The 62,613-nt window shown below is 26.3% G+C and overlaps 3 protein-coding genes across 3 annotated transcripts; all 3 read right to left on the bottom strand.

The window, feature by feature from the left end:
* Positions 1-36,329: 36,329 nt before the first annotated feature.
* On the bottom strand, positions 36,330-37,704 carry LOC137827791 (ethylene-responsive transcription factor ERF118-like). The gene has a single exon (XM_068634112.1). The coding sequence runs from the start codon at positions 37,702-37,704 to the stop codon at positions 36,643-36,645; it is 1,062 nt and encodes a 353-aa protein (XP_068490213.1). The 3' UTR covers positions 36,330-36,642.
* LOC137827792 (uncharacterized) lies at positions 36,330-38,815 on the bottom strand. The gene is made up of 3 exons (XM_068634113.1): positions 38,681-38,815; positions 38,017-38,273; positions 36,330-37,935 (listed from the first exon to the last, which is right to left on the bottom strand). The coding sequence occupies exons 2-3, from the start codon at positions 38,205-38,207 to the stop codon at positions 37,848-37,850; spliced, it is 279 nt and encodes a 92-aa protein (XP_068490214.1). The 5' UTR covers positions 38,208-38,273; positions 38,681-38,815; the 3' UTR covers positions 36,330-37,847.
* Positions 38,816-50,126: 11,311 nt separating this feature from the next.
* On the bottom strand, positions 50,127-55,825 carry LOC137828370 (alpha-xylosidase 1-like). Its single transcript, XM_068634908.1, has 4 exons — positions 55,704-55,825; positions 54,130-54,511; positions 53,207-53,892; positions 50,127-52,217 (listed from the first exon to the last, which is right to left on the bottom strand). The coding sequence occupies exons 2-4, from the start codon at positions 54,357-54,359 to the stop codon at positions 50,353-50,355; spliced, it is 2,781 nt and encodes a 926-aa protein (XP_068491009.1). The 5' UTR covers positions 54,360-54,511; positions 55,704-55,825; the 3' UTR covers positions 50,127-50,352.
* Positions 55,826-62,613: the final 6,788 nt, after the last annotated feature.

The following is a 62,613-nucleotide window of genomic DNA, read 5'->3' as shown; positions in this document are numbered from 1 at the left end:
TGCACTTGTTGGATTTGACTTCGAATAGCTGAATATTTTTTAGGTGAGGGAAGTAGTTAATATTGAGAGCAACTTAGCATGGAAGATTTGGAGTGTATAAAGTTTGTATTGTATAAAGTTTGTATTTATGTGAAATTGTTGGATTGGTGTAGTTTTGAAATGTTGAATAATTGTGGTAGTGGTTTTTGGTTGATGGAAGTATTATAGTTGTATGGTTGATAGATGAAAGATTTATTTTGCTTGTTTTTATAATTTGGATTGAGTTAAAAAATTTATAAACTATATTTGATTGTATTATGATTATATTGGTTTTCACCAAAAATATTATCCAAAGTTCAGAGCAAATAATTAAGAGAATAAAATTTCATTTCAACAAGGATAAACAATACAAGAATGTAACAATTATGTTAGCAAAGAAATAAGAAAAAAATTAATAAAAAGAATGTGATAATCACATGTTGTGATGATCATGATAAGACATTAAAAAAAAAACCATTAAATAAAAATAATTTTTATAAATAAAAAATAATTAGTTACTTTAAATTAATAAATTAGATATTAATTTTAGATATTAAAAAATTAGTTGTATGGAAAGTAGTTTTGATTATTAATAATTTTGTAGTTAAAATCTTTATATATAATTAGATATTAAATTAGAAATTACTTTATAAATTTTATTAATAATAAAAATTACTTCAAATACTAATAATTTTTTTATACAAAATAATATCTAATTTAGTCAATACAATCATTAATTATTGGTATAATGTTTTTTTAATGATTTTGTTACAGTGAGACTTTGTATGTTATATTTTAATTTAACTTTTAGTGATATATGTAAATTTATTAAACTACAATGTATATTTATTTGATTTTTAAATTATTTATTTGAAAATAATAGTCACGTGTTTTATTTTGTACATTTATGAATATATATATATATATATATATATATATATATGAAAGAAAAAGGAAGAAGAGTTTGTAAGAAAAATATCCGTAAATAAAAATAGATACAATAAAGGGACTAAAATTATTAAAAAATCACATCAAAATTTAACATAAATGTTAACTATTTTTATGTATGCATAAAAAATATTAATGGGAAAAATAAAAGAAAACAGGATAAATTGATATTTAATTTTTAAGTTAATTATTATGGAATTTAAGTCTAACTCAACCCCATAAAACCGGCTCATAGGGTCGAGACTGCCAACTATTTTGGGTGGTCCGATAGCGGCCCGATAGCGGGTGGCACGATAGGCCCAACACAAACACTCGCTAGGATATGTTCGAAATGGCTCTGATACCATATTACGAAGTGGATTTTAAGCCTAACTCAACCCCATAAAATCGGTTCATAGGATTGAGGTTTGCACCCACTTATATACAATGAAAGACTCTAATCTCTAGTCGATGTGAAATCTCCAACATTAATCATGATAAAAGTTAAATCTATACATTAGAATATGTTAGTAAAAAATTGATTCTATGATTTTTTGTTTGTTTGAATTATATATATTAAAAAAATATTTTGTATAGAAAAACATATTACGTACGAACAAAATTTCAATGAAATAAATTTATTCATAATAATTATCTTTTTAAAATTAGTCATCTTTTGCAAGAAAATGTGTGCTATTACAATTTAGTTTTACTTCCCTTATTCGCATAGTTCATTGTTTTATAGAAACAAAAAAATGATGTTGACCAGAACATAATCATTCTTAATTTGTATATATTTTCCTTTTTTATAGGGACGGTCATTCTATTTTATATATATATATATATATATATATATATATATATATATATTATTCTTACGTGATTTAACACAAAGTAAATAATTTTTTTATTATTGTTCTTACGTGATTTAACACAAAGTAAATAATTTATCGTCTTCTCATTCTCTCAATCATTCAGTATCTTCTAGTTAATGACTTGATTAATAAAATTTTGGTTTTTAAATAAGTTGACTTGTACTCTCGGGTTGATTTGGATTCTCTTTCAGTCAGATTAACTTGAACTCTCTTTCATACAAATGAATAATGTACTTATAAAATATTTCAATGATAAAGTCAAAATCAATAGATTAAATTATAATTTTTATATAAAATACTATACTTATCTATAAATCAAATCACTTATTTATTGTACTTATTATCCGATTTTATCATTTTTATTAGACCTTTTATTTTTTATACAAGTATTTTCAATATTTTGAACTTATAGATTGAAGTTTCATAAGACTATTTTATTTATTTTTAATTGTACTTGACTTTTTGTGAGATAGCAGTCTCTCCATCTCTCTAGCTTTCGATCTAATAATTTTTTTTCTGTAGTTTTTTCCTGAACAGTATATATATATATATATATATATATATATTTTTATTATTATTATTATTATTATTATTATTATTATTTTTATTTTTTTTTTGGTTAGTATTAACATCAATGTTGCCAAAGTCCATGGCAAGGATAAATAGATGAAGTTGACTATTCAAAAAAGATAACATTGACTATTCAAAAGTTTTCAACAATAAGCATTGACCATATAAAGTTCATTTAATACATTATAGTAACGTCTAATATTTTATTTTACTGATTTAATGCACTCCCGTTAACTGCGTGTTCATTTTTTTTAATTTCTTTGTTTAAATTTACTGGAACATATGAATGACAACCATCACTCATGACTTCGAGTACAAAACCTCACATGTAATGTGGTCAGGCATTTAATTTATTTTCTATATAAAACAATCTATTTTCAGACATCAATTCCCTAAATAAATTTAAATATTTTTCAGGAATTAGCCTTACTTAGGGATAGACCTAAAAAGGAGGTTTCTGAGACTTGTGTTTAGAAATGAAAACAACCCTTTTGGCACGCTCCAATTATAATAGGCACTACATATAATTGCGAAAATTAACAGAAAGAGTTAAGCATATAGAAAAATATATAATTATATTGTCAATGACCAAACGGTCCCCAACATATAAGTGTGTATTTACAATTTAAGATTTAAGGTAATTAAACCATATAAAAAATTAAGTAATATGAATATTAATGATAATGCACGTCTTAATCAAAGTCAATGTTCAATCACAATTAAAATAACATTATTATTATAATATTTATTGAATATTAAACACTCACTTAACTGTCGGATAATATTTATAGAGAAAATAAAAGAAGGAAATTTAATTTTCAACCAATAGTAGTTCACAAAAAATTTATAATAAATGTGATGAATATAAAAATAATAATAATAATAAAAATAAAATTATATATATATATATATATATCAAAATGAGTAGGCATGAAATGAAACAAAAGCTGGATGTAGTTAAGTAGTATTGCTGCTATTACTTTATTCTCCTATTTCTCACCCTCTGTATAAATGATATTCTTTCAAATTATAAAAAAATTGCATTGTCAGATCATGATATTTAACTTGAAAATCTCTAATGTTTTTTAAATGCTCCTTTCATTGGTCTTTTTCATGAATTAAATTATTTTGGAAGTCCTTCATGGAATACTTTAAATTGTGATCCCTAACATAAATGATGGTTTACTAAAATAAGAAATATCTCCAGTGATATATATATATATATATATATATATAGGATGACAAGTTAGATTTAGAAAATTAGGATGAAATTGAAGATCAAAACTATACAAATAATGTCTAATCATATTCGATAAGCTTACATAATATTTAATGGATCTTGAAACGTTTTAATTCAAGAGACTAAGGAAATTTGAATGTTTTAACAATTTAATATATATATATATATATAATAGTTGACAATCCAGTTATAATAATATTTTAATAAATAAAATAATTATTGACTTATTATTTAATATGAAGACTTATTAATAATATTTTAATCATAGTTTATTCGCTCATCAACTATTTATAGTGATCTTATTTTTAGCTTAAACAAAGTTATTTTTAACGAATAGAAGTAAATTATTAAAAAAATAAAATTACACGGTCACTTAAAACACTTTTTATGACTTTTTAAGAAAGAGAAATGGTTTATGTATTTTAATCTTGAACTATCTCTCACGAAGAAAAATTATTATTTGCATGCATGCACACATAAAAAGCCTCGTTATAAAAGAATTAATAACAAATTATTAATTGCAGTTTTAACAAATTTAGTTGGGATAACGATAAATAAGTTTTGATATGATGGATATACAGAAGATTGAATGTATTCTGAAGCAATACGTTGTTTTCTTTTGTCGTATAATTTCGTATATCATCAATCATGAATTAAGACTTTGATAACCGACAAAATATATTGTTATGCACAAAAATATATTTTGATTTATTTTTATATATTAAAACTCGATACATATTTTAGAAAAGTCACGTGTGTTATTATAAACTGCGTTATGCATAATGACAGTGACATGAACAGTAAATATCAAGAATACTAAGATTGAATGATTTAAAAATTATTATATATAATTGGAGTATCCAATTCTAAATACTATTAGTCGGTTTTGTAACAAAAGTGTTTTTTTTTCAGTTTACAATAGATTCTAAAGTTAAGAAGTTAAATACATTATAAGCATTATTTATATTTCAATTATTTAAAAAATTACTTTTACACATGTGTGAATTAAACAAAACGAGTGTGTTCAAGTGGCACGATCACCGAGGAAAAGAGCATTCATGAAGAAGGGACACGCAATGATCGTGAGTACTGTTCATAAGAGAAAACGGGAGAATCGTGGATACTGTTACGCGGTTACAACTAGTTATATAACTAATTATATGGACTAAACTTCATTTAACATTTAAAAATAAAATTAAAATAAATATTAGAGACAAAATATATATGCTATCAGAAGTTAATTGTAAAAATTGTGCTAATATAAATTAATATAATATAAAAATCTAATTTATCTCTATAAATAACTTAATCTATGTATTTATTGGTAGTTGGTACACTTAACTTTTAAAGATCAAATACTAATTTTTTTTATATAATTTTTTGTGTTATACCATTACACAACTTGATATTTCAGTTACACTAATATATGGAGATTAGATAAAAACTCATGTATTATGATTATAAAAATAAGAAACAAATATTTTTTAACCAGCCATAATAAAAAATTATCTTTACTTAAAAATAATTTATAATTATATAATATATAAATTTGTGTTCCGTATCTATATTTTACAAATTATACATAAATATGTATTTCTGTCAGTCTATCAATATCTATATTACATATTGAACTTCTTATTCAAACATAACATATTATATATATATATATATAATAAACTTGTGAGTTATGGTTTTATCTAATTTTTGTTAGGTTAATTGAGTGTTGTTTTATATGTGATGATTGTCATAATTGTATTTGTTATCACAACACTTAATGAAATTAAACAACTATTAAACCTAAATAGTTTATACTTTTATAAAAATCCCATCTACTTTAGAGTTATAGAGTATGTATGTTCATATGTGTATCTGTATTATTGGAATCGAGTTATGTTTATCAATTTTAGTAGTCATAATGAAATTAAGTAGTATGGGGTGTTAGGTAGAAACGGCTTTATATGTGTAGATTTTGATTTAAAAAGGTGAATTTATTAGTTTTAAATTGAAGATGTTGTTGAAAATTGACTTCGTTAATCTTTTTTCCGGAAATGATAAAGAAAAAATTTAAAAGAGTATATTTTAATTTTCTATTATATATATATGGGGCCTTTAGAAAAAGATATTAAAAATCTTTAGTCTATTAATGCGCAATGAATATGACGGTGAATGAATGTTTGATTTCTCAAACTCAATTAATATATTAACTGTAGAAAACAGTATTATTTTTATGAAATTAATGGACAAACTTACACGAGGCCCAACATTTGTAGCTCACAAACAATTTCATAAAAAAATAAACTTTTGTTTTTTAAAAAGTACACTATTTGGTTCACAGCTAAACGATGCAACAAAGCGTATACTTATTTATTTATTTATTATTTATGACGAAAGGAGGGCAAATTGGTAAAACAAGTGGCAGGCTGGCAAATAAATGTCCTGAGTTTAGATGATAGTTGCCAATCACTTTCTCTCTCCATTTTTATTTATATTCTAGTATTTTCATTTACTTTTTATTTTTTATTTTTGTATGTCCATTTTAATAAATATCATTGTAAGATTGGATTGTACAAAAATTTAAGAAAGGCCTAAGTACAGGATAATATATATCAAAACTCACAATTATATCATATAAAAATATAAAATGAAATATTGTGTTTTATTTATAGTAACTTATATTTTTTTACCATATTTAAAAATATTTATGACTATATTATTTAACATATTATTGAGTGGAGCTTTTTGAAATTGGGGGTGTCAACAAATTTGTATGATTAGTCTCTATTCACATTATCGTTACTAGGAAAAAACACTAGTGTCATATAGTCTAGTATATTTTCTTATATTGTCTTATATTTTGATATAAATAAAAATATATATGCATTATAATTTATTATATGAAAATAAGATAATTAAATATAATATTTATTAGGAATAATAATATGGGGATGTATGAGCTGACCCAGAGTCCACTGCAAAGATATTTAAATCCATCAGTTTGCTTATAGCCGGAGTCTACACGGGTCAAAGTACACAACCTTATTCTTTTTTAAATATTTTACATAATATTGTTTCTATATTGAATATTATTAAATATTCTTATTTATTATTTTATCAGTATTATATATTTAGAAATATAAAATTAAATTATATTTCATGGTTTATGTTAATAGTTTTTTATAATATATTTTCTTATTTACTTGTACTAATCTTTAAACTTACATATAATTTGAAGTGAATTCTTATTTTTATAAGATATTAAACTTCTCATCTTCATGGAAGAATGGATACATTTGTACCCGCCTTCATACTATTTAAATATTAATTAATTCTTTTTATAAAAAAATAAAAATCACAATAAAAAATATATTATCAAGTATTTAATGTCAAAATAATACACATTTTTTTTCTATTATAAAAAAATTGAAGGTAAAAGACATAGAATGAATATTTCTTCTAATAACTTTTTTATATAGAATTAAAAGAAAGAGTCAATAAATGATAAAAAAAAAAATATTAGTTTCTTCTTCTATAAGTTTTGTATTCATATATATCATCTGTTATTTTCTCTAATGTCAGATATAAAGAAAAAAAATTATAATTATAACTATTAAAAAATCACTAATTAGAAACTAAGTTTAGAGAAAAAAAAATTATTAATTTTTATATTAACTAAAATAAATATTAATAAATTAAAATAAAAAATAGGTATTAAAACGAATATAAAGCCAGAATGATAATTTTTTTATTTATATATATGTATATATAAATTATCATATCCAATTTAAAAATTTAAATATTACTCGTTCTCATATTCAATTAATAATAAGAAGATTTCTCGTCAAAATTATAATATGAACAGAGATAAATTCATTTGTCATCCTTCATCCTTAGTTTTTATTATATTATATTATATTAAAATTATGATATAATACAATAAATTTATAGTATATAATCAAACCTTCTAAACAATTAAACTTAATTAAATTTTATATAGAATATAGGAAGTTTTTTTTAGTATAGGTGGGATTTCTTTTCAGTGTCTCGTATTTAGTTTCTTTCTTGTTTTCTTCTTATTTTGCTATACTATATTTTAATTTTTATTTATTTATTACATTGATACTTTTTACTGTTAATTTTATTTATGACTTTAAAATATTAATAAAAGTAAAATAGAAAAAAAATTACACACATAAAATAGGTTATCTCATATTATAAATATTAGTTTACAATAATCAACTTATAAAATTATATAATATATTTCTTATCCGAGAACTAACTTAGTTCTTCTTTCTTAGCTATATTTTTTATCAACAAAGTTTGAAACCCAAATTTTAATAAAAGGATTCACATTCAATACCAAAAACAACTGTTTATCTATAATAAAACTTGTGGCCATATTACTTGGACCAAAAACCTAGTTCTTTCAATTATTTATGACAAGATTAATGTCCCCAGAGAATTCTAAACCACTGATTTTTTAGGCGACCCCACTTATTTTGATGGGCAGTAATGTAATTAGGGACTCATCCTACAAATGGTAAATAATAAATATATACCAATTTGTCTGTACGTAGGAAATACTTATATTAAATATTAAACGGACATGTATATAAATAATATTCTATGAGCATAAATATTATATTTATTTCCATTTTAAATTATTAATATATTTTTAGTTTATTTAGTAGTCTATTTTTAATTTTATGTAATTATAATGTTATTTGGTATTGGAGAAAATAAAATTGTCATTTTAATATAATGATTTTTAAAATATTATTGTTCTCGACTGGAATTGGAACTAAGAGAACAATTCAGGCTCCTCCTCTTCTTTGTCTTCTCGGTCGATCGGTCGATCTGTACTCCTATTTCTCTCCAAACAAGTTCCTTACTCTCCTCTCCTCCCTTGGTTTCTCGATCTCCACAAAGTCCAGACTTGGACGCACTTGCAGAAGGCACTCTGACGCTCAAGTCAGATTTAATATTCGACACTTGGTATTCTGAGTACGGTATAATAACGTACCTGGTTCTTGGATTTTATGTCTATTTATATGATTGTGATGAACCTTTTTTATTGAATCAGGTTAAAGAGTTGAGTCATGTTTAAAAGTGTATTTACCTAGATCTTGATGGTTGATTAACCTCACTAATTCTGCTTAAACATAATTATCTTTGTGGTGTTGATCGACATAATGAACGGGTCAAGACATGGTCTCGGTAGCGTGGATCCTACCGATATAATTATATTTTATTTATTTTTAAAAATTATTTAGCAAATATTTGAACGGATAGCATGCAGATATAAATACACGTTATTTGGAGAGAATAAGAATATGATACCAATTTTCATGATATATTGATATTGATATTTCTCGTCCTGCATTATTAAGAGTGATAAATACCCTTAGTTAGTGATAATAAAAAATATTTTTGGTCTTTAATAGTCTTGAACCACACTAAAGATTTTGACTTTTAAATTGGATATTTTTTTTTATTGTTTTAATTTAGCTTGAGTTGTTTGAAAAGATAAATAAATTTATCATAATTCCCTTATTTGTCAAGAGAATATTTGGTATTAGAGTTTGTACGAGGATTTAAGTGTTTTTGTGTAATACAACTTAATTCATAATAAAAGTTTTTTTATAGAGAAATCTTAACTTCTTTTTTTTCTTAATTTAAGTGAGTCCTATTTTAAGTCACAACTTTTCTTTATTTAGTCTTATTGACTCTTATATAAGTAGGTGATATAATATTTTTTACTTTTTGCTTAATCTTAATAAATCATATTTAAATAGATTTTTCAAAGAATTCTTATTTTGACTTTGTAATGTTTAAAATTACATTCTAACATTTTCATTGTTTATTTTTAAGTATACATTGGCTTATCTCTATGTGATTTATAGGAATTTAGATTCAAAATTTAAGATTTTCTTATTTATTCAATAGAATTTGTGTTCTCTTTTACGCAACCTTATCCAATGTATTTTTTTTAATTATTCAACTAACGTTTGAACAGTCTATTCACATTCAAGATAAACCCCATTTGAATTTCCATCCTAATAAGATGACTTTTGAGTTCCTATCAAAATCAATCAAAAAATTTCAAAGAAGACAAATTTTAGACAATAGATTTTTATTCTTAAATTAGTGAATCCATATATATCTAATTGTTGAGGTGATGTTATCATTTAAAACTATTATTTATTGACTGTTTTCATTTTGTTAATAACTTGTAAATATATTATAAATAACAATATGAAGTTTCTAGTCTTTTAAAACTTTTTTTAGTAAAGTAATTGATTTTTAATTATAAGAACTAGTAATGAATAATAAAACAATAATCAATTTTAATTCAATAGAATGATTATAAACATACTAACAACGGAATATAATTGCATAAAATATTTTCTTTTTAATCATATAGACCTTTGTTTTGGTTCATTATTTATCAAGTTGATTTAATTTAAATTTAACTAGAAAAATTGTAGTCTCGATCAACCTAAGCCAAAATATTTTTATCCTTTCAATAACAAATTTAAGCAAACTTTACCCAACTATATTTTCGATAAATATGTTAATGGTGAACACTGGTAATATTATTAAAGTGACAATATTTATTTTCTTAAATTATAACTACGTTAAAATTAAATTTATGAATAGAATGACACTTTGTTAGTATAAATGTTATTAATACATGTTAGTGTTATTTTCATTATTAATTCCATATTTTTATTCTTTTTCAAGCTTTCTTTTTTATTGAGCTAGTGATTTTGGTTAGAGTACGATAATGAGTTTATGACTTGTAAAATTTATATCATCTAATATATGTGTCCTTTATGGTTTTTAAAATAGGGTGTAATTATAATTGTAATTTCACTATAACTTAATCAAATGTAGGATGATCTTCTTCGAAATCAACTCTAAAATATGGGTTGATCTCATTTTGTTATTTCAAATTTGGATTAACATGTATAAACTTATAATGTTATGAAATTTCTCAAGAGGTTTATCACTTTTGTTCGGGATATTGTCAAAAAAAATCATTACTCTAGTTTAGATTGACCCATTATCATGAGCCCTTTCAAAAATTAAGGAGCTAACTTTAAACTATGATTGTGACATTCTCATGTTGTTTTTGGGTTGAATTTTTTGTTATGATGGTTCCATTTTCTCCTTAAAAATGTCATTGTCATGTTTATTGTAAAGACAATAACACCAAGTTCATTAAGAGTCCTTCGTTTTATTAATAAATTGTAGGAGGTATCGACTTTCACAAGAATGTGTCAAACCATTATCTTTCAATGTGTCTCATTTGTTTTGAATGGAGTTAACAAGTCAATGTAACCACCTGTACAAACTTATTCCCTTGCAAATTCAAGTAGTGGACTAGGATAAGACTTAATAAGTGATTAGGAATGTAGAATGTCAAGAAAGTTTTGACCAATATAAGACATCAACTGAGTGTCCTTGGTCCATGAGCATTTTTTTAACTCTCCAATTGGCAATGGTAGGAGAAAAAAACAATTGAATCATCTTGATCAAACTCATTGTTCTAGAAGTCCTCAACAAAAAAAGTTATCTTTGAGAGAGAACTAGGTGGAAAATGACTAATTGTGTTGATACTTCAAAGATGTCTCTTTCTTGCAGAGCTCGAGCTTCTATCAGTAGCAAAACCACTTCTTATGGTAAAGGCTATCTTTGAGAGAGATATGGGTGGGAAAAGACTAATTGTTTTGATACTTTGGAGGTGTCTCTCTTTTGCACAAATTAAGCTTCCATCGCTAGCAAAATTGTCTGTTATGGAATAAAAACCCTTCTTACCTTTGCAAGGTGTTTTTAAATTTGAGCAATGTCTTGGTTTTGTTCTTGATTGATGTGTTAATCATTGATATCACCATGGTGATTTCCTCACCTTCTCATGTGTTATTGTTTTGGGACTGCTAAAATAGTTGGAGTAATGTTAATGGAGGATGAGGTTGTTGCACCTTTAACAAATAATTTTTGCATCTCAAGATTCTATACGATGGTAATATAATAGGTTTTTGCTAGCAAAGTTTGTCCATATTTTTGGTGGATTTGCAAACAAACTATTGAGAAAACAACTCCAGTGTAAGTCCATGAGACTTGTGTACATAGTCGTGATCGAAAAAAAAATATATTTAGTGATGTTTTAACAAAACGATCCATATATTGTCGAAATGACTCATTCACTCTTTGTTTTATATTATCTAGAGGCACGAAGCTAATAAGTGTATGTTTATTGGCTGAAAACCTTGGTTGAAAATGCATATGCAATTATGTGATTTTAATATTTTCTAATTGTTTTAAAATCTAAATTTATGTGTGATTGAATGGTTATTGATGTGTGATATGAATTATGAACCATGTGGAAGTGTGATTGAGATACAGTATTTCCAAATAATGAAATAATTGTGTTGAAATTGTTTAGGACATGCATTGAATTATAGATTTGTCTAAAAGGAAGTATCCTGGTTCTAATGATATATTGAAATCATATACACAAAAATTATGAAGTAGCAAGAGTCAATAGATGTTCATACGACTTAGTATATCATTTGAAATATAGTTGGTCTGACAGGTCATATGAATTTACTCTGTCACATGAGATAACTTATTCTTATGTTCATGTAACTGTGTGGAGAGACAATATAGTAAAGATAGTATGATAAGTGTAAATCTTTGAGTCAAATTCAACACATGTGTTTTTCATAAATAAAGTAAAGTCTCTATGTATGTCAATAAAATTTTAGAGTAAGTAATATTGAATATAAATTATTTATAGACACTTAATTGGTAAGTTGAAATGGATGAAGTATTGAAGTATGGAAGTAGAAGATGTTGCAAGTGATTTAACTCTACCTTAAACAAAAGAGATTTTATATTTCTTTTAGTCTTTTGTTTTCATATATATATATATATATATAAATGTAACTAGGATGTTAATAATATTATAAATTTACATTTTAATAAATATTTTATTTAATTGTTGATGTAAAGATATACTTATTAAATAAATCAAAATAATTATGAGAGGAAAGAAACGTAATTTGTGATTGGCAATTTACAAAGTTGCAGTAAATGAGAAGGTGGGCGTTGGCAGGAGCATGTCGCTAGCAGTACGAGCAGATGACAATCTTTTTATTAACTATTTCAAATGTTACAATCAAATCAAATTTAAGTTTTTATTGAATATTATATCAATATATTTGAACTTGTTTTCAGGTTGAGTTAGAAACAAATTTTTTATAATAAATTGCTTTTTTTTTTCAATCCAATTACAACTCAATATAATTTCGTAATTTCAATAGAACGACACACTTCACCAATTCCTTAAATTCAATCAAATTCAAATTAAATTGAAATACCTAATCCAACTTCATAACAAATATATAATATAAATATTATTTATTTAAAATTTTAAAAAATTATACTTTATATTTTATTTTGAATTATTCTTTTAATAGATTATTCTTTTTTTTTAAATTATTCAACCTGGTAATCAAACTTAACCCAATTAAAATTCAGTCGAAAATTAGATAAACTCAACCTAATCCTATTACAGTAAGGCATAAACAGTTTTAAGTAAAAAAAATTATTATTAATTAAAGTAACTTTTTTATTAGAAAGTTATTATGTTTCCGCTTCATCTTAAAATTAAAAGTGTTTTCTTTTCTATATAATAGTTATATTATGATGATAGTAAAAATAAATTTTAATTTGATACCTAAATTATTGTTATGTTATTTTCATATTACTATACACATTACCAGTTGTTTTAATATGTATCTTCGTTAAAATACATAATTAAATATTTAGCATTTCAATTATTTCTATGAAACTGTCACATTTAATAAGCATGTTCATTTTCAAACCTAACATCCCAAACCTTTCAATGCTTGTGATAAGTAGTATTTTGATTATTTATATAAAAATAATCTAAAACCAAGGCAAAACAATTAAATATATTATAATCATAATTTATTATTTATATATTCCTTAAAAAATAAAGATAGAGAAAAAACACACATTAAACCTTCTTTTCTAATTTTTTTTTATCCAAATATTGTTTAGAACATCTTTAATAGAGTTCATAGCTTTTTAAACTAGCATTGTTTTTATTACTTAAACTTATCTCAAAACAATACCATAAAAAATCTAAGTTATTATTTTAGCTCAAATCTTCTATCATTAATTTTGTTGGAGAAGAATTGTTATGTCGAGGTTGGTGTCAGGGACAACAGATATGGATATGGAAGGTATGATGTTGTGATATATAGAAAACATTAATATTTGTAGTTTGCAAGCATTTATTAATTATGTCTATTTAAAAGTGGACACTATTAAAATAATTAATTTGAAAAATATTTTATGATTGGTATTATTATCCAATTATCATTACTTCGTAATATATAATATATTTAACACTACAAAATATTTTAAAAATATAATAGAAAGTCAGTTCATAATATCTTAAGAATTGGAGACGAGTACACAAAAATAAAATTTTAATAATAAAATATTAAGAAAAATCTAAATATTGATTAATATTCCATTTATTTCGGGTATTATCATCTCGCATTATTAAGACCATGTGTGTTTGCCCTTTTTTTATTATTATTTTTGTCATTATCTTTCATTAATTCACCTTAATGATTTATTTTATTTTCATATGTATTTAAAATTTGAAGCGCAGATTACGGAAAACCGAAGAGTTATAGCCAACACTAAAATCGATTAAACTAATTTATTGAATTATAAGTATTTTGATATTTTTATTAAAATAATTTACTGTTGAAAATGGTATAAAACAACATGTTTATATGATATTTTATATCAATTTTAATTTTTAATTTCTTTTAAACTCTTGGAATTTTTATATATAGAAAATTTGTTTTTAATTGTGATATTTTTTATTAGTTTTATGCTTTATATTATAATATTTTTAACTTAAAATAAAATAGAAATAGCATATACTTAAATAGTTGTTATGCTTTTATTACGTAAATAGTGCTATGGATAAAATATCTCGATACTATATTCATTAAAATAAACACTATAATATGAAAAATATTTAAAAATAATGAAAAAAAAAATCTCTCATGTTCATTTTCAATATCTTGAAGTATAATGTTCAAATAATAAAATAAAAATTATAAATAATGCAATGGTTAAAATAAATTATATAAAATATTATTTAAAAATTATATATTTAAAAAAATAAAAAATAACAAACATTTTCTATTTGAAATTCACGAAAACTAAAAAAAAAGCCTTTAAAACCCACTTCATTGCTTTATTTCATAATAGTAGTATTTGTAATGCATTATTATTAAACCCTTCTAAAAGTTTAAATAATAATAAAAAACTAATGAATTAAAATATGAATAATTTAACATGTCGTCAAAATTTCAAAAACTAAATCGACAATTTAATTTTAAATTTTTAAAAAGGGAGAACATATTTTTATGTTGTTGTGAATTTTGTAAAACAATAACAGTTCTTCCACGAATATTTTCTAAAGAAAAATTAAGAGTATTTATAAAGGACTTTTTTCATAAAAAAAATTAAAAAATGAAAATGTATAAAAAAAATTACTGTGATATCTAATGCACCACTTATTGTTATCTACCGACAGCTAACAAATAAGGGACGACAGGGAGATTAGCAACTTAATGCACCGTCCTCCGCCACCTGCACTCCTCTCTCAATTTACCTCCTTCTTCTTAATATATACTATTAAACTAATTAATCTACTTAATACCATTTTATCATTAAAACAATATCCACTAATCAAATAAATATATGCTTATTTATATATATATATATATATATATATATATATATATATATATATATTTTATGCATGTGTTATCATATGCGCATGCCGGTACCTGACCATGACACCTCACAAACTTTCCCAATAAACGCCCACTTTCTTCTTCTTTCACTTTCAACACTTTCAATATGGTGTAGGTAGAAAAAAATTCAAATATTCCATCATATTACATTATGTGTATTTTTATTTTCATAAATTTATTTTAAACTCATAATCATTTTTTTTAATTTTAAAATTAATATATGTAATTGAATTTGGATTTATATAAATTGGATAATTTCTTAATCTTAAAAATCCAAATCAAAATATCAAATTATAGGGTTATGGATATATAAGACAATACCTAATTAACTTAGGTATGGTCTAACTCATTCAAGGTGGATACTATTGAGCTTAACTTAGGTATGGTCTAACTCATTCAAGGTGGATACTATTGAGCTTAAATCATGTAAACCTGGTTAGGCTCAAGATAAGTGAATTAGGCTGTATCAAAATTAAAATAGATTAGGTGAGACCTATGTGAATAAGTTGGACAATTGAGGATTTAATATTTTAATAACAAGCAAACAGAATATATGAGTTCTCTTTTAAGTATTGAATATGATTTAGCAGATTAAAAGTTTTATTTGACATACTTCCAAAAATTATAAAATAGGACGAAATAGATTAAAGAAATAACTCTTATGTAACGAGGATAGACGATCCACTTTAGAACGAAATTAACATGAAATACACATAAATAGTCATGGTTTGAATCATATAAGTTATTTTTATCTTAAGTATCATAACATAATAGACTGATCATCTCACAAAGAATTTAATATCATCATATGAATAAAAAGAATGGTCAGCTGAAATATAATTCATAATTTTTCTTATGAGATTCATTTAATAGGATAAGAACTAAATTTATTGTTCATATGACAACTTTAATGCAAAGATAAGTTTAATTCATTTCACTCCATTAAACCTCCAGGACTAATTTACTGAATTATATTTTTTATCAATCATCTTGAAGATTTATCTTTTACAAACTAACCATTGAAGTGAAACCAAAATACAAAATTCTAATTTAAATTGAGAGAAATGTGATCGTTACACTATAAATAAGAGCATTAACATCAGATGAGTACACACTACTACAAAAACAACGACATAAGAAGATAGAAGAATATCAATACATTAATCTTAAAAAATAATCAAAGGAATGAGACAATTATTATATATAACTATTGTATTATTCTTTTTGAGTGACATCTCCCTAATCTCATTATCCAATTTATCCTATATTCTTTATCCTGTGTAATGATATATGATTGATTTAGCAAGGAACTTTCTATTTTTTCTTGTGTTTGATATCAAGTTAGGTATTTATAATTTCATTATTTTGTTTGATTGATATTCCTCTTTCTTAAAAAGGTATTCTCGATTTGTTTTACATTTAACGTATTGGAGGAGTGAAAATTTAAATTAAATGTAGCTGAATGTTGGACCTTGAGGATTTAAATTAGTGGGATTTGATAATTTCATTTATCATGAATAATCAATCTACAAATGATTTAAATGTTGCACATGAATCCAATAGTGGGTTGAATTGTATGTTTTATTTTATGGTTGACTCTATTTTGAGAAAAATGCAAATTAAATTATATGTAGTTCAACTAGTTACTACAAAAAATAATTTTAATGCACGTGAATAAAGTAATAAATCTGACTAATTATTGTACTTATACCCATTCAAATAAGTTTTTTAATCAGCAATAAATAATTAATAAATATGAACCACTTTTGGGATGATCCAACCCTAATACAAAATTGTACTTTATCCTCCCCTACCTACCAAGAAACTCCTACCAAACAGACAAAACCAAAGATACTAACAAAACAAAATCTCAAAAAGAATATCTCATGCAAGTCAAAGGGTTCAAACGACAGTTAGGATAAGAGAACGACCTAAAGCGAGACTTTGAATAAATTCAAGACCAAACCTTTAATTGAACAATTGTTAACACTTCTAACACATCAACCGCTCTTCTTTTAAAAATGATATTGTTCCTGTGTTTTCAAATTTTACTCACAACTTCAATTCAAATTGCTTTCCAAATATCATTAACCGAACTTGAAGCATTATTTAGTATAAATGCTTCAATCACACATTTTTTACAGATAAAAAAATCGAATTTCTAAAGCAAGAATTGTGAAATTCTATTGACAAGTTCCGAGCCATGCCAATACGGAATAAAAAGCACTGCTAAATTATCTATATAAATGTCGAAAAGTTTAGAATCCATGTCACCCACTTCATAAGGAATTTAGCAATTTTGCTATTTTATGTTGTCTATGTTCTGTTCCACCATTTCCATGTTTTAAGAATTCACCTCAACATTGTTATACTCAACAACTATTCCTTGACCAATCTATTGCGTCGCACTCTTTTTTCTTTTCTTTTTTTTTATAAAGTTTTCATGTTAGGCATCACTATGCAACTTGACATCTCAGCTAAGCTGACACCTCAAGAAACAACAATCATCTGCCATCACATGAAAAAAAATATTATTAAAAAAAAGAAAAAAGAAAGAAAATACAAAAATATGGGGGGATTAGACCAAAACTCATATGTTAACACAAACGATACATAGGTAGATTATACCTATTCATAAAGAATTCTAAGAACAGACTAGCTGGGAGTCTATTATACCAATGAAAAGATTCTCTATGAATAAATCCTAAATTAGCCAACTTATCAGCACACGCATTCCCTTCACGAAAAATATGAGTTACCCTAAACCTGATTGTCCCACAAAAATTAAGACAAGTATTCCATCGATTCTGAAGCATCCAAGGAACATTAGTCCTAGCAGTAAACGCAGCACAAACCAAGGCAGAATCACATTCAAGCCAGACATTAGTAAGTCCCATTTTTTGAGCTTCCTCCATAGCATGTATAACTCCATAAAACTCAGCAACCAAAGCAGTTTGAACTTCAAGAAACGCTGAAAAAGCACCAATAAATTCTCTCATACTCCCACGAAAAATACCTCCACAAGTAGCAAGACCAGGATACCCCTAGCAGCCCCATCAATATTAATTTTGACCCAGCCTGGTGAAGGAAATTCCCATCTAATAGGAAGAGGACGAAGAACTTTACCACTACGAGTCTTAATACCGAAAAACTTAATCACGTTGAAGTCCAACATATCATTCTTCATTGAAACTTTAGACGAATTTCCCACTAGACAAGTTAAATCTTTAATTATCGAAATAGCCTTAGAAACCCCAATCTTATCCTGAAATCTAGCATAATTCCTCATACGTCATATCATCCATATAGAAAAGGTTATCACCTTCCTGATATTCTTATGAAAGTTGTTTTTCTTTTCCACATAATCTTACTTTTAATTATTCATTCAACTTTAACCTCATCAAATCTCTAATAACATGTTGAAGGAAATTGTTTTGATACACTAAGACAATAATATAAATATTTTCTTGTCCACGATAATAGGAATTAAATACACATTAAAAAATTTACAACAATTCTTACATTATCATAATCAATTAAGTTAAAATCCTTAATAATATGATTCTAATATTATAATATAAAATCATTCTTATGAGCTGATATGCCATTTTTTTTTTGGGGGTGAGGTGTTCACTTTTGTAGGTTATGCGTACATAGAATTTGGTTTACTTGAATGTTGGACCTGATTTAACATTTTAAAAAAATAACAATAACAAGAAAAAAAAAATGAGATAAGTCTGCAAGGTGGCAGACCTTATAGTGCATTGAATCAAATTTATATAGTGAAAATCAAGCACAACAAATTGAAATCATAGAGAAGTGCCTATAAATATCACTAATGGTAAAACCAAATCATTAAGAAAGAAGGAAGCACAAAGTGAAAGAATAAGAGAGAAGAGAATTTAAGTGCAATTCTCAATTTAAGTGCTTGATCCAATTTAAGTATATATTCTCGAGAGTTATCAAGGTAGGGGAATGAGATATTTTGTTGGAGATCCCACATCGACTAGAGATTAGAGCCTTTCATTGTATATAAGTGGGTGCAAACCTCAACCTCATGAGCCGGTTTTATGGGGTTGAGTTAGGCTTAAAGTTCACCCATAATATGGTAACATATTTATTACTATTTTTATATTATTTTACGTATGAAATGTTACTAAACTCATCTTGTTAAATTATTATATACTTTATTATGATAATGGTATAATATAATATCCCTAACTATTATATAAGAAACATAACTATAATAATTAAAATTTTAAATGACAAAAATATATATTTTGAAATACATATTTCATAATATATAGATATTTCTATACACTACTACAAAATCATTAAATATAAATTAATTTTAGAGATAAAAAATAATTAGTTACTATATTGACTAATTAAAGATTATATAAATTATTGGTATCTAAATTAGTTTCTAAATTGGTATTTAATTACTTACTAAGGTTTTAGCTACCAACTACTTTAGATTCTAAAACATTGGTAGTTAAACTTGGTAACTAATTATATATGTCAATTAGATACCAGTTTAGAAACTAGTTTGTAAATTTAGAAACTACTTTAAATACCAATAATTTTTTAGTTTCTAAAATGGTCTTTAATTTATTTAATATAGTACCTAATTGTTTTTATCTCTAAATTTGGTTTTTATTTAATTATTTTATTATAGTGATATGTCTATACTATATGTATATATATACTTATACAAAATAAATATGAATATATATATATATATATATATTAACTAAAAAATAATAATAAAATATTTAAATTGTAAATTAAAAAACTGAGAACTAATAATAGGTCACTATAGATTTAAATGTCCAATATCCAATAGGTGTTACCTTGAAAATTTAAATCGTCTTATTTATCTTCACTAGTCACTATAGAAATAATTTACACTTGTCCATCTAAAATACAATAAAAACTTTATATAGACATGATATAGTTTCATATTATTTAAACTATTTTTATTATATTTATTTTCACTTTCTTTATGTCTCTTGTTTCTCTCCTCCATGCAAATGAAAGTGAATAGATGATCTCTCCATATATCTGACTTTTTTTTTGTTGTGATACAAGCTACATTTTTATTTTCAAGTATGCAATGAATATAAATGTCCAAAACAATTCAATAACTTTTAGGAAACGATAATCAATCCTCATAATTCTCCTTGTGATTTAGCTACAATATATCTAAGCATTCTCATCACTCTCACTTTCACTATTCATATCACGTTCACTCATATCTTTGGACTACTAGGTCTTTGAAAAATGAAAAAGTCAAAACTTTGAAGTATATATATATATAGAGAGAGAGAGAGACTAATAAGAATGTGTTAATGTTTAACTTTAGTTCTGATTATGGTAAATGTTGGTCTATATAAGTAAATATGAGTAAAATGTTTAACAATAAATTAAATTTTGTTTTATTTTAAAAATAGTCTAGAAATTGAAGAAATTATAAAATCTATAGACACCACACGTGCGGGTGTGTATCTTGTAGAAGACAAATCTATGCTCAAATCAAATAAAGAATTGATGGAATAAGAAATAAAAAATTGTGCTGATCAAAAAAAAAAAAAATTGTGTGCATTTTAATTTTACTTGTTTATAATATTTTAGCATATGAATACGTGAATGAACTCTTGTCAATTTTTCTGGTTTAGGGTTTATGAAATTAAAGTTTTAATCTTATCCCGTGATTTTGGTTGACCTAAACCTAACTATCATAACTTTGGTTGCTACAAAAAGTATAACACTCTCTTCGTTTTCCTCTGTGGTGGGTAACTCAGCCACTTGGAATTTCTAGGGCTTCGTAGAAGATAATCTTATAATAATTAACAAAACTACGATAAAAAAATATTCAATGAACAGTGTTCAATTTAAAATATATAATTTTTTGTGTTTTGTCCCTGTCCTTGTCACGTTTCTCCATTAAAAATGAGACATGTGCTCTGCTCCATAATTTAATTTTCTAGGTGCGAAATTAGACTATCCTCCTACAACATCGGATTTCAATTCCTGGTCTATTTTTTACTTTATCTATTTCAGGCCAATCCTTTCCATTACTGCTACTCAGTGAAAATAACTTTTGTAAAGTTATTCAATAATAAATGTTCACTTTTTTTATCAATTCAATAGTATTTATAATAATTATATCATTTTTTTATCACATCATTAATTTATTGTACAAATTACTTCCTCCCTCCTAAATTAAATTATATATGCATTTATAATATTTAAAAATTATTCTAAAATAAGAGGCATATGAATAGGCACAATTTTAAAAAAAGAGTGATTGAATATTTTGAATTTTTTTAAATTAAAAATTTAGTATTAATTAACAACTATTATTTTTATAAAAGCTCAACTAAATTTACTTTTATATATTTTTCTTTTTCTGATTAGTGTATTGATACGTGGATTTGTTTGTTTTTATCAAGAACCTTTGATAATTTTGAGCGGTGGACTTTGTGGTATTTTCTTTAATTGTCTTTATTAATTTTGAATAGACAGTTTTTTTTGAGTTTGTTAGATTTCTCTTTTAAAATGAATGTTATGTAAAAGAGTTTGTTCCTTAAATAGTTCATAAATTTTTTTCCGATAATTTTTTTTTAAATAGTTTATGTTATCAAATTGAAATGTAGAAATAGTTATTCTCTCCCAATTTTCTTCAAATAAATTATATTAATTTTAAAGATTTTTTTAGGATAATGTATAGGTGGGGAGTAAATGAAGGAAACATAATATATTTATTAATAAAATTATATATTTATTAGTAGTAGTATTATTAATAAATGTGTAAACTCATACTGATAATTTAGAATGAAGAAATATTATTTTATAAGTGCCATCTTTTCAGTTTTTAATGCTTGGCTAATATCTTATATTTGTTGACATTCTCCTTATCTTTATTTTTGTCATTAAATTGAAACAACCATCAGACACCAACCTTACTCCAAACAAAGCACGAAATTAATTATATTACGTGTCAAAGCAGCAAAGAAAAAATAGATTTTTTAATTTTTTTTTTTATTTGAACTTTTCTCTATTTTAAGTTTTATTCTTTCAAGTTCCAATCATGCGATCTAAATCATCCAAGTGTAAAAAAAAATACAATTTTACTCGATCAAAACTTAATTATATGAATTGAATTTTCCATATATTACAATATACATTTGTGTAGTTTTTAATCTTTAATTTCTTCAAATTTGTTAAACATTGTATAATAACGTGTGACGAGACTAAACTGTATAAGAAAACTAAATTCACGCAATTGCTGAATCGTGAGACTAAAATTCAAATTTTGAATCCTCAAACCTAATAAAAATATTTAAAACTCGAAAATATAAAATTGAATTACTAAATTACTTTAAAAAAGTAAAAATGCGATACTTTCTATTAGCTAAACAAGCTCGTTATATAAATATTTATTGTTTAAAACATAAATTAAATATAATTACATTTTCTTTATTTATTATTTCTTACTTTTATAATTTATTTATTTAAGCTCGGTACCTCTCATACCAATCAATATATATAAAGGATGAATAGTAATAAGAGAAGGCAAAAAGCACAAATGAGAACGTATATTCTGTAGATTGAATAATGTGTTACAGAAAGCAAAAGTGGGGATGTATATATAAAGCAATAAATGAAAAAAGTAAGCAGAGCCCAATACAAGGCCCATTAAGCTAAAGATGGACTTTGTCGAAGCTTGTAAATACTTTGTAGTCAATTTTTTGATGTCATCTATTTTGTTGTGTTTTTGTTTATTTGTGTTTGGTCATTAATAAAAGAGAAAGCTTGCAGGAAGGGTAAACAATAAGTATAACAAAACACTAAAATGTAGCAGAAAATAAAATTATATTTACGTTATTAATAAACTAATGAGAATAAAATTTGAAAAATTAATGTTAGTTACCTAAAAAATAGTAGATAATTTGTAATGTGTACTCCTATTGAAAAGAGATAATAATTTATAATAGATTGTGTTGTTGATACGTACCAAATTACTTTTAATATATGATTACTTTATATTTTTTAATTTGAAAATGTAATTAAAATAAAACAAAAATATAAAATATATGTATTAGTTTTATATACCTTATTTGTAGAGAAAGAAACATAAACAGAAGGAAAAAAAATCAAGAAAAGATTGTGTTTTATAAACCAGTTACACATCTATTCATATTATTAGAAGTTTTATTTATAAAACAAATAAAAAAACAAAATAACAGAGACAACTACAACCGATATAACAAATAGATGCAGTTTTCGTGCTTTACATTTAGAGTTAAGTTTAACAGATTTTTATTAATTCTTATTTCTCTAATAAGAATGATTTTTTTTAAGAGTGACAGAGAAATAATTTTTTGAAAAAAATTAATTATTGATAAAGAAAACTCCTCCTTCCTCCTGACAATAAACAAATATGTAGGTAAAATAGAACAAAAGAAAGTATAATATAAAAATTTAAATCATATCATACTTTTATCATAATTCAGTAAAAAATAATTAACTCAAAATATAATTATATTAATGTTTTAAAAAAAACATTACACATCTAAAATTTAACATAGAGTTCTAAATATCTATAAACACTTAAAAAAATCAAATTTATTTAAACTCCCTTTATGTCACAATTGCTTGTTTCCTAACTAACGACAACTCTGTTAAGGGGAATAATTGAAAATCCTAAGCTAAACTACCTAACCAATCAAAACAACAATAAGAAACTACACCACTAAAAAATAGCATTATCAATCAATTGTTAGGGTGGTTGATATGTTAACACAGTTCAAATATTAACATCCCAAACCAATAAAATCATATTTTAATCATATTTAATTTATTTTTTATTTTTTAAATTTTATAATATTATTATAATATGGTGTTGAAAAAATCTTTACCCAATTGTTAGCTTGTGAAATACTATATTTACAAATAAAATCATAAAGAACAAACCTAAAGTAAAAAATAAAGTTACTTCAAATAAGACTGTAATAAGATAAAATTTATATAAATGCAACTAATTAAAATCTCACACAGTTTATTAAAAAAAATGAAAAAGTTAGAGAAATATATAAAGATTAAATAATAGGAGTTTAGAGAGGTAGTGATTTTTTAGAAAATAAATAAATAAAATTCTAATTTATATTCTTAACATTTAAAAAAAATCGTCCTTTTAAATTCATTTATTTTAAAACAATAAAATTTGGTTCTTATATGTGATACATAATTTGCTGATAAAAAAAAAAATATGTGATACATAATAGCTTCCAAGACTAAAAATGTTATATAGAATATATATTTGATGAAAAAGCACACAATCATTTGTGTTCAGTGAAAAATATATCATATTCAACGTACTGAATAAAATTATGATCAAATTCTATTGTTTTTTCTATAGAGGAAAGGGAAAAAAACATTTAAATGGTTTAAGGAGTGATGAAGATGAAACTCAAAGTTAAAGTTTAAAGAATAATGAAGGTGGCAGAGAAAAAAAAGAGGTTAAGGAATAATGTATGCAAATAAATAAATAAAATTTATCGTATTTTTTACAAAACGGAGTTTTCGTTAATAAAAAACTTTAAAATGGTGAATATTTTATTCAATAAATTGATAGGTGTAAATAGTAAAAGGCTGAAAAAAATAGGAAGCCCCACTTATATTTGTACAATAAGAAGGCCTATGTAGGCATGTATTCATTGTTAGGCCCATTCACAAACTCATAAACCCAAACACTAGTTAAACCCTAAAACTAATCAAAATATATTCTAAATTTGGGTGTTTCTTCCTGCACCTCAAAAATTTTCTTCCTGCACCCCTACATTCTTCAAAAATATTGAAATTACTCTTTACAGTTTTAGGTGTTTCTAGAATAGTTGTTCTGTAAGTAAAGGATATTTTCGGAATAGAAAATACAGAACATAAAAAAACTTATTCTGCAACATTTTTTTGGAACACATTTTTTTATTTCCAGATTTATAAATCCATAATTCATAAAACATGTTTCAGAAAAGACGTTCTGGAAATATTTCAGAAAAAACAATTTGAAACTCATTTTTTAAAAGAGGCAAAATAGTCTCTTTTGAAAATGATGGAGTGCAGGAAGAAATTTGTAGAATCGTGCAGGAAGAAGTTGCCTCTAAATTTTCCATTGTGAAATCCAATTTTAGATTTGGGTTTTTGAAACACTTTTTTAGATTAGTTTTTTTAAAACATATTTTCAAATTAGTTTTTTTGGAATAACTCTCTGGAATAAGATTTTAGAAAATATGTTTATGGATTTTATCTTCTAAAATTCTTTTTTCGAATGTATTTTGAATTTTGCTTTTTTGGAATTTCTTTTTTAAAATGAATTATTTGTATTTTAAATTTATCTTTTCATAATTTGTTTTGGACTTTTGTTCAAAACGTATTTCTCTATATTTCTAATTCGAGAACTATGTATATTTTAAGCTATATCTTTTACAAGACATGAAGATTTTTTAAGTTTTTATAAAATAATTTTTTCTCTTTTTTTTGTAATATTTTTATCTTTAGATTTCTGAATTTTTTTTTAAATATTCTTTTAGTTTTTATCACAGCGCTAATTAATGTTGTACTGCCGTATAACCAAATAAGTTATATTAATTAAATAATTGATGTAACGAAAAATATTTTAATCAAAATCATTTATATGTTTAGATATATGATTGAATAATTCATTTATGGTTCTATAAAAAGTATAATTAAATAAAATTTGTTTTATAATATTTTTTATTTTAATTGCAAACGTTATAATTGATTTAAGTGTATAAAAAAAATTATTTTCAAAGGCAAACATTAGACTATAACCATTAAAAAAGTTTAGAAAAGTTACTCTATTAAATAGAGATTAGATTTCACACACCCATCAACATATTTTTCTAGAACGTTTAAGAAAAAAAATAAAGAAATAAATTATATCTTAATTTTAATATCTAATTAATGTCAAATCTCCAACTATTGAATTATATATAAAAAAAAGTCACTTTAAATAGTAAATGGATATACTAAACCAAAAATTCGATTAAATTCTTATCATAAATAGTAAATGAGTCTACTTGAGAAAATAAAGTTCCTTTGAAAGTGTTTTATTTGGGAGGAAAAGTCTAAAATAGTTCATCTCAGAATCAACAAAAGCGGGAATAAGATCTTCCCTACCACTTTTGTAGCCGCGTGTAATCTTCGCCACAAAAAAATATTATTATATATTAAACAATAGAAGGAAAATAATATTATTTGTGACGAGGTCAATTTCACCAAAAAACAAAAAAAAAAAGTATAAATTTCAGGGAACAATGGTCCAACAAAAAATAATTATAAAATTTATAAAAAGAGTATTAGCCATTCTACTATTTTTATTATAATTCTTTTTTCATCTATATTATCGTAAAAGAAAATGCAAGCATGAGTTTAGTTATTATCCAATCAGACCTATGTTGAACACCATAAAAGTAATAATAAAGTAGATTGTCGAAGCATTAACAAATAACTATATCTTTTTTTCGGGAAAAAAAAAATTGTTTCAGAAAAGGTTCAGGTTGTGTTTGCTTGCACTTGTTTCATGTAGGAGAGAACAGAAGTTTGTATATGTTCTCACGTGACTTATAAATATAATACAAAGGATATGTTACTTAAAATTTGATATTTTAAAATGTTATGTGTATTCATAATTAATTATAGATATTTTTCTGTTACAACAATTATGAATAATTTTAAAAATAAATAAAATTATTAACAAAAAATCATATTTAATATACACAATCTTAAGTTTAACCTTTTTTTTACTTCTTATTTTTTATCATCTAATTCAAACAAAAAGTAAGAGATACTCCAACAAATACAATCAAATAACATTTATTATGTTGCGTATAAAGGTTACATAACCAAACCTTAACAACAAATATTTAACATTCTCATTCAAAATAGACTATTACTTGAGCTTTAACAACAACATGATTGCACAACATGACTTAGTATTCCTTTCAAAATAAAACAATAATTAAAATAAGTAAAAACAACTTTTTTGTGTAAGAATTGAATGACTAAGATGTAATATTTTTTTAATAATGAGATCACATAAACATCATGAATGATTTATTTAAGTTTAATATGGATTGCATGTAACTTAACCATACTCATTTAGTAACACCTAAATTTAAAAAAAAAAAAAAATGAGAAGAGATGACCCTACAATGATAGAATTATTAGGCAAAGTACTCTTCAAAATATATCATATGGTATTTTATTTTATCTTTAAAAGCATTCAATATATCTAAATATAAATGTTTTTAAACTACACTACTCATTAAAAGAAACTACAAATAGAAAGTTTCAAAAAATTCATAAACAATGGTATTCTTAAAAAGTGAATTATAGATCTCAACCTCATAAAATTGACTTATAATGTAAGTACTAAGATAAAAACGAGTTAAGTTTTAATAAGATGAAAGTCTTAATCTCTTAAGTCTTGTCATTTGACAGTCATCTTTAACCATAACAAACAAAATAATTTTGGTTCGTCTAATGTTAGTTAAATAGTGTGAAACAAGTAGTAGATGAAATAAAAGACATCATCAACAAAAGATTATCTTAGAAAAAAAAAATACAAAAGCTTGAAGAACACAAGTTGAAGAACATAAGTTGAAGAATCCACATTTAAAGATATATAAAATATTTGTGGACATATATAGTAGTAGGCATGAAACCAAACAACAAACTACTCTAAAAAAAAATGTGAAGAAAAAACCATTTATCCCTTATGCAATAAAAGCATTTCATGTATGCCAAGCACAAGACACATCGTGATGTCACATCGTCTAAAGTCTAAAAGTTGATAAAGAACATCTTTGAAGGAAAATTATGATATGTAGTACAATTCAACCAATGTGCAAAATTTGTATTTGGTAGTGTTAGTGATATAGGTACATCACAAAGATAAATAATGTGATCTAATCACCTCATTGCTACAAAAATAAGGATGTTAGCAGAAGTTATGAACCTCCAAAAAAGATCTTACTTAAGATGTTATGAAGCAAACAACTTACAATGAGAATACTTTGTATACTTATTCTAGAGAGACATTGTTTATTCGGATACATTGAAATGACTTTATATACGCATTGTAAAAGAGAAGTAACATTATTAATATTTTAAAATTGTTTAATATAGTGGATGCCTTTTTCATTGGCATTCGTGAACTAGAAGTAGCCTAGGTTGGGGTGAATCATTATAAAATTATGTTATTGTTTATCTTTATATTATACATTTTGTTACTTATTGGATATCCCTTTCAAAAGACTGGTAAATGTATTTTATAAAAGCTTTTGATGATCTTCTATTATTGTTTGGGCCATTTGTGAACAATTTTCTACAAATGTTTTATTAACTCTATTCAAAGCCCATCTCTAGAGCTAACATATTATTCTTTTAGTAATATTTGCACTCATTTATATTAAATAATCAATCATGTTCCCACTTTATGTGAGATCTCCAATAAACCTCACTATATCGAGAATTTGACATCTTGGGACGTGAGTATATATATATGGTTCAATAGATGCTCAATAGTAGGTAATAGGACAAACACAACAATCCTTAATAAGATAATTGCATACTTTCTTAGAAAGTGAACTTTTAAGTCTTACTTAATTTTATAAAATTAATTTATAATGTTAAATTTATATACACTTATATATTATAATTTAATCATATTTATAATAAATGTGTGATTTCTAATAAGTATCCTAAGAACTCTTTGTTATTGTCAACGAAAACTAAAATCCTAAAGTTTCATGAATCTTTAAATTAAGAAAAAAAATGTATAAGTTTGAGTAATTTCAATATCACACAAATTAAAAAAAAAAGTGTACTTCATGAAATTAAAATCCGAAAGTCCTAAATAACTTTTGACAAAACTCTTTTCGCACAAAGTCTAATATTATATTTGAATAAAAATATAAATAATTTTTTATAGAGAATTTAAAATATATTTATAATGAAATATATTGTATAAATAAAGATATTTAATTTAATTACTAAAAATTAGATAACTAATAAATCTGAGATTGAAATTCTTCATTTATTTTTATCTTTCAAATTCATAATCGTGGTTGACTTGACGTCATTATTTCAACTAACTAACGGGAACGGATCTTGTTTCATGCTAAAATTAACTGTTGACTATTTTTCTATCCTTATTGCCAAGTTTTCTTTTAACTGCATTTTGGGCTCAATTCCCTATCTAGCACCATTTACATCTTTATTTCCCTATCTAGCACCCTTTTGTTTTTATTTCCCTATCTAGCACCCTTTTGTTTTTATTTCCCTATCTAACACTCTTTTATTTTTTATTTCCCTAACTAGCACCATTTTAAAAATAAATAAATAAATAATAAATTATTTTTTTTTTAATAATTTTAATTTTGAATGCTTTAAAAAATAAATATTTTTAATGTTTAAAATAATTAGAAATATAATTAATGAATAAATAAATGAATTTTTACAAAATAAAAATAAAAAAAATAATAAATTAAAAATGTTTAGTTTAAAATTATTATTTTTTAAAATGAAGAAAATAAAAAATTAAACTATACAACAACATAAAAGTTGAATCTATAAACATAAATTAGTATTTATTTTTATTATTATTGATGATATAATCATGTTAATTTCAAGTAAAAAATACATGACATAATTATTAAAAAAACCAAAGTCAATTAGTATTAATTAATAGTGAACACATAAATAATATTGAAGTGTCTACCCTAAATGCAAAATTCTAAAAAAAAGCTAATGCAAATGCTACACTTAATGCATTAAAAAATAAATATTTTTAATGTTTAAAATAATTAGAAATATAATTAATGAATAAATAAATGAGTTTTTACAAAATAAAAACAAAAAAGTAATAAATTAAAAATGTTTAGTTTAAAATTATTTTTTTTTAAAATGAAGAAAATAAAAAATTAAACTCTACAGCAACATAAAAGTTGAATCTATAAACATACATTAGTATTTATTTTTATTATTATTGATGATGTAATCATGTTAATTTTAAGTAAAAAATACAGGACATATTTATAAAAAAAACCAAAGTCAATTAGTATTAATTAATAGTGGACACATAAATAATATTGAAGTGTTTACCTAAATGCAAAATTATAAAAAAAACTAATACAAATGTTACACTTAATGCTTAAAAATGAGAAGAAAAAAATGCAAAAATAAATAAGTCTAGAAAATAAAAACAACAACAATAAAATAAAAACAAAAATCATAAATAAATAAATAAAAGTAGAAAAAATAATAATAACTAAAAACATAAAAGGTATAAAATAAAGGAAAAACAAAATAAGATAAAGATAAAAGATATAAAAAAAATCAAATAAATCAAAACAAGATAGATATAAGAGATATAAGACGCTAAATAAGTATATGTTGATCATAAAAAGGAAAATAAATGAGAGATGATCATTCATTTAATATGTTTCTAGTTATTATTATTTTTTCTGCCATTCTTTATTTATTTCTATTTATGTTTTTATTCATTAATAATATTTCTAACTATTTTAAATACTAAAAATATTTTTTTAATGCATTCAAAATTAAAATTATAAAAAAAATTACTGGATTGTGCAATTCTCGTCATTAATTATGTTTCATTTTGCACAAACTATTTAATGTACCACTGAAGAAAATATCAAATGAATGATAATCTTTTATTTATTTTCCTTTTTTATGATCAACATATACTTATTTAATATCGCCTTATATCTCTTATCTTTATCTTGTTTTAATTTTTTTTATATCTTTTATCTTTATCTTATTTTGTTTTGCCTTTATTTTATATCTTTTATGTTTTTAGTTGTTATTTTTTTTTTCTGTCATTCTTTATTTATATCTATTTTTTGTTTTTATTTTATTGTTGCTGTTTTTATTTTCTATACTTATTTTTTTGGTCTCATTTTTAAGCATTAAGTGTAACATTTGTATTATTTTTTTTTAGAATTTTGCATTTAGGTAAACACTTCAATATTATTTATGTGTCCACTATTAATTAATACTAATTGACTTTGGTTTTTTTTATAAATATGTCTTGTATTTTTTACTTGAAATAAATAAAATTACATCATCAATAATAATAAAAATAAATACTAATTTATGTTTATAGATTCAACTTTTATGTTGTTGTAGAGTTTAATTTTTTATTTTCTTCATTTAAAAAAAAAATAATTTTAAACTAAACATTTTTAATTTATTACTTTTTTATTTTTATTTTGTAAAAACTCATTTATTTATTCATTAATTATATTTCTAATTATTTTAAAAATTAAAAATATTTATTTTTTAATGCATTCAAAATTAAAATTATTAAAAAAAATTATTATTTATTTATTTATTTTTAAAATGGTGCTAGATAGGGAAATAAAAAATAAAAGAGTGCTAGATAGGGAAATAAAAACAAAAGGGTGCTAGATAGGGAAATAAAAACAAAAGGATGCTAGATAGGGAAATAAAGATATAAATGGTGCTAGATAGGGAATTGAGCCGAATTTCTTTGTCACATTGTAAATATTTTTATTTAAATAATATTACTTCTAATCTTGTTAAAAAAAAGAAAATTATGTACTTCATTAAATATAAGTTAGATTAGAGATAAAATTTAATTGTTAATAGAATTAGTGGACAATTCGTTCGGTACAATGTAATATAGTTAAAAATTAGAGATAAAATCAACCAATTAAAATAAGTTAATAAATTTCACGGGACCAAAACCAAATTTCTTAAAATAAAGAAATATGCAATGCCTTTACATTGAGTTGTCATTTTCCAGGGTAATCTCAGAAATTATTGCGCCGAATAATATAATTTTTAATTGCCGAAGAGATAACATGCATGCAATTAAATTAAGTAATTTAATTATTTTATTTTTGTGATAACGTTTTAGTCCCAAAGTCATATTTTATTATTCCACCGAATAGGTCAAATAGTGAGGGGAAAGTTGGTGAAAAACCTCGTAATATACTTTTCCTTTCTCCCTTCCTTGTCAATTCTCAAGGACCCACTAAACCTAACATCTTCTCCCATATTTCACACTTCTTTTCACAACAAATTAATTTTCAGATATTCACTCCTTAATGGAAAATCCACACAGATATTGTTTACATTTTCCATAACAAGAACTATAACTAAACTCAAGATTCACCTTTTAAATTAACCATTCCTGTTATAATGTGTAATCTTCCTTCCTACCATATGTAACTTTATTCTTCTTATTTTTAAAACCTTAATTGAATTTATTTTTTCTTAATACAATTGTATTGATATGGTCGACCGACATCATGACGTGTCTCGACCTCTCTACCCGAGATGATCGAGACACACGCTAACGTGTCTTTGTCTCCCTGGTCGATCGACCGACACACCCCGCACAGTCAGGTCAACCGACACGTATAATCATTAACATTCAAACCAATGTTAGTGAAACTAAGCCATAATTAAGGATTAGGTAATGCAACCCTAAGTGTGATCCATTCCACTAATCAGACTCAATGAGGTTAGCCCATTAAAATAATATAAATAACACACATTTCAAGGAGAAAGGTACGTCATTTAGTACTGTGCACTGATCACCCGCTTTACTGACTTGAGCGTCGGAGTGCCTTCTGCAGGTACCCCATTCGGTGTTCACCCAAGATCGAGAGTCGAAGTAGAAACACGAAGACGAGAAGGACCTCAGTCAAGCACCCAGCAACCTGCTCGACCGAATGAGGAAGACGAAGATTTTAATAGTTCTCTAGGCTCCATTTCCCCAGCAGGAACAACAATGATTTTTTTATGGTCCAAAAGCTTATTTTTTACTATAATGATGTTTAAAGAGTTTATCTATGTCATTACACTCATTCAAATAAAATTTTCTTATTAAATTATTTTTTATCAGAGAAAAGACTTCCCAAAAAATATGAGTACTAGAATTCGGTTAGACCTCTCAAAATGTTTTTAATGGACTTGAGACGTCGATCTCCTATACACCGATCCAAATCAATGACTAGATCTGTCAGAAACAGATGATCTCCCAGAATCCAAACTATCGAGTCTTCCAAGAGTCAAACTACTAGGTCTCTGTAGATCATAACTACCATATCTCTTTCTAACCAATTTACTTAATTCACCCATAAGGCATAATACACATAAAACAAAATCACAATTTTATATCTAGTCATTTAAAAATATTAAATTATATCAGATCATTCAACTCATTTTTCCAAGATGTGTGATAATACATAATTATTAAATATTATTATATTAAGATTTCCTTATTGATGTAGATATCTAGAAAGAAATTAGTGTTTGGCTGTGTTGCTAATAAAAAATGGAAGGTGATGGAAATAGTGGTGACGTATTTTGCAGGAATAGAAGGATTATAGAAAGTGGAGCACGAAACAAAACTTGGTGTCCAAGCAAAATTGTTATAGTCATTCGACTTTTAGTTAACACAAGTGGGGGAGGGAGATGTTGATATTATTGTTCGGGTGTGCACTATAGACAATTGACAAAGATTTGCAACCAATGGTGAGAAAGTCAAATAAAGCTTATTAATGCAAAAGATTAGTACAATTATTATAACTCTTCAAAAGACCAAGAGAAAGAAAATCAAAGTTGAACAAGAGATTTAGAAGGACAAAATTCACAATTGTTATGTTTCTCCCTTCTCTTTCTCACTCCCATCATCACAACATCATTAATTCTCCCTATAACTGGGTTTGGGACCCATTTCTTCTTCACCCATACCTAACTATTTCACTTCACTCCTTCACCATTATTACTTCTACCTCCATACTTTATTCTCACCAATCACTCAACATTTTCTCCTCTTTCACCGCTTGATGCACGCCACGTGTCCCCTTCAACACTCTCCGTGCATGGACCAGTAGCTGCCCAAACATTTTACCATGCAGAAGTTCAGAATTTCAAAGAAAATTGAAAATGAATTGCTATAATTATGGACACTAGGTTCATTGGGAGGGAAAAATCAAAAGTCATAAGCATGTGAATCATATCTGAGATTCTCAATTGTCTGCATGAACCACCTACACAGTGTTTTGCACACACATGATCAAACCTACACTGGTACAAAATTTAAAATCAGATAAAAAAACATTTAAATTAATATTGTTAGTATTTTTTTTATTCACTCCATACAAACAAAATCGGCTTTTGAGATAGCCATGATATTAAAAAAAAAATTGGATGCGAAGGGCTAGTATAATAATTAAGAAAATGTGTGAATAACATGTATTTACTGCATGAGTTTAGTATAGTTGGAAAAAATTGAATATAAATTAAATTAAAAAATAATGGAAGACGGAATAAAGAGATATCATATTTTATGAATGGAAAGTGAATGATTTATTGCCTTGTAGGGGTATGGTATGAAATGGAAAGCTTCCTAACCGCAGAAAAATATCCTAACATACATTTATAATATTAATCCTACGTATTGGATACAGTATGTTTATGGAACAACCAACACGTGTAGAAACGGGTCCCACTTGTGAGAAACGGAAATTTTATTTATTTGTGTATTTATTTATTAAGGAAGTGGTGAGAGAGTGAAGTAGTGAAGGAAATGGGATACAGCTAGGTGGGAGTGGGGTAGGGTACCCTAAACAGTGTGCACCTTTCTTTGCCTCCTCTTCTCTTGACTACCAAAGGGTCCTTCCCTTGGCCCCACATACTCCCCTTAACTCTACCACCTTTATACTTTTTTAAACTATTTTGGTCAAATTTTACATAAGGGTTTGTTTGGAGTGCTATGAAAGTGGAAAAATAAATAAAAGAGAAAAAAATAGAGTGAAATTAGTAGAAAAGTATTCTTAATTTTATTTTAATAAGGATACAAATTAAAATGAGTAAAAATGGTTAACTAGGAAATAGATGGATTTTAAATTTTAAAAATAATATTTAAAAAATGTTGTAATTAAGATACACCAAGATATTCAAATTAAAAATGACAATTGCCAATAAATTAAAAGATACTATTCACTAGTATTCAACAAAGTCAACAAGTACTTCATCTACAAATTGACATAATATCATGCGTCATCAATATTTATACATAATGAAGTCACTACACAATTCTTAATCAACTGTCTTGGATTTGAGCATTATGGATCTTTGCCTTCCATTTTAAGTTGTTGAATCAAATTACTCAAATTATAAGATTATATCTTTAGGTATAATAAATTATATCTTATGCTCATTAAGGGTTATAAAATTATTTATTCGTAATTAGTTGTTATTATTCATTATCATTTAAATCAGTTTTTATTTTAATCTTTTTTCTAATTCACTAATTTTGTTTGGAGTAACAAAAAAAGTTTTTACATAATAAATACTATTTCCCCCTATATACACCTTTAACCTTCAAAGAAGTATTTCATAAAAATAACTAAAATCAGGGGGTATTATTCAGAAAGAGAAATAGTATAATGTTAACTCTATAAATTTGTTGAAATTTAACACCGTTTTAATGAATAGTCTTTCTTCCCCTGGTATTCTCTGCAACTTTAATTGTCATTATAAATAATTTGCTTCTCAACAGGTGTAGTTATTTCCTTCCATAGCATTGCATAAGTCACTACTAAAACCAAAAAAAACTACAGGCTAAATTAAAGACAAATTAATCCCATTAAACTAATATAATAAAAGAAACGTCAACAACATGAATAACGGCAAATTAGTGTAAATCAAAATTAATAAAAACATGTGTAGCTACCATTTTGCATAATACCATTAGTTACTTTAGCAGAAGTTTTGCATAATATAACTGATAAAGAAAACTCTTAATATCAAAATTCTAGTTGATATTCATGGTTTGAGAACCTTTGGACGGCTCTTAGCAGCACGGGAAAACCCAAAGATTCTCTCCCCTTTCAGTGGACTACTCTCTCTAAGAACAAATAAATATAACAGCATATCCACCCAGAAGATACAATTTCTGAGATCTCACAGAAGAAACTAATAAAACTTAATCATAATCATAGCAAAACTTTTAATATTGTAAAATTATTCCTATGGAGTTCTGCAAAACTTAGGCACAAGGTATGTTGAGGGGCTCCTCGGTCCAACCAGCAAACTCATCAGCACAGAAATCGCCAAAATCGAAATCAGGAAGCTCACTAGGCTCATTGTCATCAAACCCATAAATGTTGATATCTTCCAAGCCACCAAAATCATCAAAACCTTGACCATAATCCTCAAATGATACAAAATCAAAATCAAGTCCAAAGTCTGGCTCAGTCCCAGACGGAAGAGCAGCAGCAGTAGCACGGTCGAATGGTGATGGTGAGTTCAAAAGACTCAAATCTGGAATTTCCAGTTCAGCTAATTCAGCAACCAAATCATTAGCCTCTGCAGCTTCTTCATTAGAAAGATTACCCTTGTCAATGGGTTTGGAAGCTGAAGAATCCAACTCAAGCACAGAAGAAGGTGATGGATGTGACAGTACACTATCTGAGTCATCAAAGGTAGTAGAAAACTTCTCAGACACAGACACGGCAGCAGCAGCATCTGAAGAGTTACAGCATATACTCTTATCAGAAGTTGTGGGCAAAGGCTCAGAAACATTTTTGTAGGCTCGGGCCTTAGCCATGGCTTCAAACTCAAGCCGTCTGGCCTCGTAGGCTTCAGAGGCCTCTTCTGCAGTGTTGAAAGTACCAAGCCATATGCGGGTACTCTGGAAAGGGTCACGAATCTCAGCAGCCCATTTACCCCATTTTCTTTGCCTAACACCTCTGTATTTCCCAGAAGTGTTCCTCCTCGCTGATGGGGTTTGGGTCAAAACCCTCTTCCTACTCTGGGGTTGACCTTCAATGCAAACCTTCACCCTCACTGCATTGATGTTGCTATTCACCTCGAAGGAAGTGGTTTCGGGAGAGGTGAAAGTTTGAGGAAGAGGGGGAAGAGGGATCTCACAAAGGCTTCTCTTTGTTTTTTTCTGTTTCTGCATCCACTCTGACTCATCGTCGGATGAATCAGTGGCATCAGGATCGTCGTAAACTATACGAAGTTTTCTCATCGATTTGGACTCCTGCAGGGAGTGGCAAGGCTTCTGCTTCGGTTTAGAAGCCGGTTGTTTCCGAGACTCGGGCATGGTAGAAAAAAACGAGGAAAAACCCTCCAAAAACCCCTCAGAAAAACCAGAGAACTGAGGAAGACCGAAAAGAATGAAAGAAAAAAGAAAATCGAGGGAACGGAAGCCAGCACCAAAAGGGATGAAGAAAAACTCTCAATGTCTCAAGTGAAATCCCCTCTTAAGAATATGAAAAGATAAGAAAATCTCTGTATATGAAAGCCCCCGTAGCACTCCACTCCGCAACAAGTCCTGTTCCAAAACCAGAAGAAGAACATCAGACCAATACCAGAAAACAAAGACAAAGAAAAAACAAACACCAAACAAACAAACCTTTTTGGCCTCAATCGCATTGAAACAGATGGCTTCACGCTATTATGACTGAGTATGCCGCGTAGCATACACCAAGAGGCAAACCCAGAGAACACAAACTCAGATAGATTCAAAAAGAGAGAAAAAGAAACATAAACAATAGAGAGCTTCAACGGAGCCCCAATTACTGCCAGAATAAATCCAGACGACATAAATCCACCGCTTGCCTGCCCTTTTTTTGAAGACAGATCCTCCGAGAAACGCAGAAAAAACGCTCTCTTCACCGTCCAGTAAGAAGAGAAAAGAGAATCAACAAGCCAGAGATGCAGATATATATAACAAAAAAACAAAACCAAAACCAAACTACTATGCCTCACTCCTGAGATAAAAGAGAGAGATTACAAGTATATGGACCAGATTTTATCTCCCCAACATCAAATAGAGTTTTTTTTTTTATCGATCTGATAAATAAATTTATATAAAATAGCCGACCCTGGTACGACAGAGGACACAGTGAGTGCAAATCTCCATACAACATGAGCAGACCAAGAATTTTTTTTAAAGGAGAGAGAAAAAGACATTGCATAATAACGATAATAATAATAATAATGGTGTTTTAATCAGATGAGATTCTCGAGGTGGAAAAGAAAATGGACGGAGAAGATTGAAAGAACAGGAAATTTACCTTGTTTGTTTTTGGTGAGACGGAGGAAGCTAGTCTGTCTTTCCCTCTGTCTCTCTCTTGTGTCTGTCTGTGTCTGCGATCTTGGCAGTGGTTTCTCTCACACTGAGTGGCCCCTCTCTGCTCTCTTTTTCTATTCTACACACCCATTCGCTTCTTTCTTCTTCTTTTTTATCTACGGTCAAATTTTCGCATTTATTGGGCCCGAGTAGGTAAAACATATAAATATTAATCCTCCTAAAACATTTTATTTATTTCCATTATTATTATTATTATTATTATGTGTAGCTGGCATTGGGCTCTGTGAGTGTGAAACACTGCGCATACATCAACCATGCATGACCCATCAACATGCTACATGTGTATCATGCCCTCATAATGTAACGTCTTCCTTAACTCTCTCGGAATCCGATGCTTCTGTTTCTCACGCGTCAATCCAACGTACAGGATTATTCCGTTACCAGGATCTCACACGGTGAATCACACGCGCCCTTATGAGAGACTGAAACAAGGTAATCTCTGACATGCAGCTTTTTACGCCGCCAAGGGTGACTAACAAAGAGCGCTTCAGTTGCCTACAAAATAATAACTAATACCGTTTATTATATTTACCGGAATTGCTAATATTGGTGCATTCCTGATTTCTCAGTAAACTAATAAATGATATCTCATTTAAATTTAGAGGAAAAATAAATAAATAATAGCAATACCAACAATAAAGTAGTTGTATTTTTACTATGATACTGTATTCTTCCAAGGATTTTGTTTGATTTTTTCAAAATACTTTTTGCTTTTTCAAAATAATTTTTTAATATACTATCTACTGAAGATATTTTTATCTTATTATAATGGGTATTTACAATTTTATTATATTAAAATATTATAATTTAAAAATACATATAATTTTACTATTAATATAACTTTACTAATTTTATGAATAACTAATTAAAAAACATGGAAATAATATAATTTAAAAAGTATATAAAATTTTATAATAATAATAAAATAAAATAATCTGTGACACTATTTTTAAAGTATAGTCATTTAATTTTTATTATAACTGTTTTTTAGTGTAATTTTTTTCTATTTTATTCTTATATTAATATTTTATTTTAATTATTTTATTATTTATAATTACTTAAATTTAAAATTATAAGAACAGAATAATATTAAATTTTAAAAAAATTATAATATATTGTGAAAAATATAATCAATATAGTTAAATTTACAAATATCATGTAATTTACGAATGTCATACAATTCGTTAAATTTACAAATAATAAGTTTATTTTTAAGTTTATAAATGACATGTAATATGGTAAAAAAAACTTTAAAAATATCATGCAATATAGTTTCTTTTTCTCTTTATTTAATTACAGTAAAAATACATTAAACAAATTTAAATTTATAACACAATAAACATAATTATATTAAAAATAATTACATCATCTGTTTCATTCTCTCAACTGGTAAATCACTAATTTTGATTTGTTATTACTAATATAAAAGCTAAAAAAATATATAAATAGTGAATTTTGAATAGAAAAAAAATTGTGTTTTTTCAATGGATTTAATAAATAGAAATATATTTGATTTGTTTTCTTAAAAATTATATTTGGTTTAAACTAAATGTCTTGCAATATATTATATTTTATTATTTGTATATATTAGATATTTAACTAAAATTCTATAAATATCTCGTCAATACAATTTATTTTTTTATAAAATTAATAAATTTAAAATTTGGTTTTATTAATATGAATAGTTAAATTATTTGATTTTTACTTAAAAATTTAAAGAATTTGGTCCTATATAGTACTTAGATCTATCAATAATCTGAATAAATGACAAATTATAAGTAAACTAATATTATTCATATATTATTATTTAAAATTAAATAAATAATATTATTCACATATTTATATTAAGAGTGTAGATTTATAATTTATTTTAATAAACATGAATATATTATATCTATATATAAAAATGATTTCTTTTTATAAGTAAAATTTAAGAATGATATTATAGTTTAGTTTTGTTTTGAAAACTAAAACAAAATTATATAAATTATTTAGTTTTTCTGTTCTACTGAAAATTTGTGATTTACCAAACAACTTTCTGTTTTTTCTTTTTTCATTTTCATTATATTTTTTGTTAATTTTTATTTATTTCATATTGTAATTCAATTTTTATTTTTCTTATAAAAATCAAATAAATTATAATACTTGATAATTTAAATTGATAAAAATATGAAAATAAAAAATAATAAATAAAATAAGAAAATGTATATATATAAATAGGTAGTTTGATATTTAAAAGATACAAATACATATATATTTATATTTTATTTAAATAAATATAAATACAGATATAATAAGACATATACAACAATAAGAAATAAAAAATCAGATATACACACTGCTAGTATTAAATAAAGAAATTACTTTTTATTTTATTAAATGATAAAATTAACTAATTAAAATATGATACTAAAACAATCAGTACATGTTTATACCATAGCATACATGTTATATTGAAGAAATCAACTTCGTCCTTAAACAGAAAATAAATTTAAAACTATTTTATATCAATATCTTCTAAACTAATATATGTTTAAAATATTTAATACAATACAATACATTGAAAATAAAAGAATATACACTAAATTAACACTAATATATTAAAAGAAACAAAGCACATGGTAAAAAAAAATCCCCAAAATAAACTTACTTTTGTAAATATGTATTATTTTAAATAAATAAATTAGAAAAAATAAACAAATTAAAACTGGTCATTTGAAAGATGGAAACTCTCATTTCAAAATTGCTTTCTTTTATATGAGACATAAATAAGTATTTTTATAATCACTTAATACATTAAACAGAAGAAAAAACATATAACTATTTTTAAATCTTAGTATTTATATATCATAAGTTTTAAAAAAATATAAAAATATTATCTTTAAATTAAACAAAACAGTAAATGTTAAAAATAAATTCAGATTAGTATTACCTTATCCAACATTTTTTTTTAAAAGGAGGTGTGAATATAATTTTGTGTAACAACTTGTAACATGTCATTACTTTTCTTAAAAAATACTATTCATGATCCAACTCAAATATTATATAGTTTGGTTGAATAAAACTGTTGAAAGTTTAAAAATTAAAACTAAAGACAGAAATATAATCTAAAATATCAATGAAATTTATCTTAACATAAGCAGGAACAAATTTGAATTAAATTATATTAATTTTAAAATAAATTTAGGATAAATTAATTGAAAAATTACTTTATTTAAACATATATTACATTAATTAAAAGATTCATATTTATGATACTATAACATAAAATATAAACACTAGCAAAATTATATGGACAGAAAATAATTTTGAAATAAATGATATTAATATCCATACATATTAATTTAGAAAATTATTATATTTTAATTGGTTTTTATAGTGTATTAAATATATTAATTTAGGAAATTACAGTATCTCAATATAGTTGAAAAAAAAAGTAAATTTTTAAATATCTCAATATAGTTGAAAAAAAAGTAAATTTTTAAAGATGAGAATGATGTTAAAAAGTGAAAAATAATATATTATAAGATAAGAAAAAAAAAACTATTTCAAGTTTGTTAAAATAGCATAATTAGTGAAACAAGGTTTATCTTTAAAACTTATTTTCCATTCCAACCAACAAGGACTTTTTTCCATTTCAACAAACAAGGACAAAATTAGAATGACACATTATGTATATTGAAATAAATAAATAAATGAAGTGGAAGAGATATAAGATTAAGGCCCAATATTTTTTTTTTAGTTCATTTTGAAATGTTCACTTTCTAGTATACAATATCTCTTCAAAAAACAAGTTTTTTATCCTTAAATTCTTTCTCAATTAGGATCTTGAGAAGTTGGTGTATGGTAGATTAAATTGGATGAAGCAAAAGTTGATTCTATAGTACTTTAAGTAATTTTCTTTTTCTGTTCTTGAATGAATGGTTAAGAGGGGTGTTGGCAAGCTTACTTTGATGCTTTAGAGTAGTTCTAAAGAAGTTGTTAGATCAAGCTCTTTCAATCTAAGTAAGGGGAGCTATAAAAATGTCCTTTTACAACAATAATAATAATAATAGTTGTTTGATTGTATACAATGTATAGAGATTGTTCAAAAATGATTTTTCATAGTATAATTATTAGTTTTGTTAGTTATGTGTTATTAATAACATAATGTTTAGTTTATGAATGAGTTTGGGATGGAAGGAACCGAAATAAATAGAAATATTGTCAGGAAGTTATTTGGAATTGCTATAAGATTGAATATTGCTTGAATGACATATGATCACTGGAACAAGGCCTATGCGGTGAGACATTATTACATTTGTCACTATACATTGTTCAAGTGACATGTTGTGTAACTCAAGTAATGACTTGTAGTGAGAGATGTTAAGATAATTCTCTTTCTTCAGGAAGCATTTTGCTCAAGTGTTGGTTTAGGTATTATGTGATGTGTTTAATAGTTGAAGCATTGTATTGGATGCTTAAGTGAGGCTAAGGCAGTATGTAAATGCCACGAGCTTTTGTTAATGTATAACATGGTTTTGAGCCCTCAAACGTTGATCTTGCTCAAGCAATAAAGACAACTAAAGCGAGAAGAAAATGTTGAAGAGCTCTTTGCAATTTTTAGGATTTGTTACTAACAAGTGGATTTCACTCAAAAGTTGGTTGTAAGGATCAAGTGACAAGGTGGTCGCGGGAGTAAGGAGAGAAGTTGTTGTTCTTGGTTTATATTTCGCTCAAGTAGTTGATGTGTCAGTCAAATAAAATAATTATTACCTAGTGTGTGATGATAATGTTACTTAGGTGATGATATGATGAGATGATGATGTTGCTTAACACTTTTATACACATTATTTTAATAATATGGTGTATAAGAGGAAATATTGAATTATATACTAAGTAGATGTATATTGTACGTTAAGATACATTACATGTTATATACATGATAGATGTCATTTGTGGGTTAGATGTCATTTGTGGGTTATGGATCTACCTATATACATGTATACAAGGTTTGATCTGGATGGGGATAAATGTGTGTATAAAATTTTATTACCCAATAATATAATTACTTATTTTTTAGATTCATCTAAACATTGTAATTATAATTTTAAAATATTATAATTATATAATAGCATCGGTACTAAAATTTTATAATTCACAGAATATTATTATTAAGCATATTCTAATATGCATGGTTCATTAAAAATATTACTGATAAATAACAATCTTATAATATTTTTTTTACATATGTTATAAAAGAATACAAACTTCAACATTTCACTATAAAAAATCGTATTTATATTATTATACCCATAAAATATAAGATACAAAGAGCCACACCCATCAATAACAACATAACCATACAAATATTATTTACAATATACTCTAGAAAATATATTGTACATGTGAATGTTTAACTAAACATAACACATGTGTATATTATTACTATACATGCACATAATACAAGTACATACTCTCATATGGTAACTATGGCGCCATTACCACCATCATTAAGGGCGTGTTTGGATTAGGGAGAAGAAAGGTGAGGATTTGAGGGAGTGAATTTGAAGTGATTTGAGTGGAAAGTGTGATGAAAGTTAGGTTGTTTAGATTAAGGTATATAGAGAAATGATTTGTAGAGAAAGTTTATTAAAGTTAGTGAGTGATGTGATGTGTGTGAAGAAATTTTTAATTTTTTAAAATATTATAATATAAATTTATAATTTTATCTTAATCTTTAAAAATGAAAAATAATTTGTAGTAACTAAAATTTGTATATTTATTTTTATTTATTATAAATAATTTTATTATTATTAATTATTAATTATTAGTATTTATTTTTATTAATAATATTATTAAATATTTTTATTGCTTAAATATATTTAATATTTTTATTTTTATCATAGATACATATAAAAATTATTTTTATAAATAAAAAAAAATATTATTGTTAATATTATTATTTAATAGATTTATTTTAATTCTTATTAGATTTATAATTTATATTTATTTTTATTATTATTGTTTGTAATTATTTTTATTATTTTAAATTTTATTTCAATTACTATTACTATTTATAATTTTATTACTTTTTTATATATTATTAATATTTTAAATTTTACGTATATTATTATTATTTTTTAATTTTTATATTTATATTATTAATTTATTTTCTTTTAATATTATTTATAAATACATTTAAATTATTATAAATATATTAGTTTATTATTATTATATTACCTAACCTTTTCAGAATTCACTGCTGCGCATATTTGCGGGCAACCATTTTCTTCATATCCGCAAATCAGCGCTTTTCTTTCTTTGGTATTGAATTGAAACAAACGCAACTTTTTTTTATAAATCATTGCCTTTCAATCCGAGTGAATAGTATTCACTCGGATCCAAACTGAACCTAAAATAATATCGCTTAAGTAAATTTATTTTACTTAACATTACCTCTTAAAACTAAGGAACACCTTAAGAAATACTTGCGTGACCTATATTTTTTTTTTAATAAGTTGATTTTATCTCTTTCTTGTTAAAAATCTTATGTTTGTATTTTTTTTTTCTTGTGTGATTTGATTTGATATAACTGCGATTAACTTCTAGAAGTGGTTTTAGTTTATAATATCTTGTATTGAAGAGAGAACTATGTTATTTGAATTCAGTGTTTTACTTGAGCAACGCCAAACGGGCTTGTGCCAACGTGGAATCTAGCTAACACATGACTGGATCTGACGGAATTAATAGAAGAATATAAGGCGTTACCACTTTCCTGCATCCTTTTTTATATAAAATGCCAAACACGTCCTCACTATTTGTTAATAATCGGTGTGGGGAACTTGCTTTTCAGTTTTTGTTGGGGAATGCTTTAAGAAGAAGGTTTAAATACTAATTAAATGATTTGATTAGAAGTTAGAAAGAATAGAAGAAAATGGTCAGTTAGTGTAAACTGAAAAGAAAAAAAAAAAAGAACGTGCAGAGATAGTGTCTTATTCATTAGTGTTGTGAATAAATAAGTTGGTGTGGATCATGTTGGTTAATGTCTGAGCAGTATTTAGTGGTATTAACACGAGGAGTATTAGAAGATCACGTGATGCGAGCGTGTGTGCAGATGAAGAGTGTGTGGTGCATAATTGGGTGTCCCTTATTCTCAGTAAGATATTTTTCTCTTCACGTGACGCATGCCATGGTGGTCTATGCACATGATGCGATGCATGCATGGATGATGATGATGATGGTGTTTGACCACTGAGTGTGGGGTGGGGAAAAAGAAGGAAGTGAGAGCATGTGGGATACGGAATGAATGAGTGAGTGAGTGAGTGAGGAAGTGAGAAAGAAGTGGTTGCTTCCATTTCCCGCCAATAGTGCCTACGTGGAACCCACGGACATGTTTGGCGCCAAAATGTCCCAAAGACGTGGGACACGTGGTGAGTGATGGGACAAGTGTCCTTCTTAGGTGGGTGCGTGGAAAGTGCTGCTGCCGCTCCCTTTTGCCCAAGCTAAATACTCACACACTTCTGCTGACGTGGCCTTCAATATTTAATATGCCAATCCTAACGTCACTGTTTTCTTTCCACCCAACCCTCTCTTTCTACACTCTACATACCTACTACGTACAACCTACACTCTACACTATCTATACACTACACTCGCAACTACTCCAACAAAGATAATTCATCCTTAATTCTATTAATTATTCTTATTTTTTCAATTTTCTTACTTTTTTAAATTATTTTATCTCCTATTGTTATTTTATCTATGTCTTTCACATTTATGATTTACCATGTAGTTAACTAATTCGATACGAGATTTACGTTATGGAATACCGTACGTTCAAGAGCTTTTATACCATTCTGTGGTATTAAAAAATTGTTGGCAGTATAAAGTAGTTAGATACGACTTTAATTAAAAGAACAAAAATGTGTATTTTAAAAAGTCAGTTATTCACACATAAATAAACAAATTTGTAATGCTTTATAGCCACCAAAAAGTATCTCAAATCAACAATATTCAATCACGTTATTGAATCCACAAGAAAGTAACTACTATATCATCGTGTAACACTGATATTTGAGGAAGGAATCGCAATGAAATAAAAATATTATTTATGTAATAGTCGGTAAAAACTATATTGGTATAACTCTATATATAATTAGTTACTTTTATATAAAATAAATATATTTTAAATATTCAAATTTTTTTAGATGTTATCTGTTTCAGAAAAACTTTCAGTCTTCCAACAAGTTTCGTGACCAAAGTATCTAATTGAAATTTTAAACTATGCTTAGTAAAAAATATTTTTTAATCTACAAAAATAAATTTTATTTCTATAAGAATTAAAATAAATACATATTTTATACAAATTTGCATTTATAAATTGATTTTTTTAGTTTAAACTTAATTACTCTTTACCAAATAAGTTAACTTGTCAACTTTTTCACAAATGGATAAAATAATATTATTTTAATTATTTTTATAAATATATTTTTTAAAATAATAATAATTTATAGATAGATTTACATATAGATATATTCTTGAAAACTTTTTAAATGAGAAAATCTAAGAAAGATTTAGTTATAAAAAATTACTTGGACTAATTTTAATATGTAAGCATTGATAGAATAATTTATTATTTTTAAGAATAATGAATGAATGGTTTATCATCCATAAAGTTAAATGGATGAATTTAAATAGATATTTTTTAAAATATTTTTGTAATGGATAGATTATATATATATATATATATATATTTATCAAAACTAAATTTAAATTAGTTGAAAGTATTTTATATTTCTTCTAATTTTCAAAACCTTTCACAAAATATCTACAGTCATAACCATATTTTATTGATTTTTTTTATAAAAAAACAGATATTTTAAAAACCTAAAAATCTTAGAATAATAAATAATAAATGTCTAACACTTTATTTCATATTCACTAAAATTTGTTATTAAAATATTATAAGTTACACGCCTTACATATAATATTCAAAGTCTAACAAGTTGAAAAAGTCCAACAGAAAGCAAATTTATTCGATTTTTTATTAAACATGAAAAGAAGATTTCATCTTAATAACATGTAATTCACTTAGTAAAATATAATTTAAGAAAGTAAAACTCCAAATTTAATTGGAATACACTACCTATATATATGGTATGCAAATTCCATACTTTAAAATAAGCTTACTGATATGATTTATATTCAAAAAAATTATTTTTTTCTTTTTTCTTTTATATTTTATATGTATTTATATTATGATAAAAAATTTAGAATTTTGAAGAAAATTAATATAATTTCAGATATTTTTAAAACGATTTAATGTAATTTTTAAAATTTTTCCTTGACAATTTCTATGTTCTTATTCCATTTAATTATTTTAAAAAAGTTGGCATCATTGTATCTTAAAAAAATAGAATAAAATTAAACTTTTTCTAAAATTTTTTGAAAAACATATTGAATTTTTAAAATTTAGAGGATGAAATTAATTTTTCACACTTAGAACTACAAAAAAATAATTAATTCTACAATTAATTATTTTGTCAAAAGCTGTGTATTATCTTAATCAACCAATTTTTTTTAATTGATATTACTACTTTCTCTTTTTCAAAACAAGAATGAATAAAATTTTAATTTTTTTAAAAAACTAAGAAAATAATAAATATTAATTTAATGATTTGAACAAATTTACTAAATTACTTTTATCGTTACGCACTACCTTAGGATTAATTTAATTGCATTAATTATTTTTTAATATATAATAAATAAAATACTTAATTTTCAGTGAAAATATAAAACGTCACTTCAAAATGACTTTTTAATATAGAGGCGTTACTTATTTTGAGAGAATACTTTTGTTTTGAATTCCGAACTTTTCACCTCCCAATAAGTTTTCCAACTTCCAATTAACTTTTTAACTATCAATCAACTTTTGAATTAGTATTTTTTATGTGAAACAGAGCCATTGTTTAAGAACAAGCTTTCAGTGATTAACGTGATTACGAAGTTCTCTAAATGATTGTCCCGTCTAATACTTTAAGAGCCATCGTTTCAAGATTAAGCTTTCGGTTATTAACGTAATTAGGAAGCTGTCTAAACGATTTTCTTGTCTAATATTTTAGTTTATTCATGTCCACTACATTGGAGTGCACTTTGCTTATTCTTCCATTAATCATTATAACTACTTTAAATAATCGCTGCACTCATTCAAACAAAATAATTCAACAAAAAATAGATAATTTCCCAACTCTAAATTAGAAAAATGTGTTTAAGGGATGTCTATTGGCTATGAAGTTCAGACACGTCTCTTAAATAGTGTGTTCATGTTAGATACACGTGTCACACATCGACATTTGTAGGATAGTCATAAGATACATATAGGTGAAGTATCTAATTAAAAAAAACATACATTTGTTGGATTTCTGACAATTCTAGTACGGTTTCAACACAATTTTATAAAAAATAAATACATTAATTTTTTAAAAACTCAAATTTATTATATAAAATTTTAATATGATTATAAAACAAGGAATAAATCCATTAGAATAAGTCGTGAGAAGCATTTTTTCTGCTAAAAAAACTGAAATATATTTATGCATATAAATTTTTATTGTCAATTAATTTATATAATTTATAATTATATAATATATAAAATTGCATTCCCTTTCGTATATGTATCTGTGTCCTTTCGGTATCTATGTACATAATGTATTAGTGAAGGATTATGAGAGAAATCATAATTTATTTATACAGGAAAAAACATAATTGAACTTTATATTTTAAAAATTATAAGAATTTGGTACTTTATTAAAATTGTCATTTATACAAACGATTCAACAACACATGGTGTATCACAAAATTTGGATTTTGGCTAGAGTTTTGTTTTGTTGTTGAAAGTAACAACGTTGAAAAGTAATTTGGGCTTTTGGTCGTCTATTAGGTGAACAAACATCTAATTAAAAGAAAAAAAAGACTTGTGTTTCCGCCGACAGAGGTGTCATATTTGCAATTGACCCAATTGGGAGTTTTGGACTCATATTGAACTAATGTGTTTTTATTTTTATTGCACATCTTTCTTCAATCTTTGCTCGTTAAATTTGTGTGGTATCAAGTCATGTCTTTTATGAGTAATTATGCTAACCCATTTCTGTAATACTTTTATATTTTGGTTCTAACTTTTAAAGTTTTGATCTCGTTTTAAAAATGAAAATGAAATTTATTTAAAGAAATTTTAATTTAGATATAAATCATATTGGATTTTCCATCTACGCAAAACTAAACTTTTGTAACGACTTTTCTTTTCCAACACATACTAATTGTTAATTTAACTATTTAATATTCTATATTATATCGTCATGTATAATTATATTTTTTTCACACTTCATCAGTAAAATTAAGATATTATATATATAATAATTAAGTTTCTACTTAGTTTGAACCTAATTTAAATTCTATAGTGTTTAGAAGACCCTCAGCATGATATACTAGAATATAAATAGAGAAGGAAGAGCTTAATACTTCCACATCTCTTCTTCCAACAAAACTAATAACACTTACAGAAAAGATAATTGACAGAAAGATAAAAAGTGTTCATTGAGATGAAACAATCTCAACTTATGATCCCATCTTCCAGGTGACAGCAAAATTTTTACCTAGAGGAATATTCAATCTCTTCAATCCTACCATCAATATCTTATCTCCATCTCCATGTCCAAATAAGTAATTATGTTGACTTGTACTAACTTCCACACTTAAGATGTTCATCTGTTTTTCTCCATCAATCTCAATTTCAGTTAGTGTTCCATTTCTGCTTAATCCCAACACTTTTATTGTGTCAATAACCCAACCTTTATCTAGAGCAAACTTGCCCTCTTGAACTTCTGACCAAACTTTCACGTTTCCTTCTTTGACAGTTGCATGGAAATCAATGTAGGTTGAAAAGCCACTTCCAAGTTTCATTTCTGGAAGCTCATCATCGTCAAGGAAAAGCTTCCCTTTGGCTACTCCATCAGTTGCACCAGCCGGGAAGGTCACAATGAGGCTGAAGGGTGTCATTCTAGCATCCTTAGATACCATTCCACCCTGTTGCATTGGAAGAATGGTATTCTGATACAAATGCACATTGACCACATGCAGAGGTGCATCAAGGGTAACATAGTTCCCATCTTTTGATACAATTGTCTGTGTCAAATCAAACAAACTGTACCACGTTCCAGGAGGGAAAAGGGCTTTAACTTGTGTTTTTCCTTGCTCTACCACAGGAGAAACCATTAGACTGCTCCCTAGTAAGAACTGCGTGTTGAGGTCATAACATTCAGTGTAACTTGGAAATGAGAAGAAAAGAGGCCTTGCAATTGGTGCTCCACTATTATGTGCCTCATAGTTCAATGTGTATAGATAAGGGAGGAGCTTATACCTCATACCTAAAGCATTTCTAGCAGATTCAGCTACTGATTCCCATTGGTAAAGCTCCTGTCTTGGGGAGTAGAAGTTTGCATGGTCTCTTGAGAAAGGGTAGAAGGCACCAACTTCAATCCATCGATTGCAAAGCTCTTCTGTGGGAGCTGGATAGAAACCACATATGTCTGAACCAACCATTGGCACCCCAAATATTCCAAAATTGAGCATTGTGGATATTGAGTACCTTAAGTCCTCCCATGTGCCCTTATTGTCACCAGTCCAATGAGCAACATATTTGCCTGAACCCACATAAGTGGAGCGGGACAATATGAAAGGCCTTTTTCCTTGAAGCCCCTGAAGAGCCTTGTGAGTTGCAATTGATTGAGAGAAACCATAGATGCTGTGAGCATCATACTCCAAAACACCGTTATAGTGAACTGCACTAGTGGCTATAGTTTTGAAGCCTATAGGAGCCTGTACTCCTGAAGCGTTAATTTTGTAGGGAGGTTCATCCCACCTTGTGCTTGTGATGTTTTTGCAATCTAAGCAACAAATCCAACCAGGTCCTGTTCCACTTGGGCACACTTTTCCCTCAGGAATTCTGCACTTTCCCGAACAGAAATTTGAAGCTTCATTCATGTCAATCCATAGACCATCAATAGGGACTAGTTCATGGAAGCGACGGATCTCATCAACCCACCATGAAACTGTTTTTGGATTGAGAAAATCAGGAAAATTTACTGCTCCTGGCCAAACTTGAGCCAAAAAGGGTTCACCTTCATACTTGATAAAAACATCATTAGCCATACCCCTTTGATACACACCATAACTGGAGTTAACAGCAATTCCTGGATCAATGATCACAATGTATTTCATGCCAATGCTGTGTATTTTGTCGAGGAAGTCTAAAAGCTTGGAATGAGGGTAGTTAGTTGGATTGAGTGTGAAGTCCTTGTGGCCATCCATGTGATCATCATCATTCCATATCACATCGAGTGGGATTTTAGCCTTCTTGTAGTTGTCGACCACATCTTCTACTACAGATAGATTATGATAGCCCCATCTGCATTGGTGGAATCCTATGATAATATATACCAAATAAAACAAGTTAGCATGTTGGTGAAATACCTTTCAGAATCAAATTATCTTAATACAAATGATAGTTCTGGAAGAAAAACATCATTAAGCTAGATCTGGAAGCAAAGCGTAATGATCAATGATGCCAACCCAAGTAAAATGAAAAAAAGACTGAAAAGAATTGGTTTATATTAAATTACCCTACCAATATATTTCCCATGAGTGAAGGCTAATCTTGTTTACAAGACATGATAGCAATTTCTCACAAATACGAATAAGTTTCCGCCTCAGAAAAAGAAAAACAAAAAGGAGGACAGAATGATAGGTAATAATAAGTTTGCAGAAAGGATTCTTGAAAAGACCAACAGATTGCTTACACAATACATGCATATCATAAAAACCAAATTCCTCGACAAAGTTTACGTCTAAGTATTATTTTATTTTCACTTCACTAAACTGTACAGTATCATGGATAAGGTTTTATTATTTTGTTAACTAGGAAGGAATGTTCTGTACAAAAAATAACATGAATAAAACGTGGAACCTTTGATTCATTGGCATAAGATTTTGTCAAAATTTCCTCTGATTTTAGTAAGGATTTCACTTTTATTTTATGTAATATGGTTAAGTTTCAATTTTATACATGTCCATATCTTTTCGTGTGGACCTAAAAGGGGTAATGAGAATAAAAATAAGACGAAAAAGTTTACCAGTATAGAAACCATATGGATATATATTCAGAAATCAAAATAATTTTGCGGACAAAACATCCCTGTCATTGAATGTCAGAGATATGGTAAAACATTAGTTTCTCTATTTCCCCTTATCCAAAGGCAAAAACTATTTTCTCAAAGTCTTATCGTCTCCACATTCCTCTGTCTTCACAAACGGGGAGTGGTTTATGGCACTCAAGACTAATGCAATGCACACTAAATATAGAACATGCAATAATATTATAAGACTGTAAGAGAAAGAGAAAAGAGACTCATACCAAAGGCCCAGTAAGGCATTGGAGCTGGTCTACCAATCAAGGAAGTGTACTGATCCACAACATTCAGAGGCGTGGGTCCAGCAAAGAAGTAAAAATCAAACACTCCTCCAATAACCTTGTAGGTCAAAGAGGTTCCTCTGTAGAACACATCCATTGCATTGCTATTTAACAACAGAACTCCATGTGCATAAGGCTCGTCACCTTCATTTCTGAGATCCATGTACACAGGGTGTGCGCTGTATAAATCAGTGTTGAGATTAATGGCTGAGACATTAGTGGTATACAAAGTGTAAGGGTCACTTGGGTACAGCTTCATCCCATGTGGCTGTGTGTTCTCCCCCAAACCGTACAGAGAAACATCTTTGGGCAATTTGGTAGAAATTTCCAAGTACTGGTCCTTGAAGACCAATGTGTTAAACTCATTGGAACTGGAGTCAAAAAGAGTATCCCCATTAGACTTTCTTTTCACTGCAAAACTAAACGGGTCTGAAGTGTAGCTGAATACAAGCTCAGAGCTATTTGACAGTGATATTAGGTTGTTCTTCTTCCTCGACCACGACCACGACCACTCAGTGTTTTGTTTCACACTCAGTGGTTGCTCCCTCGGCAAAAGGTTGTAAGGAACCTCCCACCTTTGTTTCTCTGCGTCAGTGATGTGTACCCTCAAACGGTTCTCAGTCTCTTGCCTGCATAACAAAGAACAAAGTAAAGGTTCAGAATGAGTTTAAACACTACTCAGGGGTTTAACAAGACAGAGGAGAAGAATTTCCTACACTAAATCTGTCAAATTTCGTACGTCTACGAGTCACGTATTATATATCTTTTCTCGGGACCTTTCCTAGTAAATGTGGGACTAAACACATCCACTTTTTATGGCTTCATGAAGAAAATGTGAATGCATAACGATACGGAGTATCACTTACTTCACATGTAATCGTAAAAGGGGAATGTCAGGGCCATAGATATTGTTCTTCTGCTTAACTTGGAGGAGGCCAACAAGGGTACCATCAGGGGCATTTTTAATGGATATGAGACGGTAGCCTTGGCCAATTTTGTTAGAAAGGTTTGGTTCTTCTGCAACTACATACAGAAAGCAAGTAAGAAGAAGGAAAGAGAGAGAGAGAAGAGGTGGGAGAGTATGAGAAGAAAGCATAGCTGAGTACAGAGTGTGGTCTTTGGAAGCTGAAGATAGATGATGGCATTAATTTATGCTTGTTGAGTTGTGAGTGAGAGAGTCATAGGATCCATTACGCGTGACTTTGGTGGATTAGGCCATCCATTGGTCCCCACATCGTTGCTTATTATCTGTCTCATGATTGTGGCCCCACTTTGCATTACTCGTTTTTACTTTGGTGTAAAGACGAAGTTCGCAATGCGAGATGATTAGCATAGATAAAACTGAGTACTGAAAATGGTTTTAATTTTAAGGAACCTATGAGATCCATATTGAAATGCATGTAAATAACTCTCCTTAGACATACTCATAATTAGTTATTTAAGGTTGAAATCTAATTCTCATAATATTTGTGGTAAAAAATTACTGTGATTACAGATATATGAGGAGCAATAATAAATATACTACTTTTTAAAACAATTTTACTAAATTAGTTATTTTTTTTATAAATACATTGTTATGAATAAGAAAGAGAAAACAATTTATTTGAGGGTATATTAGAAGAAAAAAAACTTCATTATACAGTGAGAACATCAGTTATTTTGGAATAGAGAGAATATGAAATCAAGCAACCATGTTGAAGACTCTCCCTAAATTTCAAAGACTAGTTATTTAAACTTTTCACACGCTCATTACGTCATTTTTTTTAAAATATGTTCTTTTATTGTTGCTTTCTGTATGAATAAAAAATTGGTTCGTTCTAATAAAATATTAAGAATTCTACTATATCCATAAAATAGGTACATAACTTTTGTCTTAAAAAGAAGCCTAGAAGTAAAAAAAACGCTTCATTACTATCTCTCTTTTTGTCTATAGACAAAACTTAGTATTTTTTTCACACTTAAGCAATTTTTAACTACTTCTGCTTACATTTTAGTTGTTTTTAATTATAATTAGTAATTCACTTTGTGATATTGAATTATGGAATTTTTGGTTTATGGGTTTTATTTTACTTATGATAGATATGAAAACAATTTATTTATTTTGACTTTATAGTAATAAATTGTCTTTCTTAATGTGCATGTATTGTTTGATTGGGAAAAAAAATCATGTTTGCGCTGTAATGTAATATACGATAAAAACCAATTTGACTAAATGACGATAATAGTCACTAAAATTATGATTAAAACTGAATTTAAGTCAAAAACTTATTTTTTTTTTATAAAAGACAAGATTTTAATTTAAGAGAGTAGACGAATCAGAATATAAAAAGAAATTGAGTTAAAAAATAGAAAAAATTAGAACCGACCAATAGAAAGCATATCCTGAACAACGTGTCGCCCATCTATTGGATGGAAAAAAGGCACGAGTGACTGTAATTACCATAACAGTGTCGCTTGATATTCTTTAAAAGGCCCACCGGCCCATCTTCACCAATCACAATCAAAAGAACATGTCTGACGCGAAGGACAAGAGAAAGCGAGACCAAGACGACGGCGTTTCCCCCAGCCAGAAGAAGCCGCGCGAGGAGGATTCCACGGCGGTGACCGACGAGGAGGTGGAGGAGTTCTACGCCATTATCCACCGCATAAACACTGCACTGAAGTACTTCAAGAGCTACGGCAATGACGTGGCAGCGTTGGAGAAAGATATCATGCAGGAAGTGAAGGAGGCAAAGAGGAATGAGAAAGATGGTAAGGTGGAAGAGAACTTGAGTTTGGATCTAAACGTCTCTCCAAAACCCCCCTGAGAAATTTGTTGTTCTTATCACTTTCTCAATGTTTTTTTTCTATGATTTTTTACTCAACATGAGATTTTCTTTTATGCCATAAATACTTAATTGGACTAATTTTTCATAATTTTTGTTGTAGGAAAAAGAGTAATAAAATAAATTTTAGTTCCTAGACAAGCAGAGAGTTCTTAATTTAGTTATTAAAAGACAAATATTTAATTTAATTTAATTCTTTAATAGGTAAAAAGTCATGCAATTGCAACTTTTTTTATAAGTTTTGCATGAATATTTGGTTATTAAAATGTAATTTTTAAAATTAATTAAATAAAAATATAAACTATTTTATCATTAAACTCTACACAACTAGTTGAAAATAAAATATTATTGATTAATTTAATTTAAATACTTTACCCAACTAAACACTAACTCAGAATCTTTAATTTTTCAACAATTGAATTGAGAGTGTTTTCTACATTTACAACCCAAAATGATTATTTACGTTTTTATTTTATAAGATAAAATTAGATATATAAGTTAAAATTCAAAGTTATAGAAATTTATTTAAATTAATTTATGCATAAACCAACTAATTATAGAAATATATATTCTTTTACTTCTCAAAATTTGAACTGAGCTAAATTTTATTTTAACCATTCAAAATTTGAAAATTATTTTTTAATTTCTGTAACTTAAAATTATATTGTAAGTCCATTCAACATAAAAAGTAACTTTTTCGGTCTTTCAAATTTAAAAATACCGTTTTAGCCTACAAATTTAAAATTTATTTTTTAAGCCTTTTAATTTGAAAATAACTTATTTTAAAACTAACGTTATTTTAATTTGAATAAATAGCCGCAACTTCATGTAAATTGTTATTCTTAATCAATGGAGTGATAAAATGTGTTTTACATAAAAGAGCCAACACAGAATAAGGAATAACAATTTCCACGTATGAAGAAACATTGCGAAGTGAAGTAATACATCTTTTTGTCTATATATATATATATTTGAATTAGTTTATTTTTGTTTGAATTTTGAATTACACGCTACATTTTCTAATCCTCTCACCAAAATATATATATTATTTATTTATTCTTTTTTTTTAGAAAACATTTTTAGTTATTTAAGTCTAATAAATTATTTCTTCACGGTTTGGGGGCCCAAAAGCAGCAACAGAAGTACGAGGAACGGTCATTAACGACAGGGTGTACATAAAACTAAATTAAGCTAAATAACAATAATTAATTTAAACTACAAAAGGAACAAACTATTTTTATTAAAAATTCAAATTATTTTTTAGTACAAATTTAAAAGACTAAACTATTAAAAAAAATTCATTGTACTGTTTAAAATATTAAAAAAATAATACTTACTTAATTATTCATTTACTATGCTTAAATTCATTTATTCTTTCAATGAGTTTTACTTTCGATGTTTTATTTGTAGTATATAAATTAAAATTGAATTATTTAATTTTTGGGTTATCTTTACAAATATTGTTTACTTTGAAGTCTTTGGCTCTACGAAAATTTTATCTTTAAAATCAATAAGTAGATTAAGATAGAATTGTATATAAAAATTATCATTAGTGTCCACTTTTAAAAGATTTGAGATTTCTAAAAAGATTAAATTTGTACAATATTTATGTTCCATTTTAACGAGTGTTAGTTGCGTTCGTGAGATTTATATTCATAATTAATTATCTGTAAAATAAACCCTAAAAATTAAAAAAAAATAATGCTAAAAGTGATAAACATAAAAAAGATACAGAACACGAGAAAAAAAAAAATCAATAATACTAAATATCTATCAGTCTTCTGACACGTACAATATAAAATAAAGATGGAGCGAAAGCAAACACAAAAAATGAGTGGGCCGAAGCAAATGAGGCCCAAAATAAAAATATAAAGCTACAAAAAGGGAAAAATACAAAACCCAAAAACAATAATTTTATCGGTAACAAAACTAAAAAACAAAATTACTCTAAATCAGAGTACATATAATAATTATTATATTAAGTTTCCATAGCACCTGCGATATTTTCTTCAATTATATTAACATTCTAATTTTTAAAAATTTCATTTGAACTTTCCATTTGTTTTAAACACATCTGATTATATTTTTATACTATATGTATACCCATTAAATTTTAAAAATACTATATTCATTGATAAATAAAATTATTATCAAGATGAAAAAAAAGTGTAAATATATTTTGAGAAAATATAAGAAAGTCAATATAATTTAGTCAGATTATTATAATTATGAACATTCTAAAATGAAGATAGCATATATGAAGTTCGGACACTCCTCTTAAATGACGTGTCGGTGTCTGATATTCGTGTCGGACACCGATAATCGTATGACACTTGTAGGACATGTATCCGTAAAGTGTTCAATTCAAAAAGTATTTGTTAGATTTCTCACAATTCTAGTATAGTTATAACACAATTTTATAAAGGAAAAATATATTAATTTTCTCAAAATTCAAATTTTATTGTATAAATTGTTATTATGATTTTAAAACTAAGAAACAAATCATTGTGAACCAGTCATAAAAAACTTCTTTCCGCTCCAAAAAATAATTTGGAACATACTTGTACACATAAATCTTTATTGTCAATTTATATAATACGTAGATTTGTGTCCTCGTAACCTACATTTTAGAGATTTTATGTATCTCTGTATCTATATCTGTGTCGTATCAGTGTCCGTATCAGTGTCTATGCTACATAGCCAAAATGACGTTGTGGATAACATCGTATTAACCAAAATTTATAAATTGAAATCAATCTATTAAAATTACGGAAACAATAGTTATGCCCTAACCGTATTAAAGAAATAAAAATTTAATTAGACCAGATTATTCTTATTAATTAATTAATTAATGAGTTACATATGTGATATAATTAATATATAGATTATTAGCTCGCATGTGTTTAATGATAAAAACATGAATGAAAGTAACCAGCTAAAAGTGAGCATGATTTTAATCAATAGGAATTGTCTATACCTAATTTTGTGGGCCAAAGATTTTTTATCAAACCCAAATTGAAAAAATAATCTATATTCGTTCCCTACAAAACCCAAACCCAAATTTACTCTCTATTGGTCTCGAAAGAACTGCAAGTCTTTGTTGAAATCGCCTTAGAAAGGGTAAATGAGGAAAAAAGTAATGTCAGATTGTAGAACTACAAATATAATTCTTTAATTATTTTTTACAAGATGCCAACTGCTAACGATTTTCTGTAATGTTTTTTACTTTATTTTTATTCATTTTTTTTTGTATTGGGTAAGCATTTCTTTCTTTCTATACAGAATTTGATTTATATTTTTTAAAATATTTTGTTTGTAGTTGATATTTTATTTTCAAATATAATCTGAAATTAGGAAAATGTAATTTAAAGAAAAAACAATATTGATAACTCTTTGTACTGCCAAGTGTTAGATATTCTTGTTTTCGCATTACCACCTATTAATCAATATTAGAGCTTAATTATATAATTAATAATTATGACATACAGTAAATAATTCATAAATTATGATTAAAAGATATCAGGATTTTTGTTTATTTTAGGCATTCATATGGTTAGGAGATCCAATACAGTCCATATAAAATAAGATAAAAGGTAATCAATCTTTTACTATTTTCATACAGCTTTTTCTATATTAATCAAAAACTCATTTGAACTTGCAATCCCATGTAACTGTGTCGATAATACTTCTAATGAAAGCAAAATTAAAAAGGTAAAAAACAAAAAGAAATCTGGGAAGTTACAAAATATATAAAACATTGTGATATCAATATATTCTAGCTAAGAGTGATGTCTCCCAACTAAAACAGTTAGTTGAAGTCGGTTAAACTTCGAGATGGTCACTTGATCGTACTCTTGAAAGCTCCATGGAGTGATAAAATCCATGTATATTTTACATTGAGTCGTCTAATTGAGCCTTTTTTTTTTTCTCTAGTTTAGATTTTCTGTTTTTTTCGTTTGACATGTACAATATATACACTTTACGAATCCAATAATATTCATGTGTGCCATTATTTTACAGTTCACACATCTCTTCTACTTTTCTCTTTGTTCTTTCCCTATCATATTGTTTAGGGTTTCTCATCTACTGATTGGTTTCTTGGGTGATTGTTTCTCCCTCATACCCTTACAAATGTTGCCTAGAGTTCTTATCACTATGTTGGTTGATCGTATTATGGTATCATAGTTCTTCAATTGAAGAACTCTGTTGCACACTCTGAATCCCTTTTCTCTTTTCTCTTCTTGCTTTACTTTTTTTTCTTGAAACCTTTCTTTTGTTCTTCTTTGCAGCAGAAGAATGCCCCGCTTCACCGTCTCAAGCCGATTCGACGAACAACTATTTGTGCCTTCATCCTAACGAGAACCCCGGTGTTGGACGCTTCCAACTATCACTCTTGGAACCGTTCGATCTTGGCGACACTAAATGCTAAAAACAAAGTGGAACTCATTCTTGAAACGCATCCTTGCCCATAAAAAGATCATCCAAGTTTCTCAACCTCAAACATATGCAACAATATGGTAGTCTCATGGTTAGTACACTCTGTCTCACTTCCTATTCGGCAAAGCATCATTTTGATGGATGTTGCCCTGGACATATGAAATTATTTGAAAACCAGATACTCTCAGGGTGACCTGTCTAGGATTTATGATCTTCAACTAGAAGTAACTTCTTTAAACCAAAAGGATTTATATGTGACTGAGTATTTTACAAAATTAATGATTTATAAGTTTAATTCATGAAACCCATCCCACCTATATCAAAGATTTTTTCTCTTGTTGTCCAACAAGAAAAACAATAAGCCAATAACATGTATGTTAGCATCTCTAGTAATAACATTTAAAACTAGTTATTTGTAGCTACTTTTTTATTTAGAAAAATAAAAAAGAAACTAACATCTATAAATAAAACAAAACAATTAGAGATTATAATTTTTTAGTTAACTGTATACATATTGTTTTTTTTGTTAATTAATATCAAAATATTAAGAATATAATATTTGATAACAGACTAATCACTACAATATTTGATAACTACCTTATTGAATATTTTGCCAAAAACATGAAAATATACCTTAATCTTACCTGTAGTAAGAACTTAATCTAATTTTTACTTTCTCAATCCCGTATACTCACTTAAATATTGTTATCTCTATAATCACCACTCGATCTTAATCATCACAGTTCGTCAATCCTTCCAAGTAAAGGTTAACTTGCCTAAATAACTCGTTCATCTACATCGAATTATTTCAACTCATATTTGATAAAAACATTTGATGTCCACCATAGAAATTGGATAAAATTCTTTCCAAACCACATGTCTTGAACCTCTCAAAATAAGCGTTTAAAACCACATGAGTTTAACAAGGAGGATATGAAATTATTGTAAAATCAACATCACGATGAAATGTAAGTCTTTCATCAACAAATTGACATTGTACAAAAATACCGATCACCCATATGCCCAAACAAACTCACACCAACAAATAACACCTCTTGGCAGGGATTTTACATATATTTTTAAAATTAGTCTTTTCCTTATTTAAAATAGATATTTTTTTTATTATTATTATCACCTTTTCTCCTCTCCTATGGGTTAATAAAAAAAAATCATTGTTTTGATTATGCAAGAACCTCTTGTAAAAAAAAAATTCAGAACATTTTACCTCCATTAAAAATACAATTATTTTTTTGCGTGAAAAGGTTGTGATTGGTAAAATAACAGACATATTAATTATATTTCTGTAGTTTTAGAATGGATTTGGACAAGTATTTATAATTTTAATAACCATTCTCGTTATTTTTAATTATATTTCTGTATTTTTAGAATCGATTTGGACTATTATTATAATATTGATTGATAATTTATAAATTTAATAGCCATTTTCGTTATTTTTAACCATCACTTTGACAAACCGTTTAATTTCAAAGACAGCAATGATAGGTATATAATTTTTACTTTTTTATATTGGAAGATATTTTGAACAAAAATTATACTACAAGTTTCAACTCATATTCTGAGCTAATATTACATTGATATGAACATGTTAAGTTTTTGTTTTAATTTTATGGATAAAAAATATAATTCAAATATGACATCTATTAAAATTATCACAGATTCTCTATTATCAGTACATTTAATAAATATTCTCCTGATGTGATATATTAAAAAAATAGACTTAAGACTTTTTATTCGGAAAAACAAATATTTGTTTCAACAAACTTCTTTACAATCACTGAAAAAATGAAATAAATTTCTACATAAATTAATTAAAATTAATTGTGCAAAAATTAAAGTTAACTATACCAAAATTAAGAACTTTAAAAAGTTATAAAAATTAAAAAATAATTTATATATAAAGTAAAATTATTTTTAATTTATTTCTTAAAACAGTTATGAAGAAATTGGTGGAAGCTTTAAAGAATAAAAAAAATGAAAATGTAAAACTAAATGAGCACTTAGCAGCATATTCACATGTCTTGCCAACTTTAGTTAAACAAGACAAATCCAAATGCTCTCATCCACCAA

The sequence above is a fragment of the Phaseolus vulgaris genome, chromosome 7 (genome assembly GCF_000499845.2).
Source record: "Phaseolus vulgaris cultivar G19833 chromosome 7, P. vulgaris v2.0, whole genome shotgun sequence".
NCBI classification, from domain to species: Eukaryota; Viridiplantae; Streptophyta; class Magnoliopsida; order Fabales; family Fabaceae; genus Phaseolus; species Phaseolus vulgaris.
This window is presented reverse-complemented; position numbering and strand designations above follow the sequence as displayed.

Excerpts from the sequence above, each read along its gene's own strand:
- LOC137827791 (XM_068634112.1), bottom strand. The coding sequence starts at position 37,704 with ATGCCCGAGTCTCGGAAACAACCGGCTTCTAAACCGAAGCAGAAGCCT.
- LOC137828370 (XM_068634908.1), bottom strand. The coding sequence starts at position 54,359 with ATGCTTTCTTCTCATACTCTCCCACCTCTTCTCTCTCTCTCTTTCCTT. Across the intron at positions 53,893-54,129 it reads CTTTTACGATTACATGTGAA|GCAAGAGACTGAGAACCGTT; the intron begins GTAAGTGATACT and ends TTTGTTATGCAG. Across the intron at positions 52,218-53,206 it reads AATGCCTTACTGGGCCTTTG|GATTCCACCAATGCAGATGG; the intron begins GTATGAGTCTCT and ends ATATTATCATAG.
- LOC137827792 (XM_068634113.1), bottom strand. The coding sequence starts at position 38,207 with ATGTCGTCTGGATTTATTCTGGCAGTAATTGGGGCTCCGTTGAAGCTC. Across the intron at positions 37,936-38,016 it reads ATGCGATTGAGGCCAAAAAG|GACTTGTTGCGGAGTGGAGT; the intron begins GTTTGTTTGTTT and ends GTTTTGGAACAG.